We start from the raw sequence: 68,911 nt of genomic DNA, 5'->3' as shown, positions 1-68,911 counted from the left end.
TCTCAGATCATGATTGAAGATTGACAACAAGGTTGACTTACCTTCTCATGATGACATTGCTATAGAGCAATCGGTCAAGATTTCAAATGAAGTTCAAAAGGAAGCGGGGGAAATCCTTTCCACTCCCATTTGTCAAGATGACCAAGACAAGATATGCAAGAAAGCCAAAGAGAAAGAAGAGCAAACACATGCTGATGTGTTTGTACCGAAGGCACCTTTTCCTATGTTTTTTGCTCAAAGTAGAAAGGACAAGAAATTTTTAGAGATGAAGGAGGCATTTGAGAAAGATAACATCAATATCCCCTTTCTCAAAGCAATCAAGCAGTTGCCATCATATGCCAAATTCTTGAAGGATGCATGCAACATAAAGAGAAGTACTCATGTTCCAAAGCGAGTGTTTCTAGCTGGACAAACAACATCTATTATCCATCAGCAAGCTCTAGTAAAGCTCAAAGATCCAGGAAGTCCTACAATATCATGCAAGATAGGAGAAAAATTCACAGGTAATGCTCTTTTAGACCTTGGTGCTAGTGTTAATCTCTTGCCCTATCATGTGTACCAAGCGTTGGGCCTGGAGAACCTAAAGCCTACAAAAGTCAAATTGAAGTTAGCTGACCATTCTACCAAGATTCCCAGAGGCATAGTTGAGGATGTTCTTGTTCAAGTAGCCGATTTCTACTATCCAGTGGATTTCATTGTGATAGACACCAAGGAGGCCTTTGATAAAATTCCTATTATTCTAGGCCGACCTTTCCTCGCTACCGCAAAAGCTTTGATAAATTGTCATAACGGTGAAATGAAGATCAACTTTGGTAAGATGTCCATGGACATAAATATCTTTCACCTGTTGCATAAGGATTGTGATGAAGCCGAAGGTGGAGAGGTGTACTTCCTTGATAGCATGATACAAGAATTCGTCCCATTCGATGATACAATTGAGAGTGCTCAATCTACAGAAAACTGTGATGAACCTGAGAACCCCACCACAGAGGCGTTGCTAGCCATGTTCTTAGAATCTCTGCAGAAAATTCAGGATTTAAGTGAGCATAATGGAAAATTGGCAGAGAGAGTATCATATCTTGAGAAGATGAACTCTACATTTCTGGATGAACAACAGACTTCTGCCCAGAAAAATCAGTTACTAGAGAATCAGCTTAAAGAAGTTTTGGAAAAACAACAGAATCTAGAAACTGAAATGAGTCTTACGAAGCGTAAAAGTGGACCATATTGATAAGAAGAATTGCCTTTGTTGAAGCCTCTTCTACACCATTATTGTCTGAACGAGAGAAGTATGTGAACCAGTCTACTGCCCACCCTGAGCGTAGTCAGCCAGACATCCATTATCATCACTGTGGTGGTAAAGGGTACATTAGATACTATTGTCCTGTTAGAAAGAGAGATTTTCGTCAACCTTCTACACAGGGGAACCACAAGGCCTATCACACAATCATCAGACCTGAAATAGTTCAAGGTAGAGAAGCAACTTCACCAACAATCTTTCCAGCATATCAAGGAGTATTTTTGATGACCCACAAGGTGAGACCTCCTCGTCCTCCAAACATTCGTCAAATTTGGGTAAGAAAATCTGATCTCCTCACTCCAAATTGATAATGCATGATATACAAGTCTTGAGAATCTGACTTTAAAAGACTCACATTACGTCTTGGGGATCTGACGTAAAAAGACCTAAAAATTTGTTTCTTGAACTAATTCTGATATTCTGCATCAATGGTAATATCCTACCTTTTTCTCATCCATTTCATTTACTTCTTTATACATTGAGGTCAATGCATGCATAAGTAGGGGAGGGTGTACTTGAGAAGTACTTGAGAAATGAATTTGAAAATTAGTTTTCAAAACAAAAATATTTTTGTTTCTATATCAGTTGCATGAGAAAAATGAATTTTAATGATTAGTCTGGGATATATATTCTATACTGCTTAGTGTTGAGTTTGATAGATAGTTGATATTATTGATTTCATTACCACTTAGACTATTTATTATGCTCGGACATAGTTCTTGTTGATAGAATTCTTTATTAAGGCACCACCATAATACTTGATCAGTTTTGTATACTTTTGCTAGAAGAGAGATTGAAACCCCTAGTAAACTGGAAGTAGAATTTTTAGACTTAGCTCGTGAGACTTGAGCTTTATACCCATTCTTTGGAGAGTTCTTGCGAAAAATCCGAGTCTTAGTGACTCAACATCTTTCAGTTCTTTATGTCGTTGTAATATAGTCTCATTATTTTGTTGATTTGGTTAATCACGGCGACATCAACTGGGGAGATAGCCATTAGGTCTTGTAGTCTATTCAAAACAGTATCATCTTGATAAGTCAAGTAGTAAACCCATTTAGCCTTTATCCCACCTAGTAGGACCATCACGTTAAACCCTTTTACGCCTTATAATAAGCCATTTTCTTTCATAAAACCTTCTACCCTTTACCCAACTCCAGGACAAGGAGTATAGCCAAAATCTTTATCAGCCATACCCATATGTTTTACGAGAATCGAGGGGCACAAAGGAGGAAGAAAGAGCACAAAAGGAAGATTACAAGGAAATATCAGAGAGATACAATGAAGACCATCATTTTGTTCAAAGTGAAAGAAGCTAGTGGAAAACAAGTATATCTAGTATTAATCAAGGATATACCACTGAGTAAAAAAAAAAAAAAAAAAGTTGAACAGAATGGATGGAAAAGCTAAGACAAAGGAAGAATTTTCTCTGCAATACAAAATTTAAAGAAATCTTCCAAAGAAAGAAGCAAAACCCGTAGTGTTTTTCAGAAACAACCTTAGAATCCTTTTTACCTTTCCTTCATAAACCAATACCCAAGCCAAGTTACAACCCATGGCTTATCACTACAGTATGGTACGAAGTCTAGAATAGGTGAGAGGATGCTAAAGTGAAAGACCCGACACTTCATATGTGATTGACATTCTTTCCATGAGACTGCTTTTATTCATAAGTCTGTTTTTCAAGGTAGTATATGGGATGTTCATATGCATTATTCTTTTCCCCACATACATGAGGTAAAATAGTAGACCATCTTCTGAGAGATTCTTTTCTGAGAGTATGACCGGTGAGGATTGAAAGTCGAGATTATCTACCTATGGTAAACTAGGGATTCCGTTTCTTGGATAGGAGAGTATAGGAGATAGGAGATTGACTAAGTACACACATATGCCTTGATTGAGAATTTTGTCAATTTTTACTATCTCCCATCATAATCTATGAGTCTTTGCAGCAATGTAGTTAGCAATGGATACCGTCTGTTGGAGTAAGCACTAAGTGGGTAAGAAATTTCTCTCTCTGAAAAATACTATCATTCTTGAACATGCTATTGATTGATTTTGTGGGTATATCACCTGAAAACCCTCACGAGACTATAACTTGTCCTTTTTGGGGAACTTAAAGGTTTAAAGCCTTGTTGCATATGGTAAATGCAATCGCGATGCCTGCGAAAGTGAGTTAGGATTTTATTTTTGTTATTAGAATGTGATTTTGATCACTTATCTATTTTTTTTTTATCTTATTTGCTAAGAGACTAGCAAAAGGCTAGTTGGGAGTTGTGATAAGTGCTCAAAAAGTGCTATTTAACCCTCGATTATGCCTCTTGTTTAGCCATCTTAGTGGACTAATAGTGTTTATAAGTTGTGTTTTAAGATTCTACAGGTAAAAAAGAGAGTTTTGTAGAATATTAGAGAAAATGGGGTAAAACGGAGCAATTCGGAGCATTAAGGATCACATGGGAGGCCCGTGGACAATCATGGAAAAAGCCAAGGAATTGGAGCTATTAAAGATGTGACTTGGACCTATTTTAAAGCCTATTTGGAAGCCCAAGGCTAAAGGATTTGTTGCTTGGACCAAAGCTCGCAAAAGAGGATAGAAGGATAGAGCAAAAGAGGGAAAATAGACTTCTGAGTTTGAGACTCATGGATCGTGAGTCTGGACTCAATGCTTGCATCAGGGACGCATAAATCGTGAGTCCATACACTTTTCTTGAGTCTGAGACGCATGGATAATGAGTCCAGATGCATGAATCGACACTGTAGCCAATTCCTTCTCAGTTTTGAAGACGAAGTTGGACTCTGAAAGAAGTCTATTTGTATTAGGAAACAAATGACGGTTTGGAATGCTTCTAGAGCTCATTGTAACCCCTATAAATAGAGGACCTAAGTGCCTCATGTAAAGGGCCAATTCACTTATATTCTTGTCTCCAGAACTTGAGGTAGAGAGTCTTAATAAATTAGTCTTTCTAGTCTTATGTTCTTCAACTCTTCTTCTTCTCGTTCTTCGTGTTCCTCCTTCTATATGGAAGGTTAATCTTCTCCTTCAAGGGAGGAGATGAAGCCGGTGCTTAAGGTTTAATGATTCTTCTGGTTTATGGTGTTCTTCAATCAGGTTAGTTCTTTATGTTTTTAGTTATTAGTTCCATTGCCCACACCAGGGGATGGAAGTATAGATTAAGGTTTTTATTTATTACAATTGAATATCATGCTAGTTTAGGGTTTTATTTATTGCAATTGAATATTTGCTAGTAACATGCTTTTATTTATTGCAATTGAATATAATGCTAGAATAGAGTTTTATTTATTATAATTGAATATTATACTATTATTCTCTACTTTTCTTCTAATTGTGTAGTGTTTTTTAGAGTAAGGGAAGTATTCCTTGTGTTTTGCCTTAGATGGTGATTCATTGAATAGCTGCCCAAGCTCACATAAAAGGAAAGAAGATACTAGTAACATGAACATAGGAACAACCTTAAGTAGAGTTAATTGTTTAACGATGTTTCACCCAAAAGGCATCGGCACTTCGCTTCGATTGCCCGATTGTAGTCTACTTGGAGAACAACATGAAGCAAAAAGTCATTGAATCAAAAGCATTGGTGGATTTGAATCTCTTGAATCTATCTCTCTCATATTCTCTCCTTATTTCCAATTCTTAGCTTTAGTATAAGTTTAGTTAGTTTAGTTTAGTTTAGCATTAGAATCTACAATATCTATAATCATTGTTTTTAATCCCTCAAACCCCCTTTCCAGTCCTGTCCTTCATATAAACATACACTTAAAAGTGGAATGATACCCTACTCATCCTTTACTTATTGAGGGATAATTAGGTTTTGATACGCTTCTATTTGTTCAACGACCATCATCTATCTACATCACCTATACACCATACATACACAAAAAGGAGAGAGTGTCACCAAACTGCAACTCAGTTCCTAAAATGAATTGTAAAGTCAATGGGTTAAGTGCAAATACAACATAAAACAGGGATTCGGGCATTAGTATTCACCTATGATTTCGTACTGGTGCATGACTTGTTACTTCTGCATTTTCCTTTTTAGAATTTTTTGCTGGTATCGGAGAATTAGTCTTTTTGGTCTTCAACTATATATTTTTAGGTGATAATATTTAGAACTCAAAAAAAATATTTTAAAGTACTTGAAATAAACTAAAACTTAATGAAATTACCTCAATTGAATCCACTACTAAGTGCTTTGGCCAAGCAACTTGTGATCCAAGAGCATCTTTCAAAATTACCGGTTCATCCTTAACCGGTATAGGAAAAGCAACATGATCTTTACCTTCCAAAATCTTATCAACGATCTGGCGTCGTTGTTTGGCCCTAAGGGAACATTGTGCAACTTAGTCTCTGGTCCAAGCTCCACGTAAACCTTACCCTTAGCAACAATATTGGACTTGGAACCCACAGCCAAAACTGCAACTCGGTCCTAATTGTATCTGAGTTTTTAGTAATTAACAGTATGGAAATAACGAAGTGGATTAGAAGACTGTGTGCTAATCACATTCAGAACCTATCTATTATATTAAGTAAAATGTGATACTGCAAGGATTGTGACAACGATACCTTTCCAAGAGGAAGCATAGGATTTGGAAGTGGGGAATGACTTGTTCCCTTAGCAAGTACCTTCCTAAAATCAGGTTCAGAGTTTGTTTCCAACAGACGACTCTTCTCTTCCTTGTTCTTCGGCTATATATGTTAGAGAATATTTACAAAATAAAAACGAAATAGGAAACAAAAAACACCCAATTCTAAAGTAGTGTAAACATATTTAAAAGCTTACTTTACGCTTGCTATGTGCACCACCTAAAGGGGGGATATGGTCTCTATTGTCACTTTTGTGGCTATTCGAAGCAATTTTTTCCGACGCAGGAGAAGTGAGACGATCATTAAAATTTTCTTCTAACTCCTTGTATTTATTCTTCAATTCTTTTCTTTTTTTCCGTTCTTCCTTTCCCTTTTCTTTTGCCTTTTTTCTTTTTTGTTCTCCCTTTTTTCTTTTTTCCTCTTCCTCGCAAGCTTTCGACTCCAATGCACGCACATGTTTCTTAGATCCACGCTTTATTAGGCGAAAGTACTGTGTGGGGGTGACTCTATCTCCTACACCTCTAACACGACCACCGTGTTCTGGAGTACCCAACGCCAGGGTGAGTACGTCTTTAGTACCCTCAACCTCTAAAGTTCCTTCCTTGACCTGCATTTGATAATCATCCTACAAGATAATGAGAGTGTGGATGTAGACTTATCAGTCACCCAAAACCACAGAAGCAAAAAATAGTGCAAGATTTGAATTAATAAGAGGGTTGGTCACAACCATAATCTACACCTTGTTTATTGTTTCTAAGCAAGTATCTCGAGCAACCCATCATAAGAGAAAGCTTCCACACATGTGAAACATACATTAGTTATCACCTTAAAGGAAACAAAATGTCAATATTGTCAATATTATTTACTAATAGCTTCATTAGCACCACACTCGATAGCTTCATTGCTAGGTATGGGCTAACTACAGGTGACCTAAAAAAAACTTAGGTTGGGTATTGATGTAATAGCAGTGTTGTTTATCAATACAATTAATTTTTACTGGTAAAAAAAAAAAGGCACCACACATAGGAAGAAAGTCACTAGAACCACAGTACTAAAAGTTATATATAGTACTAAGTCTGATGCTTCAGACTAGCAAAATCCTGAGATGAATGTTACTAAATAAGAGAAACTTTAGCAAACCTACAACTTTCATTCTCAGCAATGTTTTATAGGACATTGCGAAAGGGTATCAAACCTATGTTGAGCGACACTCAAAAGACACTTCTATGACACTTCAACTCATTAACCCATAATATCTAAACGCAATATAATATGTAGTGATAGTCTTATTGTATCCAAAGTGTTTTCACCCTCTCAGTTGAACTTTGATTCATACAATGGACTTAATAATCACACAAATGTTTCTCAAAATAAAAACGAGTTTTATGACACCCTACTGAAGTTATTTTGAACCCCTCCCCCCACCCCTGTATATCCATTCTAGTTGTGCACGTGCATGGGGGCAGCATGAAAAGGAGTGCAAGTGGGTAACTTATATTCTTAAAATTTTCCATGTACCATTCAAGAACTGCTCCTTAGTATGATAAGCTAAGCAACATGATCCAATATAGAAAGTAAAACAAGAGAAGCAAATCATCACCTTGGTCAATGTGGCACCTTTCTACTACCTCTATATTGTAACCTTATTATTACTATTAATATAACATTCACACTATACTAGGAAGTATACTAGACTGAAACGTACTATTCTCTCTGCAACTTCCTTGGTAGCATCATTTGCATATTTACCATCTTTGCCTTGGACGGAAAGTTGCCACCCATAAGACCTGTCCTTTCCAATAAATGATGTGCCCTCCTCTTGTCTCTGTTTTGAAGTATATAGCACATCAAATAATAACAAATTAGAGGAATGCTATATTACATAAATAATAACAAATTAAAGGAATGCTATATTACATATCAAATAACAAATTAGAGGAATGATATATACATTTACTTACCTTTTTCTCCACGCGATTAGCAATACTCATCCTGCCTATTCGGTGGTTAAACTTCTTTTGCTTTCGCCGCATAGATTGCATTTCGCTAAGATTCTTACAAATTAAAAAATAAAAATAAATACGTGTTATGTACTAGAGCTGTTTAAACCATTTCTTGAGATAATACTTTAGCTGGAAGTAGTTTTGAATGAGAAAAGCATTCCTATAGACCCTTAAAGTGATTAACTCAATAAGATAACTCGTACGTCTATAGGAACAATTATTGATATGGGATTGTAAAATGGCAGTGGGTTATACACTCAGAAAACCTCAATATCCAGCAGACATCCCAGAAAACCTTAAGATAATAACGTAGTGAGATACGTGAATGTGGTATATAGCAAATAAAGAGAACAAGCATAACAACCTAACGTGAATGCGGACGATAGCTTTCTTGTTCTCTCTCGTCCCCTAGTAGCTAGTTTTGAGTTCCCTTCCTCTAGTAGCTAGGTTGCTTCTAGTAGCTAGATTGTTGCAGTTTGGCAGTGGGGTGGGACGATGTGATACTCAAGTATTCCCCTGTACTAGTACTCCTTCCCCAATCGAACAGGGGAGCAGGACCAGCAATGACAAATATGAAGATAGAGGGAAAGAGAACGGATCCCGCTGCATATTAATAAGCGTACATAGCCAACTAGAGCAAAGTACCTAGCTGCTTTGTACTTCAACTTCCATGCTTGCTTCTCATCGATGGAAGAGTACCGTCCAATAAGGTATTGCCGGGGGGGTCCATCCATTTCGGCTGCTGCTTAGGCCGAATGGCGGCCATAGTCGACCTCTAGAGGCGATCTTTGGGTAGCTCCTTATATTGGGGATACTCCGAGCTTCATTAGTTCCCAACATGGAGGCCACGTAGGCAAAGGCATCGGCGTGCCTATTGTCAAGTCGGGGAAGCCGGAATATCCCCGAACCTGTTGGAAGTGGGTAGAGGCCCTTGATCTGGTCAAGGTGGGTAGCCATTCATTCGATCCTTATACCTGCCCCAATTTTGTTGACAATGAGGGAGTCACCGAAGACAGTTAGACTCGAGATGCCGAGCTCCCCGGAGCCATGTTAAGCCCGGAAGACTTTGTAATTACTCGATCGTGTGTGCCTAGAAGTAAGGCCTAAAGCTTCTTAGCTGAGAACACTAATATGAGGGATATCTTTTTCGATCTAGAGTATTACCTCGTCTCTGCGTCAAGCGAGTTCGGTGACGAAATACACCGCTTCTATACTCTATATTCAACTCGGATGAGAACTGAAATGATGGAGCGGTGTCGAGAGCGGATAAGTAAAGACCAAGGACTCAAGCTTTACCATATCGAGAATAATAATATACAAGGTATCATTCAAGTACAACTGAAAACCACCATCTTTGCGGTCAGGCAAGGTTTTAGCATCTGGACCTAAACTGCCCAAAAAAACCAAGTCTAGCAATGACTAGGAATAGAGTTTGGCTTAAAAAATAAAACAAAACTGAAACTACAATCACAGTGTCGGGAGGAAAGGCTGAGAGGGAAAAACCAAATCTAGAAACAGAATGCTTCTAATCCTTTTTGTCCAATCCAATTTTCTTTTTAAGGTGCCATTGATAGAACTTTTCTTCTCGCTATACATATAAAGCATATATAACCTATGAGTTCTATTGCAGCTAGCTACTAGTTGATTGTGTCTAATGTTTCTTTTAGCTTGGTTCATGAAGTTCTAACCAGGTTAAATTGTTAGTGTCTAAGAGTCTATCTCTAGAGATGATCATAATTAACCTTGACATGTATCAAATTTCATGCACTTATAAAACCCACTGCTAGTCGACCATTTCATTTTGGCCTCATATTTTCATGCACTAGTAGTAACCCCTATTCAAGTATTCAACTAAAAAAATTCTAGCTGCAAACAAACACAGAAAATATCAGATTGCTGATGTTATTGGTTTCCATGCAAAAACAAGAAAAAAAGGTGGCAAATATCGTTGGGTATTTCATTTCAGTCCTCCACTTACACAAGTTTTAATACTCCCTATTTTAACTTTTTGAAAATCAGTCGACCGTTGAAGCTAGCTGCGTAAAAAAAGAGTTGAGTCATGGTGGCAACACTGAGGAAGAGACAACGACTTTTAGAACAAACACCTGAAAGTTCTAAACAAATCAAACACAACAGCCATAAGGGACAACAATCTCAATCTACCAAAACATCCACTGATGCTTCTGGCCTTCTTGGTATACTTCCTAGTATAGTGTGAATACAAACTCCCACAGAATCCTAATCATCTAGACATAGATTTAGTTATTAGAAATTTAGACGAATATCATTTTGTCACATTCTCGCACACAATTTCAGTCGCGCAGCCCTTGAACTCGGATAGTATGATTAAACAATGGCAGACTTGAGCGTGAATACAAAGGGCAGCAACAGAGAAACTCTGACAAGGAATACAAAGGGCAGCAGCAGCAATGAAGACGAACCGAAACCAAATGACAAATCTAAAGTAGAAGCATAGAGAGATAAAGCGAGACTTTTACTGTTCCAGTATGAAGATAACAGGTTTAAACACTTAGTCATGCCAACTGATAACTCAGAAGGGGAGACTACAATAGCTAAGGGTGACATGCAACCAAGAACAGATGATGCAAGGGAATCCACCTATAATCTTACAAGATAAATTCTCGCAAGCTCTCTTGTATGATCAACCCTACTAGAATCTCAAAAAAAATGAAACCACAAATCAACAAAATCCACTCAAACTAAACTTGGCCTTCGGCCAAAAGTCCAACCTCCCCAAGCACAACCTATTTGCTTGGAATCCACCAGTACATGGATACTAGCCTCTTTAGGACTTTCAAGAAACTAAGATAGGAAAACAATAGCTTGCATGCATGTACAAACAAAAGCAAAATAAAATTAAGAGAAATACGTACCAGAAATTCAGGTGTAAGTCTACTTTTTACAAAAGTATCGCAATCTTCTTGACTGATTACTTTTCTATACAACTTTGGTATTTTCTTGAGTCGCTTCGGTTTATTCTTAAAAGGTAAGATGTACCATCTAGTAAGACGAGACTTGAATGCTTTCCACAACCTGCCCATCACACTTGTACGAATAGATCTTTCGTTTGTGTCCAACTTAAATTTTTCCTATTTGTAAGTAGCATATTAGTTAATCATGTAAACAAAATGAAATTAGCTTATAAAGCATTAGATTAATGTACCTTCAAAAAGATCCACAAATTTTTCTTCAATGTTGGTGATACATCTTTCCAATTAGTTATTGTAGTAATCTTTACTCTTGCCCTCACCAAGTAGCCTCCATAACTACCGATGTCAGTTCCACCTTGACCAATTGGTTGCCCAGATTCATTATAAACAACTCCTTGATATTCACCCTTTTTCAATTTTTTTTAATTTTACACACTTTGCCGCTCTTCCGACTTTCCTGTTTTTTGCTTGAACCTTTTTCTACTGCCTCGTCAACTTCCATATCTTTTGAGCCCGACCGCTTCTCTGAGTCTAAATGGTCTTTAAAGCCATCTTCCGAGTCTGAATGCCCTTGTGAACCATCTTTGGAGTTCGAATGTTCTTCTGAGCCATCTTCCGAGTCTGAATTCTCTTCGGAATCTGAATACTCTTATGATTCTGAATGCTCTTCTGGATCCATGAGTATACCTGCAAAGACCATTTTTGTTTTTGCAAGTTTTGTCAATATATATATATATATATATATATATATATATATATATATATATATATATATATAAAGCTTCCATATATAAAGCTTCCACCAAGTAGAAAGTCTTTAATTGTTTAGAAATGTAAACATGCAAATGTAAACAGCGCTAGTAATCTCAGTTTAGCTGTAAGTTTAACATAAAAACTTGAAGCATTCTTAAAACCTGATAAAAAAAACAACAAAAAAAAAAAGAAAAAGAAAATAAAAGTCCCATAATGACTAGTAAGAAGTCTTATTTAACTTAAAGAAAAACTCATTCGGGCTCGACCCAAATCCCTTCACAATTTTAACGAGCATAAAGCAATGGCAATTCATTAGCTAAATCAAAGGAGTCAATAGTTGGTAGCGCCTTGTCTGTAATGGAATCATCATCGAACCCAGCATCATCATTCTTATTGCGATAGTCTCTTTCAGGAGTTGCAAGGACAACTGACCATCCTAAATTTAGTTGGTCACTCACATAAAAAACTTGCTTGGCTTGGGACGCTAAAATAAAAGGGTCGGACTTGTGGCCAACTTTACCAAGTTGCACAGATGTGAAACCCAATTCATCAATCTTAATGCCTCTCTTGCTGTCAACCCAATCACACTTGAAAATAGGAATCTCGAAGGTAAAGTAATCCAACACCCATACTTCAGTAAGCATACCATAAAAGCACATATCCGAAACTACAGGATTCTTGTCCTTGGCACTAGAAATTTGCATTGTTGAGGCCACTACACTGACTCCACTGTTTTGGTTGACTAGTTTAGCTTCTCGGTCCTTTGTGTGATAGCGAAAACCCTTAACTTCATATCCGGAATATTTTAGCACATCTAGACTAGGCCCTATGGCCAAAAACTGCAACGTGTCGGAGACTTTGTTATTTGGTATGTCTTGCTCTTCCTCTACCTGGTTCTCAAACAATGTTAAGAACAGTGTTTTAATTTTTTAAGTAACAATGGAATGTTAACAAAACATACCTTTTGGCGAAGCCAATTAAAAGGTGCAATTATGCTCAGCTTTTATCCATTTTACACCCTTGCGATGATTTTGAAGCCTTAGGTAGTCCATATGCTCCCTTTTATGTTAAGAATTAAAAGAATACAAATATTAACTACTAGCTCCCTTATGGAAACGTTGGAGATAAGCATCTAGTTAAATTGAACTATTGTGCATTTATCTACTTAATATAAGGCTGAACTTCTTTCATGTTTTCCAACACATAAAGATGTGCTTGTTGCCAGGACTTCTCATCAACTTCAACAACATGCGAACCCCCAATCGGTCTTCCACTGCAAATTGTATCTCCATCTTCCAAATCATTGTTTGTCATGTTTTTTGTGGAAGGAACTCCAATTGCATCTACTTCACTCAAGAATTCAGCACAAAACTCAACAACTTCTTCTGCAATATAATTCTCCGCCATACATCCTTCTAGATGATTTCGATTCCTAACATATCCCTTTAACACCATCATGTACCTAGAAAGTTTTTTAAAGCTTTAAACCTTTGATACGTGCATTGTGAGACATTTAATAAATAAATTTAAAAAATCATTCACTTACCTCTCAAAGGGATACATCCATCAGAAAAAAACTGGACCACATAGCTTGATCTCCTTTACAAGATGAACTGTCAAATGCACCATGATGTCGAAAAATGATGGTGGGAAAAACTTTTCTAACAAACACAAAGTTTCCACCAAATCTTTCTGAATATTATCCAATTTCGACACATTCACTATTTTTGTGCAAAGAGCATTAAAGAAGAAGCATAACCGAATAATGGTATACCTCACATGCTTTGGCAACACCGATCGTATCGCCACAGGGAGAAGTTGTTGTATTAGTTGGTGGCAATCATGAGATTTAAGACCATATAATTTCAAATATTTCATTGAAACACAAGATTTGAAATTAGAACAATATCCATCTGGGACCTTCAGTTCAAACAGTGTGTTACAAACTTCCTCTTTCTTTTCTCTAGATAATGTATAACATGCTGGCGGTAGGTAGAATCTTGTCCCTCTCTTCTCTGGTGCTAGTTCTTCCCTTAAGTGCATCTCTACATGGTCAGGTCGGCTTTGAAGTGAATCCTTTGTTTTCAATGGAATGTTAAGCAAAGTCCCAATGATGCTATCACACACATTTTTCTCAATATGCATGACATCCAAGTTATGTCTAAAAAGCAAATGTCTCCAGTAAGGCAACTCAAAAAATATAGATCTCTTTTTCCAGCGACCTTCCTCATGATTTTTGTGTACACCGTCATTTTTCCTCCGCTTTAGTGTTTCTGTATCCTTAGAACTTATTTGCTCCTTTCCCCTTTTTCTTTTCTTTGAATCTTTGGACCTAATTCGCGCCTTCTCCTTCTTTGATTTATTTGACTTTCTAGCACTTTCTGGTGGCTTTCCCTATGGGTTTTTGAAATGCTCAACTTTTGAGAAGATTTGCACCCCGTTCAATGATTCTGGACTTGATCGCAGCTCTTGCTTACCATTAAATGGTCTTTTCTCCTTCCGGTACTGATGGTTTTCTGGAAGCCATCTCCTGTGCGCTTGGTATACATTCTTCTTGCCGTGTTTCAATCTAATAGAATTTGTATTTTTGCCGCATACTGGACAAGCAAGATACCCCTTGGTAGTACAACCAGCTAAGTTTCCAAAGGCGGGAAAATCACTGATTGTCCACAATAGCACAGCCCTAAGTATAAAGGATTCTTGCTTATAGGCATCATATGCCTCAACACCGGGCTGCCATAGCAACTGAAGATCTTCAATCAAAGGTGCAAGATAAACATCAATGTTGTTACCAGGTTGGTGCGGACCTGATATCAACAATGTTAACATTAAGAACTTTCTCTTCATACACAGCCATGGTGGCAGGTTGTAAGTCGCAAATATAACAGGCCAACAACTATGCCTGCTGCTAAGAGAACTGTGTGGATTGAAGCCATCGGTTGAAAGTGCAAACCGAAGACTTCTCAAATCAGCTGCAAACTCTGGCCAAGATTGATCAACGTGTCTCCATGCTTGGGAATCAGCTGGGTGACTCATTTGACCATCAACTACCTCTCTTTCATTCGCATGCCATACCAAATTCTTTGTCGTTTCAACAGATTGAAACATTTTTTTAAGTCTAGGGATTATTGGGAAATACCATAGTACTTTTGTTGGAACACCATAATTTTGGTCAGGATTATTCTTTTTCACCTTATACATTGACGCTCCATATGTAGGACAAGTAGTTCTATCCTTGTTTATTAAACCTCTATAGAGAATACAATCATTGGGACATGCGTGAATCTTCTTATGCTTTATTCCAAAAATAGACAAAGTTTCATTTGCCTCTCTCATGGTTAAAGGCAGCTCATTGCAATCTAGGAGCATATCCTTAAACAGAGCCAACACCATAGAGAAGCTTTTATCAGACCACCCACTCATTGCCTTCACATTGAAAAGCTTAACCAGAGATGATAACTTGGTGTATTTTTACACCCGTCGCATAAAGGTAAATCAGCTTCTTCAATCAGTTCACAAAGTTTTTCAGGGTTCCCCATGAAAGTCTCCTGAGTGACCTCAAACATTTTTGCGATGTTTGCGGCCTCATCTAGTCCACCCTTATCAAAACCTTCCTCTGACTCCCTACTCGATGCTAACTCCTTTGGAGCATCTTCTCCATGCCACACCCATGTGCAATACATCTGTTCAATCCTTTTCGTTCTCAGATGACGTCCCACCTCTACTATATCAAATTCGTACATATTCCCACATTCAATGAATGGACAGGGTATACAATTCTTACGTTTTGCATTATTAAAAGCAAATGTAAGAAACTGTTTAACACCTTCTACATATTCAGTAGAAAATATATCTCTCGACATCCATGACTTGTCCATCTCAGGCTACCAAAACAAAATACGATAAGTCCTTATCGTCGACAAACAAGCAAATACGAAAATAGAGTTAACTGAAAAAGATAGTCTAGTTTAAAATGAAAAAACAAAAAATCATGTTAGATAACCATTTGTGAAACTCTGTATAGCCCCTAAAGTAAACCTTCTTTTCATAAACAAAAAAAAACACTAACGACCACCTCAAATCAGGAATAAAACACAAATTGTAAAAAAAAAATCAAATCAAATGAAAACCCATACCTGGATATTGTTGTTTGATACACATAGAAATCCTAATCACAATCAATTGAAATTCCCCTATTCCAACAAAAATATTGGTATAGAACTTAAAAACCAAAACTTTTTACTGCAACAAGTTCAAAATCGAAGATAGATAAAGAACTAACCTTGTCCGTCTTCAATTACCGCACTGAATTTTAGAGAGGTAATAAATTTTAGATCGAGAATGAGTGAAGAGAGAGTCGTGAGGTATTGATTTAGGTTGAGAGAGTCATGAGGAATTGATTTAGGTTGAGAGAGTGAAGATAGAGTCATGAAGTGTTTTTTGTTTTATTGGTTCTGTACCTATGAGAGTTTGAATTGAAGAAAGCTCGCGAAAGTGTTTTTTTTTTCGTGTCTGTATACTTAGAGAGTTTGAAGAGTTTGAACGAAGTGGGAGTTTAGTGAACGTGGGTGTGTCGTGTTTCTTGTTTTTAGTGGAGTTGTGGGTGTGGACCAAAAACTACCTAGGTCATATAATGGTCAAACGGTCACTTACGAGTTGGATAATACGTAACTATTTTAGTGAAATAATCACAAATAGTTCTCCACACATATACACCTTCTTTAGAAAAAAACCATTTGTGACCGTTTCGAAAACGCACGTCACTAAAAACTTTTTAAAACAGTCACAAAAACCCTTTTCTGCCATTTGTGACCGTTTCGAACAGAATAGTCATAAATACCATTTTAAAACATTCACAAAAAGCCTTTTTTCTACTAATGGACTATCTGAGTGGTGGACAAATAAAGGATCATTAGAACCTGGAGGAGAGTCATTATTGGTGTTTGAGGCATCGACCATTGAGAATTGAGAGGAGATGGAAGTTTAGAGTGGTTAGGGTTAGGATTTGGATCAAAATTATGCTAATATCATGATAAATTAGAGAGAGATTTGAGAATATTTACTTGATTGATTTCTAAGGAGATTACAATTGTTTATATAGAGATTACAAGTTTCTAAATAGGAACAAAACAAACGGTGCAATGTATTTGACTCGAGGTGCGGGCGCGCTATATCTACTGGAAGATTGTGAAGCACGAGGCGCGGGCGCGCTCTAATTGTGTTTTGGGTTATTTAGACTTTGGTCCTACTATGAATAGCGAAATTAGGCTTTGGTCTTACTTTTCAAATTTATTAAGCTTTGGTCCTACTTTTTTCTTTGATTGTGAATCAATATAGTTGACCCTGGTCAAGCTGCTTGTTATTTCAAAATGGGCAGAATAACCCTCCTGCATTTTGAAAACTATCAACGACACATAAATCCTCATCCAAGACCAAGGAAGAATTCACTCAATTCACTCAATATTTGGTTTCACCAGCACTAACTTGTTGCTGCCACCGCCACTACCACCACCAATCCTCCACCAACACCACCGTCTCTCTACAACCATCGTCACAATCTCTCCACTGATATAAAACCCGACCTTGCTACTGTTGCACCACCATCGTTTCGCCGCGCCACCGCACCACCTTGAATCACCTTCCCAACCCCAAACCCCCAAACACAGACCCCGACCACCTTCTCCCCCAAAACACCCGACCATCATCTCCCCCAAAAAAGAAACTTGAAGCGCATGGTTAATAGGTTAATAGGTTGAGAGGCTTTTGATTTGGTTAATAGGTTGGGTAAGATTGGAATTATTCCGAATTTGTTTGCTTACAATGCTTTGATCAACTCTCTTTGTAAACAAGGCAAGTTGGATGAAGTGCAATCACTATTTAGAAAGATGAGGGAGAAAGGTTTGTCATCCAATGATATCACTTATTCGATTTTGATTGATTAGTTTTGCAAAAATGGAAAACTCGATGTTGCATTCTATTTGCTCGATAGAATGATAGAGGAAGGAATAAAGCTGACTGTGTATCCCTACAATTCTCTCATCTGTGGGTGTTCTAAATTTGGGAATCTTAGCAAAGCAGAAACTTTGCTTGACGAGATGGTAAAAAAGGGATTACCACTGATAGTTGTAACTTATACATCGTTAATTAGTGGATACTGTAGGGAAGGAGTTGAGGTGGTTTATGATGTGGCGGGTGGAAAACTTGAGATTTCTGTGTCTCCTAACCAAACACATTGAAGAGTAATGTTGCCATTTTAAAAATACAAATAGGTTGACCAGGGTTAACTATATTGACTCACAGTCAACAAACAGATGTAGGACTAAAGCCTAATAAATTTGAAAAGTAGGGCCAAAGCCTAATTTCGCTATTAATAGTAGGACCAAAATCTAAATAACCCTTGTGTTTTGAATAGAGCGCGTGCGCGCTTTGCACTATGACGTGATGAACAACTTCTAGCACTGTGTCTCATGCCTTTTGGGGCTTTGGTACACTGGGGCTTAAGAATCAATGGTATTATAAAAGGCTTGTGCCTCGAGGCTTAAGCTTTGAGGTGCTATGATGTTTAAGAGCATCTTTAGCAGTGATATCAACCTAGCATCAAACACCAAATTCTAAACCAAACACCAAATGCTTAAGAATTTGGTGTTTTTTCAACTTCAGGAGAGCTACATGTTGATGAAAACACCAAAAAAACACCAAACCAAACACCAAATCGACCAATATTTGGTTCCAGGTTTGGTGATGTATCAAATCACTTACGCGGTTTTAGCTCTAGCAAAACCGCGTGGGCTTGGGCTGCTAAATGGGCTTCTATGGCGCGGTTTTGCCAAAACCGCGCGGTTTTTCTAAAACCGTGTGCTCTCAATTACAACAACGGGCAAAAAACGGCTATATCTTTCTAACCCTATAAATTGAAACACTCACCCCATATTTTTACACTCACTTCTTTTCTCTACTCTCTACTCTTTATTCTCTACTCTTTACTCTCTATTCTTAAAACAACAATGAGTCAAGAACCAAAATCAAAATCAAGAGGGGCTTCATGGATACAAGAAGAAGATATTGCTCTCACCAATAGTTGGCTACAAGTTAGTCAAGATGGTGTAGTAAGAAATGAGCAAAAGTCGAACGATTTTTGGGCTAGAATTCTAAATGCATTTCATGCAAATTTAGGAAGAATGACCGAATGCAACTTGACGGGTATGAAACACCGTTGGTCTATTATTCAAGCTAATATCAACAAGTTTCATGCTATTCTTTATAAAATTCAAGTATCTCCTCCAAGTGGCTATAATGACAATATGATGGTAAGTATTTACTTTTTATTTGTTATTTTGATTAACAAATACATTTTTCAATTCTAATTTAGTTTTTGCTTAATTGGTAGGTTGAGGAAGCAATAAGTGCATATGCGATGCATAATGGGGTTTGGAAGTGGATGAAATGCTATAATATGGTGAAAGACTCACCCAAATGGAAGAGGCTACAGTTGAGAAATGATTTGCATCCCACCAAAAAGTCGAAGTCAAACAGTGGGGAAGGAGGTTCATCAATTCCAATATCATCTGCGACAACTCAATCAATGGATTATGATCCACACCAAGTTCATGGGCTTGAGGATAGACCCCTTGGAAAGAAAGAAGACAAAAAAAGAAGGCAAAAAGAGAAAGAAGAAAGTGATTCTAAAGTGGAGGAATCCGCTAAGAAACTTGATGATTTTCTGATGGAACTTTCTAAAACCACCAAAGAAGGCTATGAATTGGAAGCTCAAAGACAGTTGAAGAAAGCTGAGATGGAATTCGAAAAACTTCAATTGAAGAAAAGTTTGATGGATTGGAAGCTTCCAATCTAAAAAGAAAAACTTTAATTGAAGAAAGATGCACTCCGAGTTCGAGAAGATGAAAATGATGCGAAAATATTAGGAATGAAATTAGAAGGATTACCCGAAGACGAGCGCGAAATTTGGCAACTCAAAAGGGCAGAAATTTTACTAAAAATGAAGAATCGACTTGGCAATATCACTGGTAGTAGTCAAAGTAGTGCATAGTCTAAATTTGAGTTTATATGTCTTTTAATTTGAGTTTGTATGTTTTTTAATTTGAGTATTTTAATTTGTCTTTTAATTTATGTATTTTAATTAATGACGTACTTTAATTTAAGTTTGTATTTAATTTTAATTAGAATGTACTTTAATTGAATATTTTCTTTTAATTTAAAGTTGATATCATTCTAAAAAAAATTTGTATTTTCAAAATTCTCATATACAGAAATCCTTTCATAAAACCACAAATACATAGAAATAAACTTGGAACACAAATACATAGAAATTGAAATGATAAATAAACACAAAGTCTAAATGAAGTGCAAATAAAAATAGAAATCAAGTCCGCCCACGCCTACTCCACAAATGCTCGACCAAGTCATTCCTCAATCTATCATGAACAACTTTTGAACAAACCCTCTCGACGCCAGATGCCCAACGAGATAGAACAAAGTGGCGTTGATCTTCAGGAGCACCTTCTCTACTTGGCATTTCCAAATCAGGAATATACTGCGGGATATCCGTTTCACGTTCATCTTCCACAATCATATTGTGTAAAATAATGCAAGCCCTCATAACAGTAGCCATGTTCTCCAAATACCATAACCTGCACGGATTCGCTAAAATAGCCCAACGCGACTGTAATATACCAAACGCCCGCTCTATGTCTTTTCTAGCAGCTTCTTGCTTCTTTGCAAAATGTTTGTCTTATGTAATAGTCGGTTTAGCAATCGTTTGAATCAAGGTGACATAATTAGGATAAATACCGTCAGCCAAGTAATAGCCCATATCATAATGATGGTCATTCACAGTGTAGTTACAAGGAATAGCTTCATCATTGACTATATCATCAAATATTGGTGAGCGGTCAAGCACATTAAGATCATTGTGAGAACCCGCCATTCCAAAAAAAGCATGCCAAATCCATGCGTCACGATCGGCAACTACCTCCAAAATCACGGTTGGTTTATGCTTATGGCCAGTGTGAGACCCTTGCCACGCGGATGGGCAATTCTTCCATTCCCAGTGCATGCAATCAATGATTCCTAGCATTCCAGGCCATCCGCGTTCCTCAGGCTCTTTAAGCAAACGTTGAATATCTACAGCATTTAGTTTGCGCATGTATTCACCTCCAAAAATTCTAATAATTCCATCACAGAAATAGCGCATGCATTCATGAACAGTTGGCTCAGCAACATGTAACATATCATCTACTAGATCAGCGGCAGTCCATAAGCAAGCATTCATATAGCAGCAATTACTTTTATTTTTGGGTTACCCGCACAATTAACTTTTTGTTGAAAATATGGTACATTATGATTAAGATGATTGAAAATACGAGTAAATAATGATCCACCCATACCTAAATCGGCGCCGAAAAGTCGGGTCACGAAAATATAGGATTTGGCGCTCGAAGTAGTTAGCATTTACACGAGCGGTGTTGCCTCAGATTGACGATTCTTATATTTTCTTCCTTTCTTGAACCACCATGTGGTCTATAAGAAGACTCCGCTTCTTGCTGACGCAATAAACTCAGACGATGTCGAACTAAAGGTAGAGCAATAGCCACTAATTTGCGAGTTTTAACTGCAGTGTTATCATTTGAAGAGCTTGAGCTCGAACTCGAGCTCGATGAAGAATCAGAAGAAGATGAATGATCCATTGAAAAAATCTTCAAGAGTTTTGGTAGGATTTTTTTTTGCTCAAGGAGATGAATTTAGATGAGAGGGAACATGAAAAATAAAAATAACATCGCAAAACCGAGAGTTAAATGGTTATAGCACGCAGTTTCTGGAAAACCGCGTAGGTTTGAACCTGTATGATAGGCTTCTATGGAGAGGTTTTAGTAAAACTGCGTGGCCTATATGGCGCGGTTTTGCCAAAACCGCGCAGTTGTTTGGTGTTTTTTTGATGTTTCTCCTAAAGTTGCTTGGTGTTTTTTTGGTTTGGTGTTTTTTTGGTTCAAAATTTTGTTGTGTTTTTGGTTGCTCTGCTAAAGATGCTCTAAGCCTCGATCACTAGCATGGATTGACTCTACGAGAGATAAACAAAAAATGACTTTTATTTATTTATTTTTATTTTTTACCCTAATAACTCTCTTTGAAGAGAGCTCGAATCTCTCCCGATTTCGATTCGTTGCATTCTATGGTAGAAAAATCTTTTTCAACGCCAGTCCATCTATACCAACAAATCAACGTTCATTAATCTATTTGGGTATGTGCTAATTTATAGTGTATTTTGTTTCATTTTCAAATGGAAACTTTTAACCTTTTTTAATTAGTTTTTTTTATTGAAGCTTATGCCTCTGAGGCTCTGGCGTCTAGGGGGTTGTGATGTGTTTCTCTAAACACCAATTCCATACAGAGTAGGAACACATATAAAGAGGATCCAAACTATAAATAACTTTGAAAAGACAAATGTGAAGATAGAGGATATGTACTCTTTTTTGGCAATGTGGAGGAGGATGGGGATCATTTGCTTGTGAATGGTATTTTGATTGATTAGTAGGGTTTAAAGTTCTTTTCTCTTCCTTCAAAAAGACGTGGTGGTTTGTTTCTTCAAATATAAAAAACACTAAGTTACATTGACACGGATAAGTGTGTTTGTATCCGACAAGGACACGTGGACACGTATTTGTAGTAGCCATATTCATGACCACTTACGTCATATGTAGAAGAGGCCCAAGAGTACAACACTGAGAGAAAATGAAAGCACCAGAATATAACCTAACAAAGAGTGAGAGAGAGAGAAGTGGACCTTGTATGGTATTGGGTCAAAGAGATGGGCCCAATATCAGATAGGTCCAGGGGATTGACCTAAAATGAGAGAAGGAGAGAGAGGAAAGAGGAGGAAAAAAGGAGGCAGCTCTGGGAAACAGGAGAGAGAAAGAGAAAGGAGAACTACGACACAGCTTGATCCTCCAAGAAGGGCTCGGGGGTACGTAGGCAACCCAAATGGGTTCAACTGATCAATTCAAATTGCGATTATTTCTTGTCTTCAGCATGAAACTGAGGAGTGGAGACTTGCCAGATTAGTGTGGCTGGATGAAATGGGATCATACAATATTGTTTTTAAAATATGGCATATCCATATAACATAGCAAAAAAGCCTTAGAGAAGACATCATTGTATGGGTTTTAATTTTCATATTCACTCTCCACAAAAGGAATTTTGTTGTAGCACTAGTACCGAAATCTCAAGAAGAAGAGAGGATATATATTAGGCAAAACCATCTTAATGGTTACCCATATATTAAGTGATGGAATCAAACCCTTGAGAACATAGTTGAATGGTTAGCCTATGATTGCTTGGTATGCAAGTAATCAGTCTTGCCATAGGAAACTAAATCTTGGTATGCAAGTAATCAATTCTTGCCATAGGAACCTAACTGTCATCAGTGAACCCATCCAGGCTATCTAGAATAGAAGTTTGCATAATGAATAGGTTTCCATGAACCAAGATGTAATTACACTTCCGATCCCATTAGTAATCAATTATCTCAAGAATGGAAGCTACCTATGTCATAAAATGGGAAGGAATCCTTCTACGGATCCATTTATAAGATTCCAAGTCTAACCTGGAATTTTTTCTTAGATCTGGACTTGGGTAGATTCCAAGTCATGCCTACGGAGGTTAAGCGTCCTGCTCCCTTGCTCTAGTTCCTGTCATTTGGAAGCAATGCTTCTGGATGTGCAACAGCAACAGCACCTGGATCTGGATCTCCTTAAGAACCTCATCCTTTTAATAACGACATGTCACATGTCACTTTACTCTCTCTCTCTCTCTCCGTGTGTGTGTAGAGTCCCTTAACAAATTCACGTGTATAAGAATCTCAATTATCTACCACACGAAAGAAAGTGAGGGGAAATAAAAACTTTCCTCTGTTGATTTGTTGTTTAGGTTTACGAAATGAATATTTTCCCGAAGAAAATGAAACATTTCCCAGATTAGACCTAACTTTCCTAGATATTATTATAGCCTACAAAAGACAATCTATATAGAAGTTATTGCAGAAGATATGATCTGATGACGCTTATTGAAGCTTGTTCTGATAAATAATTATCACAGGATAGTAGGAGATAAAAGCTTGTCGAGCTTTATCTAAAAAGAAAAATTCATCATTAGATCAACTATTTTCAGAGAAGGAAAACTCATCTATCTTTGAAGTAAGTGATATCTGATAAGAGCTTGTTCGGATAAATAACTATCACATGAGATTGGTATCAAGGTGGCTCTTACGGAGATTGATGTTAGAACTATAAGGAATATTCATCTCCAGCCTCCCAACTTCTTGTTAAACTTCGCGATAGAAGTATAAGTGAAGCACTCGATCAGTACTTACATGAATGATCAAAATAGTCTCGTCAATGCTCTGCAAACAGCGAATGCCAAAAATGTTGAGGCACATAAATCCAAACCGATAGAGCTATATAGACAAGAAATAAAATACAAATGGCCTGAAAATAAAGCAACCTTAAGATATCAAAATCCAAAAGGCATCGTCTAATAGCGATGCAACAATTTCACATGTGGGCTTCACGGGATACTCCATCCATGAGTCATAAGCCTGGATGTATAAGACTATGCAGAACAAGCCATCAGCTGAGGCAAACGAGATGCTGCATCCAAAGTGGGGCGGGGCCACTTCGAATAGACTGAGTGATTCACCATGAAGGATTATGTTTTTTTTATTACAGTGTTATAGCTCTTCTCTACGACACTTATACACAGCATGTACATCTGCTCGTGTTTTGTTCAATAGAGCTTCTGTTACAACCCTCTTCTTCTTATGAGCACTATTCCCTACCTCAGCCTTCTCACTCTCCACTTTCTTCCTAGGTCTACTCTTCCTCTAGGTTAATGAATCTGCCCCCTTTCCTCTCACCCACTATTACTCTTTATACCTTTCTTTCCATCCATCATGGCCCTCCACCTGTCCCTCCATCTCGCGGTCCTCTTAGCTCCATGTGTAGGGTTTCCGTACCGCGACCCCACGCTGTCAGCCCTATCTGGTGGATCGCGGACTTAGGTGTTATGCTGACCCGGCCCATCTCACCATTCATATTCCGGTGATACATCCTGCTACTACAGATGCCCCCTCTCGAGTCCGCGATAGTATCTCGGTCGGGGAGTCGAGAGTTCTCCACATTAACCTTTCCAACCGTAGCCTTTCGTCTTCCTTTCACCGTTGGATTCACGAGTTTCCATGTGATTACAGCTGACGCCCCCTCGTTTCTTGTGCATCCACGCGTCCATCACTAGCTGGTTCCTTTTGGTGTCCCCTTGATTTCAGCTCCCCTCAAATTACCTTTTTACCCCCTCCTCTTATAAAAAGCCTGCTCGATTTTTCCTCTCTCACCTAGCTTTTCTTTTGCCTTTCAGTTCCTCTCAACCTCTCCTTCTACCCTTCTTCTTGTTTTCCAAAGACCGGTCGCTCTCCTTACGTCTTCTCCGGTTTCTTCATGAAATTCTTGCTCCGGCCGCTTCCTCTTACCTCAGGTTGGTATCCTCTTCTCTCTAGCTCCGTTTAATTGCTATATTGCGCATTTCTCCTTTGTCCTTGGTCTTAGAATCTGTTCATCTTCCCTTCCTTCTCCGCCTTGTTGTGACTGAGTGTCTTCCACTCCAACCACGATGTCGGCTCCGAGATCCGCCACTTCTTCCTCTTTCCAGTCCCGTAGCCGTGCTTCCCCCCCTCTCCCCGACCAGACCGAGGCCCCTTCAACCTCTGGGCAAGCTTTTGCCCTCCCGCCGCCCCCACCACGCAGCCGTAGACCTAACCTTGAGGCTGTTAAAGCGGCTTATGGGATACCCGCTGACGTCATCTTAGAACATGTGCCTGACCTAACTCATTTCCCGCATCTAGTTCCCTACAGGCCGGGGTGCCTTGTGGCCACGGTAGGACAGATTGTTGCCGGCCTGCATTTGCCCATCACCCGTCTTGATGTCGAGGTGTGTAATCACTTTAACATCCCCCCTTGCCAAGGCATCGGCAACTTCTGGAGGGTCATGTATGCCACGAACCACTACAACCGTTCCAAAGTACCCAAGATAACGGTTCGCGACATGACCGCTCACTTCTTCATCAAAAAGAGCACCAAGGATGTCAGTGTCGGCTATCACTCCTTTTGTGTCCGTCCTAGAAAGCGGCATTTTATTCTTCGTGTCACTTCCTCCGACAAACTGTGGCATCACTACCCTCTTTATATCTCAGGCAATTTCCTCTCCGCATATCTTCCATCCGAACTGAATCTTAACCACTTGGCTTTTCTTCCTAGTGGTGAGTCTCTCTCTTTATCTACACCCCTTGATGTATATCTTTTGGTTTCTCAATTGACTTGACAGCTTTCTTTTTCAGGTTGGCGCCCCGACTCAAAGTCGCGACCTTACGACCACATTTCCTCTACCACTTTCCGGAAGATTCGCGACACTGACTCCGCTTCGCCGCCGTGATACTTGGGATTGACCCTGCAACCGCCACTCCCCTATTGTCCGATCCTGAATTGAAATCCATAGGAAAATACTGCGCCCCATTTTTCCGTCCTCCTCCCCAAAGAAAGCCACGTGACACTCCACCCCCTAAGGGAAAGCGCCATACCACGAAACCCCCACTCCGTCCCAAGCCTGTTCGCAAGAACCCTTCTTCCTCCGCAGCCCCTACTCCCTACCAATCTCTGACCACTTGGGAAGATCAATACTCATCCTCTCATTCCCCTTCCACCGCCTCTCAAGCTTCAGACATGGGTGTTAACAAATGCAAACTCTTCGACAGTGACTCGGACGAGGATGTCGTCCCCATTATCGCCCCCTCGCCCGCCATTCCTCTCTCTCCCCGGCCTCCAAACGTCCACGGCCCTCAGCTCCTGAAGAGGGTCCCCCAGCTACAAACACATCTCCACCTACCGCGCTTCCCCATGCGGTACAGCGGCCCGGGAAGGAGGTAGCGCCCCGGACTGATAAGGGGACCGCTGGACCCGTTCCTCCGTTCTGCCCCGCTTTCAAACTTCGCAACCGCAATCTAACCATCAACGACTCTGCCTTGGAAAATCCGGCGGTGGCTTCCTCCCTATTCTTTGGGTCTCATCTCCCCAAAGATATGGCATACGCTGAGGGGGGCACCTTTGAGTCTCACCGGACTTCGTTCTACACCGGCTGGGAGAAGGTAACCCTTTCTTTTTACTTAAGTATCTCTCTTCCCTTTCTCTGAGTATTCTAACTCCTATTCTCTTTTCCAGATGAGTTTGGATATCTCCTTCATGATCCGCGGCCTCTTTGGTGCCAAGGCGCGGATCGATGAGCTGGACAAGGAAGTTGCCCATTTGGAAAAGAAGAAGGCGGCCGCGGACATGGACAAGCTCAGGGCCCAGGACGAGCTTAAAACTGCATAGGCCGCCCACCTTGCTTACATGGACAAGGTTAATGACCGCTTGAGTAATCAGCGCGAGACCCTCCAAGAAAAGCACGCCACGCTTGCTGGGCCTCCCTCTCGGCCGAGCATCGAGGGAGGTATCGGCTCTTCTTAACCAACATGAGGCCGATATGGACGAGCTCCGGGACAGCTTTCGGGCCCAAGCTGAAAAGAGGGTGGCCAAGAAGGTCAAGGAGGAATTTGATCGGCTCACCAAAGAAGGTCGTCTCCTTCCCGAAGCCCCTGTCGCTGCTCCCCTATCCGAGGTCTCTGTGCCCATTCCAGCCTCCACTCCTGAAATGCAAGAGGCCGCTGCGTTGGTCTCCGGGGCGATAGATAAGGCTGCGGATGAAATTATAGCAGAAGCCGTCGAGTCCGTGATCCGTGAAAGTGTTGCGGCTTGAAAATAGCTTGTTTATGCCCTGGCTAGGCTTCCTTTGATGCTACTTTGTCATACTATTTTTGCTACCTTTTGTTGTATTTTCACCCCCTCTAGTTGGGATGTTCATATTATGTTATGTTTGTTCGTCTGGATTGTTTCTGTTGATACTCTTACTCGTGTATGAACCCAACGCAATATCCGGACCCTATTAGTGTATTTACCCCCATTGGTTGGGAATATTTGATTTGTTTGCCCCATGCCCAGACCAGGCCTCCGCCACTCTCTCTACCTCTGGCAGGCACTCTGCCTGTGGCGCGCGGAAGCCTCTTCGCTTCCGTTTGCCTCTATCTCACATAGGTCCGGGGCAACTCCTCTCACCCCGGCACTGTGGGACCTCATCTACGCGAGGCAACTCATTTTGCCCCACTAAAGTTTGGACCTCTTGTCCTTGGAGGGCTCACCCCCTCCCTTCCCTTCACTCTGAGGGGCAATGAAAACTCATGCAATAATATTTAACTCAGAAGTGCTACGGTTTTATATATGTACAGATAGCTCATGCCATTTCCAGTTTCTCCCATTACATTTACTCGTGAAATTTTTTCAGCAACCTTACATTCCATGGCCTATCCATCGCTGTGCCCTCCACAGTTTGTAACCTGTAGGTGCCTGTTCCCCCCACCTCGACCACCACGTATGGCCCTTCCCATGTCGGACCCAATTTCCCCTCGCTAGCTTTCTTGGTGCTGGGTGTCACTCGCCGAAGCACCTTGTCTCCCACCATAAATTTCCTCACTCTCAGTTTCTTGTTGTACTGCCTTTGCAGACGGCGCTGATATTCTTCCAGTTTGACGCGCGCTGTGTCTCTCCTTTCTTATGCTAGATTCATGTCTCTGGCCAGAATGCCCCAGTTTGACCCATCATTTACAGCCGCGGTCCTAGTGGTTGCTGCCACCATTTCTGTCGGTATCACGGCCTCTACTCCATACGCCAATGCAAAAGGGGTCTCCTTGGTCGAGGTTCGTGGGGTTGTCCGATAAGCCCAAAGCACCCGATTTAGTTCGTCGGCCCAGGTCCCCTTCTTGCCCTCCAGTTTCCTCTTGAGATTGTTAAGTATGGTTTTGTTAGAGGATTCCGTTGTCCGTTTCCCTCGGGGTTGTAGGGGGCCGAGAATCCCTGTTTGATGTGATATGTTTGCAGAAAATTCTTAACCCTTGATCCCGTGAACTGGGTTCCATTATCCGCAATGATAGAATAGGGCACCCCGAAACGGCATATGATGTTTTCCCACAAGAACTTGATCACTTGCACCTCTTTCACCTGCTGCAATGGCACTGCTTCGATCCACTTTGTAAAATAGTCCGTCGCGGCCAATAAGAATCTTCTTTTACCGCGAGCCATGGGCAGCGGTCCCACTATGTCAAGGGCCCACATCGCGAACGGCCACGGGCTAGACACACTGTGCAGCGGCTCTGTTGGGGCCAATATCAACTGACAAAACCTCTGACACTTCTCACATTTTTTGGCGAATTCCACGGCATCTCTTTTCATGTGAGGCCAGAAGTAGCCTTGTGTTAGCAACCTGTGTACCGTTGTTCTGCCCGCCGAGTGGCTCCCACAATCCCCTTTGTGCAACTCACTGAGCACCTCTTGAGCCAGTTTCGGCCCCAAGCATCTTAACAACGGTCCATTGAAATTCCTCCGATATAATTCCCCTCCCACCAACGTGTATCTTCGTGATGTCTGTTCCAACTTTCGTCTTTCTCTGGGACAAATCCCCTCACCCCCTATCAAAAACTGCTTGATTGGCATCACCCATCCATCGTCACCTTTCGCGGTATTCATCACTCCCAATGCTTCCTCGACACTTGGCTTGTCCAACTTCCTCACTTCTAGGGTCCTTTCCTCGGACCCTGGCATGGCCGCCGCTACATACGCCAGAGCGTCTGCGTGGCGATTCTCCCCTCGGTTCAAATGTACAAAGCGGATTTTTGCGAACTTCGATGCCCAGCTTCGCAGGACTCCCAAATATCTTGCCATCCTGGGGCACCTCGCCGTGAACCCTCCATTTGCCTGGCACACTACCAAATTAGAGTCGGAGTATACAGTGAGTTCCTTCACCCCCAGGCCCTCTGCCATTCTCATGCCGGCGATTACAGCCTCATACTCCGCTTCGTTGTTCGATGCTGCGAAACCTAATTTCATTGTCATCTCTAGCCTGTTGTTGTCTGGCGTGACCAATACTACACCAATTCCGCTGCCAGCATCCGTCGCTGACCCATCCGCAAACACTCTCCAACCGTTTCGTTCGTCCCATAGGTTCAAGCTATCCAGCTCCTCTTCCCTTTCTGGTTCCAAAACCATCTCCTCCCCCCATGTAGGATCCTCTGCGGGGAACTCTGCCAAGAACTGCGCCACTACCTGAGCCTTCTCCGCTGTTCTCACCTGATATTGGATGTCATACGAACTTAGCATCACGGCCCATTTCAACATTCTTCCCGACTTCTTTGCTCTCAAAGCCCGCTTAAGAGGCAAGTTCGCGGAACACGATCAACTGCGCGTGGGCTTCAAAATAGGGCTTCAACTTGAGCTGAAAATATCAAGGCGTGGCGCATTTCTCCACCCGATCAGATCCGGTTTATGCATCCAACAACGTCTTACTCTGAAAGTATACTGGCCTTTCTATCTTATCCACTACTCGAACGAGGACCGAGCTGATTGCATAATCTGTGACCCCCAGGTACAAATACAATTTTTCTCCCTCTTCGGGCCGCGACAACAGCGGCATACCCTCTAAATACCTTTTAAGCCCCTGGAATGCCTGTTCACATTCTGCCGTCCATGTGAAATCTGTGGTGTTTCTCAATAGTCTGTACAGCGGCCTACATTTGTCGGATGATTTTGAGATGAACCTGTTAAGAGCCGCGACCCTTCCAGCCAACCGCTGCACCTCCTTCACTGTCTTTGGTGATGGCATCTCGACCAACGATCTTATCTGCTCTGGGTTGGCCTCTATTCCTCGCTGTGTCACAATATACCCCAGAAATTTCCCTGTGGCGACTCCAAATGTGCACTTCTCGGGGTTGAGTTTCAAGTTGTGTGTTCCAGTATCTGAAATGTCTCCTCCAACCCTTCCAAGTGCTCTGCTCGACATACTCTTCTCCACCATATCATCGATGTATATCTCAATGCCTTTTCGGATCTTGCCCTCGAACATCTTCTCTCCCAAGCGCTGAAAGGTGGCCCCCGCATTTTTTAATCCAAATGGCATTCTAGTATAGCAGTATGTGCCCCCCTCCACTACAAAGGCCGTTTTTTTCTGATCAGGTCCATACATTGCCACCTGATTGTACCCCATAGACGCATCCATAAATGAGAAGAAGCTGAACCCCGCCGTCATGTCTACCAACTCATCCACTCGCGGCATTGGATAACTGTCCTTCGGACATTCTAAATTTACGTCTATGAAGTCCACACACATCCGTACCTTTCCATTTTTCTTCGGGACCGCGACCACATTGACAACCACCAGTGAACTCCACCTCCCTTATTATCCCCGCACCCTTTAGCCTCGCAACCTCTTCTCGGATTCCTTCTGCATATTTAGGCCTCATGCTTCTCATCTTCTGTCTCACTGGCTTCGCGTCCTCCCTCATGTGCAAGCGATGACACACAAACTCTGGATCTAACCCAGTGACATCCTCTATCCCCCATGCAAAGACGTCTCTGTTCTTCACCAAGCATTGGACCAACCTATCCTTCCATTCTTCTGTAAGACTCGACCCTATCGATGTGAACTTTTCCTCTTCGCCCTCTCCCAAGTTTACTATCTCTATCTCCTCTAAAGTCTTGGGATCCTCCTCGACCTCCCCTCCTTCCTCCACGGCCCCGCACTGTAATTGCTATGCCGGCCTCTTCCTAGAGCTCGTCGACTCCTCTTCTGGTCCGCGGGACATCCTCTTGATTGTATTCTGGTGACTGTTCTTGGATGCCACCTGATCTCCGCGGACCTCATATGTTCCCATTGGGGTGGGGAATCGGATAACTTGATAGTAAGTCGACGGCACCGCCCTCATCTCGTGTATCCATCTCCTCCCCAGGATTGCGTTATATTGGGAATTGGAGTCGACCACCATGAACCTTGAGAACACTGTCACGGGCCCCGTTGTTATTGGTAGCAGAAGTTCCCCCATAGGCTCTGTCACACTCCCATTGAATCCATACAAATTTATCCGCGGAGGCCTCAGTTGCCCCGGGTTGATCCCCATATCCTCAAGAGCTCCTCTGAATAGCAAATCCACGGCACTACCACAGTCTATCAGGACCCTTTTGACCACATAATTGACCATCGCCACTGTAATAACCAACGCATCCTCGTGTGGCGTATCCACGCCTCGGAGGTCTGCCTTGGAGAACGTGATTTTCTCCTCCCTCCCGCCATTGAATCTGCTCAGTATCTCGCCTGCGTGGGACTCATTGACTGTTGGATACTTTCCCCCTCCTCGACCTTATCCCGGTGGGCATTGTGACTCAACGCTTCTCCACTGAAGATAACATTTATGGTTCCCAATATTCGTCCCGCGGCAGGCCCGGGCTCCCGGTTTAGGTTTTCCCCAACGAATTCCCTCAGCATCCCCTTCTCTATTAACCTCTGGACTAACCAGGCATAACAATCATTGGTTTCGTGATTGCGCACTTGGTGATACTCACAGTATGGCTTGTTGGGCATTTCGGCCGGAATGGTTTGCGGCCCTTCATATCCTTGCACATTTTTAATCAGCGGTAGTATCTCACTTAACGGTTTCACCAACGGGACATGTTCCACCTCGCGGTATGGCTTCCGCTCCCTTTGCTCTCTCCGCGCTATCTCCCTTCCTCTTTCCGGCCTTGAGGACTGTCCGCAGTACCTCTCCCCGCCTCAGCTACTTCCCTCGGTCTTTCTGCGTTCACCCCCTTTCTCTACCGCTGTTACTGTCTTGGCTCCTTTCTTCGACTCCTTCTGCATGGTGTCTTCATATCTTATATACTTCTCTACCCGCGGATATAACTCGTGCAATGTTGCTATCTCGTTCTTCGCCACGGACTGATGAACTGCCGTTCCAGGTCGCAGCCCCCTTTCGAATGCTATTACCGCCGTCCTCTCATCTAAATTCTCTACCTTTAGGGTCTTTGCCTTGAAGAGACACAGGTACTCTCTGACCGATTCTGCGGATCTCTGTCTAACGTTAAATAGGGCCGCGATGTCCACAACCCTCCTCTTCTGATGTATAAAGTGGTCAACAAACGCCTACTCTAACTCTTGGAAATTGGTTATGCTCTTCGAAGGCAACCGGTAGTACCAGTCGGAAGCCCCACCCTTAAGACTGGCCGGGAACATCATGCACCGCAGACCATCATACCTCGCCTCTTGCCAAAGAGGCATCTGCTGTCTAAAATGATGGATGTGATCTGCCGGGTCACCCGTTCCATCATATCTCTCGAATCTCGGCTGATTAAAGCGCTTTGGTACCTCCGAAGTCCATATCGCATCTGCAAGTGGGTTGCGGTTCAGCCCCGCCACCACTTGGCTGGCCGCGCCTGTTTGAACCCTCGTTTGTTGAAGATTCGCCACTCGGTCACTGTTAATCATTTGTTGCACTTGTTCAGCCGTTAACCCGGTCACCGGATTATCCACCAGGGTCGGTCCTTGTTCCTCTTCGTCCTCCACCTTTTCATTCTCTGCTTCCTCCCCTGTTTCTTCCTCGGTCTCCTCCTCCACCCTCTCCTTCTCTCTTCTCAGCTCCTCATTTTCCTCCCTCAGCCTTTCAATCTCTTCCCGCATAAGCCGCGCTTCTTCTTCTGCTCTTCCCTCCTCTCGACCTTCCCTTTCTTCTACCACCGCTTCCGGCATCTGTTCTGGGACCCTTATCTTTCAAGGCCTACCCGCCGCCTTCTTTGGTGCCATTTCTACTTCTCCCCACAGACGGCGCCAAATGTTACAACCCTCTTCTTCTTATGAGCACTATTCCCTACCTCAGCCTTCTCACTCTCCACTTTCTTCCTAGGTCTACACTTCCTCTAGGTTAATGAATCCGCCCCCTTTCCTCTCACCCACTATTACTCTTTATACCTTTCTTTCCATCCATCATGTCCCTCCACCTCCCCCCCATCTCAAGGTCCTCTTAGCTCCATGTGTAGGGTTTCCGTATCCCACCCACGCCGAATTCTATCTGGTGGATCGCGGACTTAGGTGTTATGCTGACCCGGCCCATCTCACCATTCATATTCCGGTGATACATCCTGCCACTACAGCTTCTAGGGTGAGCAACACCCGGTGCGCAGGAAGTCCACTTGTTTTTTTTGAGTCCTATTACTGACAGACCCCATATTGTGTTGGGCAGATCCCAAAAAAAAAAAACAATTATAACAAGTGTGTCATTGGTCCCAAAAAGTCTTAAAAAAACAATTATTACAAGTGTGTTATTGGTCCCAAAAAATTGAATTCGAAAATCCCAAGCTTAAATGACCCGGTTAGGTCGTTCATTGTGCAAACCCAATGATATGGCCACACCGTTTGAACTAAGTCTCCAATGATATGGCCACACCATTTGGACTAAGTCCCAAATGACTTGGCCACACTGTTTGGGACTTAGTCCAAACGATGTGCCTACACCGGTCAAGAGGCCAAAAAACATAACTTTATATTTTTTCAAAGTTCAAATCCCAAACGGTGTGGCCATATCGTTGGGGACTTAGTTCAAACGGTGTGGCCATATCGTTGGAGACTTAGTCCAAACGACTTGGCCAGACCGTTTGGGACTTAGTCCAAACGGTGTGGCCATATCGTTGGAGACTTAGTCCAAATGGTGTGGCCACACCATTTGGGATTTGAACTTAGAAAAAATATAAAGTTCTGTTTCTTGGCCTCTTGACCGGTGTGGGTACATCGTTTGGACTAAGTCTCAAATGGTGTGGCTAAGTCGTTTGGAACTTAGTCTAAACGATGTGGCCATATCGTTGGAGACTTAGTCTAAACGGTGTGGCCATATCATTGGGTTTGTACAATGAATAACCTAGCCGGGTCGTTTAAGCTTGGGGTTTTCGAATTCAATTTTTTGGGACCAATGGCACACTTGTAATAATTGTTTTTTTTGGACTTTTTGGGACCAATGACACACTTGTAATAATTGTTTTTTTTTGGAGTTTGCCCAACACAATATGGGGTCTATCAATAACAAATACCTTTTTTTTAGTATTTTTTTTGGTAACCGGCTATGCAAGTTTAATGACATTTAGTTAAAATGGCGAAAACATAATTTACAATGTAGATTTTACTTTAGATTAGATTTCAATGTACATTTACATTAACCATTTCAACATAACAAAATTATTATCGGTTTTCCTTGTCCCCTAACTTCGTTTAATACATCCATCAACCGTGGATCGATTTCCTTGTTAATTGAATCAATTTCAATTAGGAGGATAGAGGCAAAACATCCGTTGGTTTCAATTGTAGGAGTTCGCAGTTACTGGTCAAAATTTCATCTTGCATTCTTACACACTATCAACCTTTACAATAACAATAAGGTTAGTAAACTGGTTCCTCAATTGGAAGAAAGATTTTTGAAAAGTGTTTGCAATTCAATTTGCAATTTGTGTTATAATGTGTTGAGTTGTTAGGGTTTCTTAATTTTGGAGATTCATTCCCATCCCATGAATGACGTATGATATATTCTATGTATATGCCTTCTAAGAACGAATGGTATATGTAATATATCATTCTAGTGGATAGTTCATAAACATTCTCACAAAAATAGATGAATGAAACATTCTCCCAAAAATAGATGAACGATAGATGACAAGTATCATCCTTGTTGGACAACATTCTCCCAAAAAAGGAGGGGTGCATTCTATCTAACTGCCTTAACTTCTAAGAAGAAATGGTACATGTAATATATCATTGTAATGAATAGTTCAGACTTCAGAAACATTCTTGAGGCAATAATGAATGATAGATAACATGTCTCATCCTTTTTGGACAACAAAAAAAGAAATATGTCTGGATGGGGTTGTAAACCAATATTAAGAAAGAAAATTGGTGCAATAACCATTATGGCACTACCCTTTTACAAAATGGGTGCCAACTCGTTTTGTTGGGGGTTATTGGTCGCACCCCCTCTCTAATGTCTTACAAGTATTACCATTTTGAGGGCATAGAATTGTGTAAATTTGTGCTAAAAGTCTCTACTTGTTTTATGTAGTGATCCTACATACCATGAATCATATCTCCAGCGACGACGAAAAATGGCTTAGAAATATATGTTTTGACAGTTTTACGTGTGAGAAAATGAACGAATCAAATGTTTTCATGGTTGATAGTGAAAATGATGAAGTTACAGACACCAGTGATACATCCGTTAGTAGGTCAGAGGCTGACAGACTTTATAAAGAAGACAAAACAACTTTTTATTCTTTGCAGTTCAAAACTTCGGAGGAGGCGCACTAGAGGATGTTACCCCCTCTTCCAAATATAAATGGGTATCAAATGTCTCCTTAGCATTTTGTGCCGCAAAGAATCACCGACTCTTAGTTCCAAATGGATTTCAATCTTGAAGGACCTTCGTTATTTAGATCTGTAGAACTATTTAAAAGAGAATGAATTGGTGATATAAAAAATATATAGCTGATGAATCCTTTATAATGATTATGCCAAGATAGTGGGCCTTAGTGTTCGTAATGATACTTTCAGAATTCTTGATAAGAGCTCAAAACTGTAGTTTTAACCCCTTAATAGTATTATATTTAGGTTAGTTATGTTTATAATAAATAAGAGTTAGTACTGTTTACGTGTTTTTGTGTATTACAAGTCTTAGAATCAATTATATGAAGAAATACGTCACTTTTGCAAGAGAAATGAGTCAAATTGCTTGCTAGAGATGTTATATGGTTAAAGCCCAAGTTTCAAAGAGAAAAACCCTTTTAAAGCCTAGTCAAAGCTAGAAAGTCAAAGTCAACTCGGGTAGAAAAAGAACAAAAAAGTCAACATAATTTCAACAGGCCGTATCATTGGACTCAGACCTTGGAATTGGGTCTATTATATGTTAAAACGACCGGCTTGGAAAGGGCTTTCTAATGGTATATGCCTAAATCCAATCAGAGTAGTAAACATAAATGAAAAAAGTGTTGCAATAAATTTTAACAGAGAAACACTTTTTGGACTTAAGTAATTAGGTTTTGGGCTTGATTTAGTGGCCTAAAACACAGCTCCAAAGCATATACCCAAAATTGTAAACCTAACCCTCTCCTATATAAAGAAGAATAAAGAAAAACTCTATTCGCTCTCTCTCCCTCCTACTTAGTTTAGTTTTAATTAGGGTTCTTATTATTTCTCCACCTTCTTTCCTACCTCTTCTAATTAGTTTAGTTTTAATTAGGGTTTATGTTTCTTGCCTTCAACCTCCATGAAAACACCATAGTTTCATTAAATAAGTTATTTCTCTTTCTATTATGTTTTCTTCTTATTCTTTTGTTCATGATAGTCTAATGAATCATAGCTAAGCCTCCATTAGAGGGGTTTTGATTGAAGCTTTGATGAGGACTTGATATTTTAGTATATAGTAGTTGTATTAAAGAGCTTCAAGTCTAGGTTTTTCTATTTAGCAATAAGTAAAATAAACCTAGACTAGAGGATAGTTCATTCACCATGAGAATGGGTTTCAACTTTCTCTCATGGTAATTATTATTTGGCTAGAGATACCATGTGTAATTAGGGATAATAAAGACCTAACTTTTATGTTTGAACCTTGTGTGAAAACATAAAGATTAGGGTTTGCAACAAACTCTATACTAGCATGTTAGGGATTAATCAAGGTGGATTCGAATCCCTCTAATTCTTTTTTCATAATCACAAGTTAATATTTATTTGCCCTAGTTTAATTTAGAATAGATTCAATTTAGTTTTCACCATGTTAGTTCCATTTAGAAACCATTGCTCTCACGTTGTTTAATTGTTCACCATTAGTTGAATTAGTTAATATCTAAGTAATTAGGAGTGGAACGAATTCTTTACTCTAGTTATATATATTACATGATTAATTAAGAGTAGAACTTTGATATAAGCAGCTAGAAAAATAGTTTAGTTATTCCTAGTTGTCTTTAGCATTAAGTAGGAGTAAAAGATAATATCTAGTTTATCAGTTCGTAAAAATGGTGATCATGTTAAGCGAAGATATTTGTGCTCAGCGGCAGGTGAACGAGATCCAAAGCATCTTATACCAAGGAAATGCAAAAAAGCACCCAAAGCAATCACTCGATTTAAATGTGAAGTTCGTTTTGAGGTTAGTTATGATTTCCAAGCAAAGTTGTGGATTGTGAAAGATTTTGTTGAGGATCACACACATTCACTTGTGCCGTATCTAAGCTTAATGTTTTGCCAATCACATAGAAAAGTGTCTTAATCAACATGATTTGGAATATGCTAGGTCTCTGAATGATGTGGGTATTAGTCATTGCAAAATAATGGATATCTTTGTACATAGAGCTAGATATTTCTCAAATGCTTACTTTCTGAAGGAAGACTTGTATAATAAATTGGGGTATTGATAACTATCATTTAATAGATGTAAAAACAGTGTTTAAAATAGTACTAAGTCATGCATATCAATATATAATAATACTCTCAAATATCATGTGATAGAGGGGAGTAATCGTGTTCTCCACTCTTGCTTGCACGTACTTGTAACGAATATAGACTAGCTAACTATTGAACTAATAAGAGAGTAATATGTGATGTGAAAACATTAAATAAGATGTCAAAACAGTAGATATAATGATGATAAAAGAGTATAGAGAAGATTTAATCCACCAAGCAATTCAATTGATCATTAGATTGATTATCGAATTGCCTATTGATCCCTAGTGAACACCAAGTCCTCTCGGATCAAGGCTTCACTAGCATGAGAGTTTAGCTCCACCATAAATCTCTTTGGTGGTGGCTTTAAACTCTAGTTCAACTCTTATGATCTTTATATCTAAACAATCATAAGAATCAAACATAAAATGCTAATACAAATCCACAACCATATTAATTACCAATCATCATCACATGGCTTCATAAACCTCCTCTAATGGAGGTTTAACCTTGTATCATAGGAATCATATTAACTAAAGATTGAATAGAAGACATAATTTAAAAAACAATAATTGAAAGTAAACTAAAGCTTTTATTGATGGGGAATAATGGAGGCTACAATTAAACTAAATTATTCTAACCCTAAAACTAATCTAAACTTAAAGAATGGGGTGCTGGAAGAGGAGTATTAAGTTTAGCCTTAACCCTCCTTATATAGGAGAGGGTTAGTGTTACATTTTCATGCTTGGGTTAAAAAGGGGGACTTTGTACCTCTAATATGAGGTTAAGTCTAAAGAGTTACAACTGCTGGAAATTACTTTAGTACCATTTTCATCCACTTTTATAACTCTGGTTGAGACAAACCTGGGTCCATTGGAAAGCTTATTTTGAGCCGGTCGTTTTTACATAAAGTAGGCCCAATTTTGAGGCCCAAGTTCAAAGATACGCCCATTTGAAGTTATGTTGACTTTTCTGTTCTTTTTCTACCCAATTGACTTTGACTGGGCTTGAAAAAGGCTTTTCTTCATGATTCTTAGGCTTTAAACGTAGAACTTCCTTAGCAATCATCTTGACTCGTTTTCCATGCAAAATGACATCTTTAAGCGCATAAACAGCTTTAAGACCTGAAATACACGAAAACACGTAAACAATACTAACTCTTATTTATTATAAATATAATTGGCCTAAATGTAATAATATTAAGGGATTTAAACTACACTTTTGGGTACTTATCAACCACCCCCAAATAGCATTTTGCTTGTCCTTAAGAAAAATGAGAAATAAAAATAGATAAGTGGCTAAAAATGTGGTCCTAACTAATCTCGTTCCGCAGAGTGCGATTGCATTGACCATATGCAATAAGGCCTTAAACCACTAGGAATTCCCCTGTGGACGAGTTATAGCTTCATGAGAGTTTTCCAGAAAAGATACTCACAAACTTCATTTATACTACAATGACTAAATAATAAAAGTAATTGTCCCTTAATTTTATCTCAGAATCTATACATATCACTAGCAGTTAAACAAGGATCATCAATTTAACTCCAAAATTAATACATGCATAATAATCAAATCATCTTAATATAAACAACTATACATTGAACTATGCAATGAAATGCAATGGCAGGTCCGTTTCTGAAACATTTGGGTAGCGTGCCTAAGTAGGTTTCCATAAGGAATGTGTCAAGACACATAACACTCTGATTTTTCCACTCAAGTTTGCTAACTCCAGTGTGTAGTGGGCACACGTTTCCTCATAATCTCAATGATAATCTAAGGAAGCCGAGGTCGATCAAACACATCTACCACTTACTATCACACCAAATTAATCCTAATTGAGCTAGAGGTCATTATTAGGTGATACGGGGATGAGGTGATGGTTTAAGAAGAAACAGAATGGATATTCAAATAAAGAAGTCTGAGATAATAGGGTCTTCAAAATATGTAACCAACTAAAGAAAACCTTGTTCTTACTTTGCTTCTACACTTTTGTTTCCATCCTTAGCCCTTTTGTTTTGGCTTTTGACTAATTTGATTATGTTTTTTTGAGTTCTAACTTTTTATTTTCAAGATGCTCATGCAAGATGTTCAAGAAAAGATGCAATGACTATTACCTACATATTAATCTAACTTTCAAAAATTAAATCCTAATTTAAGTACTATTTGAGATTTCTAGACTAATATCATCATGAAGAAGGGAACAATACCATTATCACTAAGTGCATAATATAAACTATTTTTATGATTTTATACTTTTTATACGACAAATAATACGTAATATACAACCTAATATGTGCTTAACATTTACAACATATTTTTATACCACCCTCAAACAGAATCATGCTTTGCCCCCAAAGTATGGAATGAAAATAAATATTGAGAGTACCATAGAAACGTGCTTGTAAATGGGAGCACCTGAAAAAGAAGGTTAATCTATACTAATATAAAGAAATAAAAACATAGGCAACTCCTATATGAGTTGCATGAAATAATAAATAGCACTTGGGACATAATCGGACTCTAACATAAATAAAATAATGATACTATATGTTCACACATGAAACATGCGCATATCATGACTCCTATAGGATTAGCTTCTGAAATTCAGCAAAATAGTGAAATTTCACAAAATTAAGGTACCTAATTATATTATGTATCAATATTTCGATATTTATACATGCAAATTTTAATCCGTGAACGTACAATGTGCTACAATTAAATATACCACCCCCAAACAAAATTGAATAACACAACTAAATTACTTAACTAATTAACCTAGAATCTACTGGAGTAAATATGACAGGCAAAAGAGTGGCAAAAAGTTTTGAAATAAAATACCAAAATACGCCACCCCCAAACAAAATTTGAAAACACTTTTTAAGTTTGAAAAATTTTGTTTGGCATATACTCCAAAAAGGTGGTATTGTACAAAACTTGGGTCTTTTAAAGTCAGATTCTCTAGACTTACTAATACATGTTTATGTTTTAATTTTTTATATGTTTGATTTTTGGAAAAACAAAATTACGATGAAGAAATAAAAATGGAACTCATGGTGTACTCCCATAATATAAGATTGGAATGGAGTACACCGAAGAGTACTATGAGTCTTTTATAGTCAGATGCTCGAGACTTTATCTAAAATATAATTAACATGCAGTTTACTATATATCAACAATCTAAATAGTTGTGGATCTTTCCATAAATAGTTAACACGGAATGCACTCTCAAATAGAATTAAGCACCAAGATTTTCTACGATGTGGTAGTAAAAATCCTAAACTTTAACTAGAATGTTTTCAACTACGCCTTTGGGATACTTAATTGAATGATCGACTAACTACAAAGTCATTTTGGTTGGTTTAAGTTGATGGAGACCTAATTGTTTATATAAATAAAAAGGGAGTAAGTTAACAGTTGTCCCTAGGTCTAATAGAGCAGTTGTTATGAAGTTATCACCTAAGGTGCATTGTACAGTAGGACGACCAGGGTCCTTGTAATTAACAATTTCGTTATGTTTAGATAAAGAGGGATATTATTCAGTTAAAAAGGCTTCATGGGGTATGTTGGTTTTCCTCTTCGTGGTGCATAACTCTTTTAGAAACTTAGCGTGTCTAGGTAAACTTTTTATAGCATCTAGAAAATGTAGGTTTATAGTCAGATTTTTAAACACTTCCCTAATCTCACACATTATTAGAAACTCGTCGAGTTCCTCATCTAGGTTGTTCACATCCACATAATTGTGGTATTCATCTACATCTTTGAGAAATTCATTTATCTTGTCCATTGTGAGATTGACTCCATCTGCCAAACTTAATTGAGATTCACATTGTGCTAAAGAAGTTACTTCCTTTAATTCTTGCACATTAACTTGTTCATGCCTTAGATTATAATTGTTGATTTCTATTGCCTCACTATCATCCTCTATAACAATATAAGGTTCCTCAATGGCATCATTCAAATTTATTGAGTTGTCATTCAAAACAAGTCTTAAAAAGTTGTTTTCAAGAATTTCCTCATCTAGGTAGGGTGTGGAGTCAATACAATGGTTAATGGGAGGGTCATGGAAAGTTAATGGTTCATGAAATTCAGGATAGGTGATAAAGACAAAATTTATGTAAACTAACTATCTATGCATAAACACAAATAATCAGTTAACTAAATAAGTGCTTAATCAATATTCCTACTCTCAATTCATTATGCAATATATAAAGAGTACGGATTCGTTCCACTCATAAATCATCAAGACATAAATAGAATTCAACTAATCAAACAAAAGGAACAATGATGAAAGTAATGATTTGAATAAGAAATTAACTATTATGATGATACTACGAATTTATACTAAATTAACTAACAATATAATGATGTGAATCAAAGATAGAGAATGTTAGAGAGAGAATTAAATCTACTTTTTAATTCCTAGAAGTGTTAGAATAGATTGTTAAGAAACCCTAATCTTTATATTCTCACTAAAAGGTTAAATATAAATCTTAGACTTTTATGATTCCTAATTCAATTATACCATCTCTAGTCATAATCAAATTAGCATGAGAGGAAGGTTTGTTTTCCATTCTCATGGCAAAACTCACAATCCTCTAGTTTAGATTTTTCTCTTCTTATCTCTAAGTCAAGAAAAATCCAAACTTTAAACCTTAATCAACAAATCTATGCTAAACAAATCAAGTCCTCTCAAAGCTTCATTAACCTCCCTCTAATGCGAGTTTATCTTTGATTCATTGGACTATCATTTCCAACACAAGAACAATCAAAACAAGTTATTATTAAATAAGTAATTAACTTTATTGATCTAATGAATAATAATCTAATGATTCGAAATGGATTACAACTAAAATTAAAACTAACCTAGAACTAAAATTATGAATACTAATTATCAATTTAAAACAACTAAATCTATGAATGCAAGATTGAATTCGAAATTAAAGATTGAAATATAAACTAAGTATTTTATTCTAAGATTCAAAACATGTTCTCATAACTAATAGAATTGACAACTAATTAGATTCAAAATATATAAACTAATTTAATGAATTAAAACTAAGTATTTGGATCATTCACTAATTCAAACTAACTAGAAAACTAATTGACTAAGTAAAAAAACTAAGTTAAAAAGTAATTTTCTGATCTAGATCTAACAATCCTTCAGAGTTAAGTCTTTGTTTGTTAAATGGAGGATGCCAGATCCAAAAAATCGTGCATGGGCTGAGGAGCCTATTTTGGGCCGAAAAATCGAGCCCAAAACCTCAGTACTTCAGTCCACAAAGGGCTTTTTAGGTGGATTTGACTTTAACAGCCTTTTCGTCCACTTTTGCTCCTCTGATTGGGTTAAGGCTAGGACCATTGGAAAGCTCTTTCCAATCCGGTCATTTTGACAGAAGGTAGGCCCAATTTCGAGGTCTGAGTCTAAATATACGGCCTTCAGAAGTTCTGCTGACTTTTGTGTGCTGTTTCTGCCCGCGTTGACTTTGACTTTTCAGCTTTGACCGGGCTTTAAAAAGGTTTTTTCTCCTTGAATCTTGGCTTTTTATCATAGAACTTCTTAGCAACCAACCCTTGCTCCTTTATCTCACAAAAGGGGCACATTTCTACACATATTTGACTCCAATGCTTGAAATACATAAGAACACAATAACAGTACTAACTCTTACTTATTAATCATATAATTGGTCAAAAGTGATATTGTTAAAGGGGTTAAAACTACAGTTTTGGGCTCTTATCAATAGGTCTCAACTAGTTAGGTCAAATGGTTTGGTTATAGGAATAGGTTCTTCTACTTGTGTGTCAATCTCTAGCAAAGTTGAAAGTTCTGTATTAGGTGAGGGGATCATGGAAATCATTTGGGATAGATTTTGAAGCATAGTTTGGGTGATGACATTTTGTTCCCTAATTGAGTCGGCTATTTGTTCATTAAATATTTGTTCTGAGTCAGTCTTTTGTTCCTTAAATATGTTTGTTGAGTCAGCTACTAGTTTGGAATTTTGGTATGGGAAAGGTGGCGAACTAGATGGGTGGTTGGTTTCTGTCATGGTGGAAAGGTTTGGTGTAGGTGAGGTTAGCATCAATCTTGTCCATTCTAAGGTTCTGAAGTATTATTTTGTTTTGGGCCATTACTTTGTCAAATGTTATTAGCGGAGGGGAAGCTTGGTTGTGTGGTTCTAGTTGGTATGGTGTTTGATAGTCATAGTTATTGGCGTTTGAGTGATTCTGGTTGATTTCATACTATGCCGGGTTAGGTTGAGGCTGAATGGCTGGTTGATTGTTATTGGTGTAACTCCATGAATAGTTTGGATGATTAGAAAACTCTTAATTGTATGGGTTACTATTAAAGTTTGAAAATTAAGGCTCATAATTATAATTATTTCCTATAGTAGGCCCAAACTCTTGGTATGATGGGCATTGAGAAGCCTAATAGTAAGGACTACCACAGCATGAACATGGTGAAGGGTTTGCATAATAACCACATGATTGTTAGTCTACATATTGATAGGCCATATTGGTTTTAAATATATATTCTATTGTAATTAAGATACAAAAACTCTAACTATAAATTTCTAGATAGGCGATTATTTTTGCGTCTATGATAAACTAATATGGCAGGTTTATGTGTACCAGATCTTAATATCATGCAAGTTTTAAGCTTAATAGGCAATTCCTAATGAGCATGCAAAAATTAGCCTGATTATTACTAGAAATAGAATCCTCTGATAATAGATTCGAGGATGTATAAAGGTGTTACCTGGAACGTCCTTACTATGCGTATAAATAGCGCCTTCAACAGCCGTGAAACACGTCTACTAAAAACTTTTCAAACCAACAGCCAGGGCACTTAAGAATTGAGGGAGGTTGTCCGTGCGTGCACGTTCCTTAATTAGATAACCCCAATTCTTTAAGTTTCCTAGACACCATATAGTATGAAAAAAAATTTATGCAATTACTGGAGTGGTATGCCATATGAGTACTATAATGTACTGTACCAGTGACATAATATTGTAGTTAGTAAAAAAACTTAATTTAATCTAATTAAGGTAAGGTGCGCACGCGCTAAAAAATAGGCTAAATTGGGCGCGGGCTCACGCACTCACAAGTTAATAACTATGGTTGAAACTTTTAGGGTTAGGTCACGGGAGGGAAGAGAGTTGGTTGAACAACTCGTATGCTCTCGAACAGTAGTAGAAAAAATCGAATAAATCATGAACAGTGTTTTCAGTGTTGGTTTTTATGAATAGTGAAAACAGTTTTGCTAATCTAAACACGCAATACGTAACAAAGCAAGATACCAAGCGGCGCCATTTGATAACTAAGATTTAATAATGTAAAAATAGTGTTTAAAACAGTACTAAGTCATGCATATCAATATATAATAATACTCTCAAATATCATGTGATAGAGGGAAGTAATCGTGTTCTCCACTCTTGCTTGCACGTACTTGTAACGAATCTAGACTAGCTAACTATTGAACTAATGAGAGAGTAATCTGTGATGTGAAAACAGTAAATAAGATGTGACAAGTGAAAACAGTAAATAATCATGTTTAGAGAGAAGATTCAATCCACCATGCAATTCGATTGACCATTAGGTTGATTATCGAATTGCCAATTGATCCCTAGTGAACACCAAGTCCTCTCGGATCAAGGCTTCACTAGCATGAGAGTTTGGGCTCACCAAAAATCTCTTTGATGGTGGCTCTAAAATCTAGTTAAACTCTTATGATCTTTATCTCTAAACAATCATAAAAATCAAAATTAAAATGCTAATACAAATCAATAACCATACTAATTACCAATCATCTTCACTTGACTTCATAAACCTCCTCTAATGGAGGTTTAGCTTTGTATAATAGGAATCATATTAACTAAAGATTGAATTGAAGACATAATTTAAAGAACAATAATTGAAAGTAAACTAAAGCTTTTATTGATGGGAATTAATGGAGTCTACAATTAAATTAAATTATTCTAACCCTAAACCAAAATACAACTACTCTAAACTAAAGAAAGGGTGCTAGGAGAGCAGTATTAAGTTTAGCCTTAACTTTTTTTATATAGAAGAGGGTTAGGTTTATATTTTTGTATGCATGGGCCAAAAATGGGGACTTTGGGCATCTAATGTGAGCCCAAAGTCAATTAAGTTAAGTCTAAAGAGGCCACAACTATTGTAAATTACTTCATTGCCTTTTTCATCCACTTCTGCAACTTTTATTGGGGCACTACTAGGTCCATTTGAAAGCTTATTTCGAGCTGGTTGTTTTGATATAAAGTAGGCCCAATTCTGAGGCCCGAGTCCAAAGATACGCCCATTTGAAGTTCCGTTGACTTTTCTATTCTTTTTCTACCCGAATTGACTTTGACTTCCCAGCTTTGACTGGGATTGAAAAAGGCTTTTCTTCATGATTCTTGGGCTTTAAATGTAGAACTTCTTCGGCAATCATTTTGACTCATTTTCCATGCAAAATGACATCTTTAAGCATATAAATAATTTCAAGACTTGAAATACACAAAAACATATAAACAATACTAAATCTTATTTATTATAAACATAATTGGCCTAAATAGAATACTATTAAGGGGTTTAAACTACACTTTTGGGTGCTTATCATAAAACATGAACAAATAAAGCTGAGGGTGTTTCCTTTCACCTTAGCTGACAAAGTGGCTGCTTGGCTAACAGCACAAAAGCCAAACTCTATCGACACATGGGAAAAACTAGTTGAATTATTTATGGAACAATTTTACCCACCCCAGAAGACTGATGAGATGCTATCACATATTCATTTCCTTCGCCAAAAGCCTCAAGAATATTTTTCTAAGGCTTGGAATCGTTTCACTGATCTTCTCGTAGAATGTCTGTGCCTTCTTCAAAGGCCTATCCCAACACCATAAAGAGACTTTAGATATCATGAACAGAGGTAATTTCCTAGGTAAAGGAGCCACAGATGCATATAACTTTTTAGATAATCAATCTAAGAAAAGTAATAACTGGGGAGGTAACGATTACTCTCGCTCCATTCCTTCTTCTTCTATAGCTAAGGCAGCCAGTATATTTGAGGTTAAACTGATTCCTGAACTTAGAACTTTAATTGAATCCCTCACTCGTAAGGTAGATGCCCTTTCTATAAATAAACAAGAAATGAAACCCACTCCTGTCATGAATATAAACTCTCCTCGTAGTAATTTATGTTTTAGTCTTGAGCATTCCAATCATTATTGTCATCTTGCCTATGAACAACCACCACCACATCCATAAGATGTCTGCACTTTTAATATACCTAATGCACCTTGGAGACAAAATCCTAATTTTAGTTGGCGTAATAATCACCATCAAGCAGCACCTTCAGGTTTTAATAATCAAAATGTTAAGCCCACCAATAACTATAATAAATATCAACCAAGGCAAGGGCAAGGGCAAGGTAATTATAATAATAACTATCATCCCGGTTAATAACAACTATAAAAATCCACCAGTTAATAATCAACATGAGATAGTTCCTATTACATAACCCGTGGCCGCTCAACCTTCCCAACCTGATAGATTTGATGTATACATGCAAACTCAACAACAGATTTTACTAACCATCCAACAATCCATCCAACATTTAGCCCAAGAAAAGACCCAACAAAAAGGCGTGTTTCCCGTTCAACCCGTACCTAATATAAAATCAACAAACATAGCTTGTGAATTAATCGATAATCCTAGTAATGAAAATTTAATACAAAGAGAATTAAAGGCCGTAACTACTCTTTGTTCAGGGAAAGTGGTTGACAACAAAGTGATTATGCCAGAAGATTCCCCACAAAATGATAAAAATAAAGGAACCTTACTAGATACCGTAGTTGAAACTGAAAATCCTACCACTGTAGAAGTACCAATTAAACCTCAGACTAAGGGTAAACCGACAACAGTTAAAGAAAAAGGCAATACTCCTATTGACCCTTATGCTAAATATAGGGAAAACCCCCCATTTCCCCAGAGACTAGCCATGCTAAAGATGGACGATAATTTTGACGAGATTAGGGAAGTTTTCAAAAATTTAACTATATACCTTTTCTCGATGCCCTAAAACGTCTTTCAAAATATGCTAAGTTTCTTAAATATTTGTGCACCACAAAGAGGAAAACAAACATACCTAAAGAAATCTTCTTAACAGAATAATTTCCCTCTTTATCTGAGCACAACGGAATCGATAAGTACAAGGACCCTAGTCGTCCCACTGTACAATGCACCTTAGGAGATACTTTCACCACAACTGCTCTTCTAGATCTAGGGGCGAGTGTTAACTTACTCCCGTTTTACCTTTATAAAAAACTAGGTATACATGATCTAACACCAACTAAAATGACTTTGCAGTTAGCCGATCGTTCGATTAAGTATCCTAAGGGCGTAGTTGAAAATACTCTTGTTAAAGTTCAAGACTTCTATTTGATAGGGTTACATACTAAAAGCATTGCTTTTGTATTAACTCTAATTCTTTATATTTTGGATGAGAATCATATGGGCAAATGTTATGCATATTATAAATGTTATTAGTTATATGCATATGTTTAATACTTTATGTTGTCGATGATATGGTGTGAACACACAGAAGATCATATCATCAGTACCTTATAAAGTATAAGTAATCATTCACAACCTAGATGGATTTGGACAAACCATTGGTACGGTTGTAGTATAATCTGGTATTAGTCTATCTTGACTATAGGATTACACTAGTACACTTTGTATGTATTGAACAGGACCAAGTGAGGTTGTTTCTCTTTATACTGACTATATAAAACAACAAACACCTCTGTTATTAATTATGCTTGTCCTCCTAATCTGGATATAATAACTGGCACTTACATGCATTGTACATTGCTTTAAATCATCAATGAGTGAGATTCATTTGTGAATCAACAAACTCGATGGATTGGGTAATGACATTGTATGTAAGGTGTGCTGTTGATTATAGAAGGAATCCGTGTCCCATAAGAAGTCGGGTTGATGATGTCTCCTTGAGGAGCTCAAAAAGATTGTCATGTAAACCCTGCAAGTGGATTTATTCCGACATGACAATGAGGTTGAGTGGTACTACTCAAGGACATAAGAAGTTGAGTAATGTAGTTGTCAGTAACTTGACTTAATCAACGGACATTCGATATCTTAAACACGGGGAGATCAACGAGCATATAATATGGAGCCTATAAATGCTGACATGTAATTTGGGATTAAGGACGGTAGTGCAACAATGACCTTTAGTGGAATAAGCCATTTGTTGACGGACTTGGGTCGTGTGTTCTGGGCGAACATGGGAAGCCCAAGCCCGTCAGGAGGCCCAACTCTAATTTCTCCTCATGGTCCCTGTTGTAGCCTATAAATAGAATCTTTTTCTCTTGGCTGAAATTCACTATTCACTGTATTATAAAAAGAGGCAAGGAAAGAGAGATCCAAAATTAGATCTAGCTTTGTGAGAAAGAAGGGGATTGGTAGATCGTTGCCCACACAACATCCAATCTATTCTAAAGGAACACAACAGAAGATCAAGGGGTTGATTGTTGATTCAGATTCATAAAGCTTGGATTCTTAAAGTTATTTACACTGGATTCAAAGGTATGTTTTCTATCCAAAAATCGTGAGAACCCATTAATTCCACTGCACGTGGTTCTCGCGCTTTGTAGAAATATTTGTTCTAAAAATAACGGTTCCTACACTATTATCCTACCGATTTTGTTATTCTAGACACAAAAGTCGCTCATGATTCTGTTCCTATCATCTTAGGGCGTCCTTTCTTGGCAACTGCCAATGCCCTCATTAATTGTCGCGATGGTTTGATGTCTATTTCCTTTGGAAACCTTACTGTTGAGGTAAATGTTTTTAAGATGATGCAACAGAAACCAGACACGACTATAAATGGAGAAATTAGCATGTTAAAGAGCCTCGCTCAAGATTACTTTAACAAAACATTTCCAAATAATCAGATGCACCAATTTCTTTCCTTTGGTAGTACTGAGGATTCTTATATCCAAGAAGTACATGCCCTCTTAGAATCTACTCCTATCCATGACCCCTCAATAGATCTAGCTCTAGAGCTTAAAGAACTCATTCCTGATCAAATCTGCGTTGTAGAGGAGGAAGACCCTCCAGAATCCCTCATTCCCACTCCTCCCACCCCTGAGCTTAAACCTCTTCCCACTGAGTTAAAGTATATTCATCTAGATCCGGATGGCACTCGTCTGATTATTATCTCATCTCAGTTATCTGCTACTAAAGAGGCAAATTTGATTAGGGTTATTCGTGAACATCATTCTGCAATTGATTGGTGTTCAGACAACATTAAGGGTATTGACCCTAGCGTATGCAAACATTGCATACATTTCGAGGATAATGCGAAAACCTCTCATGAACCACAATGTCATTTGAACCCTGCCATGAAAGAGGTAGTTAGAGTGGAAGTTTTTGAGATTACTCGATGCTGGCATTATATGCCCTTGATAGGGTTATATACTAAAAGCATTACTTTTGTACTAACTCTAATTCTTTATATTTTGAATGAGAATCATATAGACAAATGTTATGCATATTATATATGTTATTAGTTATATGCATGTGTCTAATACTTTATGTTGTAGATGATATGGTGTGTGTTGACACACAGAAGATCATATCATCAGTACCTTATAAAGTATAAGTAAAAGTTCACAACCTAAATGGATTTAGACAAACCATTGGTATGGTTGTAGTATAATCTAGTATTAGTCTATCTTGACTATATGATTACATTAGCACACTTTGTGTGTATTGAACAGGACCAAGTGAGGTTGTTTCTCTTTATACTGACTATAGAAGAGAACAAACACCTCTGTTATTATGGATGCTTGTCCTCTTAATCCGGATATAATAATGGGCACTTATGTGTATTGTACATTGCTTTAAATAATCAATGAGTGAGATTTATATGTGAATCAACAAACTCGATGGATTGGGTAATGACATTGTATGTAAGGTGTGCTGTTGATTATAAAAGGAATCCGTGACCCGCATGAAGTCGGGTTGATGATGTCCCCTTGAGGAGCTCAAAAGGATTGTCATGTAAACCCTATAGGTGGGTTTATTCCGACATGACAATGAGGTTGAGTGGTACTACTCAAGGACATAAGAAGTTGATTAATGTAGATGTCAGTAACTTGACTTAATTAACGGGCATTCGATATCTTAAACACGGGGAGATCAACAAGCATATAATATGGAGCCCATAAATGCTGACACGTAATTTGGGATTAGGGCGGTAGTGCAACAATGGCCTTTAGTAGAATAAACCATTTGTTGACGGACTTAGGCCGTGTGTTCTGGGCGAACATAGGAAGCCCAAGCCCGTCAGGAGGCCCAACCCTAATTTCTCCTCATGGTCCCTGTTATAGCCTATAAAAAGAAACCACTTTCTCTAATCGTTTTTTACACTTAGCTATTAGGTTTTTACTCAAGCAAAAAGAGATCCAAAAATTCGGTTCTAAGGTTGTGAGAGAGAGAGAGAGGCCAAGAGAGAAAGAAGAGGTTGGAAGATCGTTGCCCACACAACGTCCACTCTGTGCATAAGAATACAATAGAAGATCAAGAGGTTGTTGATTTCATAAAGCTTGGATTCTCAGAGATATCAAGAAGCTGATCTCAAAGGTAAATTTCTAACCAAACCGTGACACTCCTTATTCCACTGCGCGTGGGTGTTTCAGTATTCGTAGTAAATCATTTGGCGAAACCATAACGGATACTACAACCCTATCTCAGATAGTGAATGGGTGATCCCAGTTCATGTAATCCCTAAGAAATCAGGTGTTACAGTTATTCGTAATGCTGATGGAGAGTTAGTTTCCACCCGAGTTCGTATAACGTGGTGGATTTGTATTGATTATAGGAAGCTTAATGCTATGACACGTAAGGATCACTTTCCTTTAACCTTTGTCGACCAAATGCTTGAACGTCTAGCCGGCCATGCTTATTACTATTTTTTAGATGCCTACTCTAGCTACTTCCAGATTATTATTGACCCTAACGACCAAGAGAAGACTACATTCACTTGTCCTTTTAATACATATGCATATAAAAGAATGTCATTTGGCCTTTGTAATGCACCTAGTACTTTCAAGCGTTGTGTGCTGAATATTTTTAGTGACATAGTGGAGAAATTCATGGAAGAGTTTATAGATGATTTTTCCATTCATGGTCATTCCTTTGTAGATTGTCTTTCAAATCTTTCTAAAGTTTTGAAACGATGTTGGGAAAAGAACTTAGTCTTAAAGTGGGAAAAATGTCATTTTATAGTCACTAAAGACATATTATTAGGTCATATTGTTTCTAAGAATGGAATTGAAGTAGATAAAGCTAAAACAAATAAGATAGCGTCTCTGCCTATACCACGGACTGTCAGTGATATTAGGGCTTTTCTAGGCCATGCAGGTTTCTACAGACGTTTCACAAAAGATTTTTGAAAAATAGCTAAGCCTTTAACAAAATTGCTTTTAAAAGATGCCATTTTTTATTTTAATCATGACTGCAAACAGGCTTTTGAAACTTTAAAATCCACTTTAACCTCTACACCTATCATACAACAACTAGACTGGTTTAAATATTTTGAACTGATGTGTGATGCTAGTGATTATGTTGTTGGTGCTATGCTAGGATAGAAGTTAGATAATAAGTCCACAGTTATTTTTTATGCTAGTAAAACCTTAAATTATGCTCAACGTAATTACACTACTACTGAAAAAGAATTTCTAGTCGTTGTCTATGCCTTAGATAAGTTCTTTCCCTACTTGGTTCCACGACCATCGTCTATACATACCATGTCGCGCTTAGGTACCTTCTTGCGAAGAAGGATGCTAAACAGAGATTGATCCGTTGGATTCTTCTCCTAACTGAATTTACCTTAGAAATTAAGCATAAAAAAGGAGTTGAAAATGTAGTCGCAGATTACTTATCTAGGTTAACTAATGAGGATGACAGTGATTCTGAATCGATATTTGACTTTTTTTTCCGGATGAGTATCTTTATTCAATTTTTTATGCACCTTGGTATGCGGACATAGTTAATTTTTTAGTGTCCAACATTATTCCTGATATATGGTCCAAAAGCAAATGCAAGAGATTTTTGGCCAAAGTCAAATTTTACTACTAGGATGAGCCCTACCTTTTTAAGTATTGTGCAGATCAGATAATTCGTCATTGTATTCCCCTGTGGGAGCACAATGAAGTCTTATCCTTCTGCCATGAACAATCATGCGAGGGTTATTTTACTAGAAAGAAAACTGCCACCAAAGTTCTTCAATGCGGTTTTTATTGGCTGACCCTGTTTCAAGATGCCCATGCACACTACAAAGCATGTATTAGATGTTAACAACTTGGGCGTATTACTCAATGTAATATGATGCCCCTAAATCCCATTCTCATAGTGGAGATTTTTTGATGTCTGAGGTGTCCAATAGAGAAATTAAAAAGATATTAGAAACGACAGTTAATCATGATAGGAAAGACTAGTCTAGATGCCTAACAGATGCTTTATAGACATATATAACGTCTGTTAAAACACCTATTGGTATGTCACCCTACCGCTTAGTTTTTGGTAACACTTGTCACTTGCTTGTTGAGTTGGAATACCATGCCCTGTGGGCTATTAAAAGTCTTAATTTCAACAGTAATGCCGATGGTGTCAATCGCAAATTACAATTAAATGAGTTTGAAGAAATCCATAGAGATTCTTACAATTTAGCGAAGGATTATAAAGATAACATGAAACGTATTCATGATAAACATATTTTGCGTAAAGAGTTTGATCTTGGTCAAAAGGTTTTGTTATATAACTCACGTTTGCATATTTTTCCTGGTAAATTAAAAACACTTTCGTCCAGACCTTTTCTGGTTACTGATGTCACCCCTCAAGGGTTAATTACTTTGGTAAACCCCAAAGACAACATTACCTTTCAAGTAAATGGCCAACTCATAAAACATTTCCACCAATTACATTTGCCTGCCGTAGAAGAAACCCTTCTATAAGACCCTGTTTATGAGGGCTGGCCCTCTATGATTGGTGTACTTCCTATATTAATTCTATATTTTGGGAGTACTCCATTAAGGTAACCGGACCCTCCTTTCGGAGTGTGTGGTTGTAAGTGTCGGATCCTTAGCTCATGTTCATGTAATTCACGTATTCCTTTCTTGCACTTTTTCTTGTTTCTTTTAAGTAGTGTTTCTCTATTGAGTGATTTACATTTTTACTTGCTTTGTTTATTTTCTACTTTTCAAAAATATTTTTCATAAAAATTATAAAACCATAAAACCCATAAATATTAGATAGATTAGAAAATCTTGGAAATCTGACTTTAAAATACCTTCTTTTTTCACCATAACAAAAAAAATTCATCCTATTCCAAAATTTTGTTATGGGGTGGGTAATCGCCCCACCTTGTTCTCTCAATTTCCTATCTTTGTTTATGCCACCTTTTAGTCATATAGATTCATGTGACACAATATTGTCTTATAGATTTTCCTTTGCTTTCATAACTTATGTCATTTACTCATTTGGAGGCGTTCTTCCACCATTACATATGTCACCCACAGTTAGATTTGAGTTTTTCATAGATCATTAGATAGCATTCTTCATGTTGATTATTTTCATAGCTTATTCGCAAAAATCAGACCGCTAACGAATCGGGTATCTTAGTTTTTAGTTTTACGAAGCAGTAGGACATGATGGGTATTTCAAAAAAGATTTGGGCTTGGGTCAAAATTCATTTTTCCACCCAACCCATGATATTTACACCCTACCGACCATCCAATTTAACCTCACACACTAGCCCATTCACTTCATCTATTCAAACCAAAATCGATCTTACCTAAATCGAGACCAGCGCGCACCACGCCTAACCAAAACTAAATACAAGCGCGCCACGCGCCTCGTTCGAAATATACTTTCTCCAACTTTTTACGGCACCTTTCCCCCATCATCCACTACTTAAAACCCTACCCGTATTCAAACTTCAACCATACAATGACCCGACCAGCAAAAATGATGCCGGAATTCACATTTAACATGGAGATATTCCAGCCATTCTACGGTATGGAGATGTGTGCTAGAGGGTGGGATAGAATGTGGTACTCTACTGAGGAGTACTACTATGAGGATTTGGTGTTAAAATTTTATCGTAATAAGAGAATAACTCTTTCAGGGAGGCTGTTTGTGGATTTGGTCGGAGTTCAGATGGATGTGACGCACGATTTGCTAGCAACCATCACTGTGGTTGCGTGCCTGAGTCACCTAGGACTCATATTAAGCTTCACTCAAACACAAAGGCCTATAGTGACTGTGTTCAAAGGCATTGGACACTGCCTGAAGAGAGGGTTGATGGAATAGATCAGGATGAGGAAGTGAATTAATATCCTATTTGTTTTGCTGAAAATGGTATGGATCATGCTTCTTCTGATTTTGCACGTTTTTCACTACTCCATAACGGGATGCGTACGCTTTATGATCATCAGTGAACCCTATCTATTCTCTGTGAATCGATACAGAAGTGCCAGGGTTCCATTCGACATCATCACCAAAACTTAGAGTAGAATATTTGAACCAGAGTTGACAATAATGCTGACATGCTTAATACTATAGAGAATATGGAACAGGTCCAGGCAGCTTTTCAAGCCGAGGTCTTGAAGCGTTTGCCCCAGCCCGGAGGTTCGCCTTCTTCTTCTGACTCTAGGTGTGAGCATCATCGTCGTCGTATTTCTGATAGTTCTGGACTATCTTATTCCAAGGGATAGCTTATTTCTTTTAGATTTGTTGTGATGCATTTGATTTAGATTTATTTTTATTTTGTGATAACTATTTAATTTCTGTACTTGTTTTAATTTTAGTACCTTAGTTTAATTATTTGTTTATTGCATTCTGTATTTAAGTAGTTAATATATTTTGTTTATGTGATTATTCATCTATGCACGTATTGTTAAATTTAATACATGATTAATCAGCATCTTTATTTTACTGAACTATTGTATGAACCCCCTAAATTGTGCGGGGTGGTATATTTTAATTTAGCACAATGTATGTGCACATATGAAATTTCATGCCTTAATCACATTTTTATAAGTTTTGGGCCAAAATATAACAACCTTTGGGCCTTGTTTCGATTAATTGGGATCCATAATGTAATTAGGTACCTGATATTTCGAAGAATTTCAAAGTTTTGCGTAATTTCAGAAGCTAATCTAATAGGGAAAACCCATTATATGCAACCCATGGGCGTTGTTTACATCAATTAGGATCCACAATGTAATTAGTAACTTAAAATTTCATGGAATGTCAAAACTTTAGGGATTTCCGGAAGCTAATCATATATAGAAATCCCAAAAACTAAAATAGAATTCATGTGTAGGAAATTATTCTAAAATAATGTTTTTTTACATCTTTTATTTTAGCAACCATCCGGTATTAGACTTAGCAACCAAACACTATAAAAACAATCTCTAAGTATGTAGTTTCATAACTGAAAACCCTAAATACATCGCTGCAACTCAAAGCGCGCATGCTCCCCATCCCACAACAAACTAAGCGCGCACCGCCCTCGTATAAAGTTGGTATCAACATTCTTACTCACGCCCCGCGCCTTCCAAAGGTTTATCTTAAGCGTGCGTGCACCCTCACCGCAAGCTTCCAGGCTCAGATTTCCAGGTTTTTCTTCTCTAACTTTGAGTACTTAAGTTCATTGCTTGTTTGCTATGTCTACTCCAAAAATTATACCGAAACAGTCTTTTGAGGACTTATTTCTCAATGATAAGTACTGTGCATACTTTGATGATATGGTAATGGAGCACGATTGGTATAGCCTGCTGGTAAGACCTGATCAAACTTATTCTCCTACCCTTATTAAATATTCTTATGAGCATGTTGAATTCTTTACATGCTCTCATGGAGAAGACGTACTCATAGTGACGTTAGATGACAAACCTTATTTACTGACTAAACACTTAATTGCATGTGCATTAGAAATTCCAACCGCTGCCCCACACACCCAAATTAATTATATAGATGATAATGACAACCATTATGACTGGGTAAACTTCCACGAGACCTATAGTGTGGGTATATTTCAAGTAGAACACCAAGGCTAACATAATGTATCCTTAGGAAGCATGGCCCTTAATACATTAAGTAGAACACCAAGGCTAACATAATGTATCCTTAGGAAGCATGGCCCTTAATACGGGCCTTGCTATGCATTTCCTTCAACTTAATGTCCTAGGAGATTGACACTTCAAATCTACGGATTCCCACGCATGCAACACCTTCATTGCTTTTGCAGAGGGCGTTGGTATTATGATATATCCAAAACCATAGTGGCTAGTCTTTTTTTTTAAAAACAAATAAGCTAGGGTTAGGCAGACCCCCACCTGTACTAAAGTCAATGTTTTCTTACATAAATTTTTCTATTTGCATCCTCATTTACAATGGTTTGTAATTCATAATCTAAGGGACTAGCAAAATGGACCGTAGACAACTCATGATTATGTACAACTCCTGCAAGATAGTCAGCTACTTTATTCACTTATCTAAAGACATGTGAAAAAGTAATATAGCTAAACCTATCTTTTTTCCTCTCGATAGCTGCCACCACATCTCTACAGTACCAGGGAGGTTTCTCTAACTTGTTAATGACATTTATGGCTCTCATGGAATCAGACTCCACTTCTACCTCAGCAAAACCTTCTAGTATGCATCTTTCCAGACAAACCTCAATAGCCTTGAGTTCTTGGAAAATAATTGATTGATGACCTCCAGTCCCACTAAAAGCTGCAACAACTGTACCTTCCTTGTCCCTCATCACACCTCCGTGACTTGGACCATTCTTGTTTAGAGCCCCATCTACATTAGCTTTAATCATGTTGCCCATTGGATGACTCCATGAACAATTAATATTCACCTATTACAGTCTTGCCATAGTGGTTGGTCTTGCCAGAGCACATACTGTAAGGCATCAGCATCTTCTTATGCCAATCACAGTCACTCGTATAATGACCTTCTTTTTCCCGGAATTCTGTACACGTTTCACCGATTGGGTTAAGGTTGTTACAATGCGCACGACCAATGCTATAGTCCGTTCTTTACATGATATGGTTTAGCCAAGCTGGCGCCTCCAACCTCACCTAGTAGCCCAATATACACCCTCCAAACAAATTGCACTTAATAGGTTGGAAAGGGTAGATGAAAATAGAATGAAGGCATCGACAGTTGTCATAGATAGTCAAGACTTAAAGGAGCCCCATTTCACAATTGAGGAGCAACTGGAGGACAATGCCTGATTAGAAATAACTATATACGGTAATATTTATAATTTCCTATTAGTGTATGCTTATGTCCCAAGCGATTTTTATTTACTGTTATCTTCATAATGGATGGAACTCATATAGGAGTTGCGTCTGCATTTATTACTTAATATTTGTATTGTTTTACAGGTACCCCCATTTACAAGCATGTTTCTATGGTACTTTCTATCATTTATTTTCATTTCATACTTTGGGGACAAAGCATGATTCTATTTGGGGGTGGTACAGAAACACACTGTAAATGTTTAAGCACATATTAGATTATATATTACGTATTATTGGTCGTATAATAAGTAAAAAAGTAGAAAAGCATAAAAATAGTTTATACTATGCACTTAGGATAAGATATTATTTCCTTTTCCATGATGATGTTAGTCTAGAAATCTCATGTAGCAATAGAATTAAGCATAGTTCTTAGAAACTTAGGTTAATATGTAGGTAATAATATTGCATCTTTTCATTAACATTTTGCATGAGCATGTATGAGTGTACTTAGTAGTATTTTTCTGAGACCTAAGTTAGACTACTTAATTTTATATATCCTGTGAGATTCTAGCCTAAAAGCTTCATAAGAGTGAGTATCTAAGTGATAACACAAAAGATAAGTATAATCTGAGTAGAGAAATCACACATCCACTTGCTTGATTACCATACCATATCATAAGCGAGAATTTAGGCTCTCTTTGGATCGATATAGTTAAAAATTTATACCTATAAGTAATTATTTGCTAGTCGGCCCTCTGAGCCTTTTTACAACCACAAATCCTCTACCCATCTTTAAAACCAATAAAAAAAAATAAATAAGCCTACCCATCTTGAATGAGTCTGAGAAATAGGATGAGTAAGAAAAATAAAGAGAAAGACCTGTGGAAAACCAAAATTAGTTAGATGCTTCAGAAAAGAAAAAGAAAAAAAGTTTCAATCCAAAGAAAATAAAAGAAAATAACAATAAAAATAGAAATAAAAGAAAAACTCCAAAAAAATTAGAATAAAAGGAGTCAAAAAGCCAAAAAGCTAAAAATGGAAACTAAGTGCAGAAGCAAAGTAAGAACAATGTTTTCTCTAGTTACATGTAATTGAAGACCCTATTATCTCAGACTTGTTTATTTGAATATCCATTCCGTTTTTTCTTAAAACCATGACCTCAGCCACATATCACCTAATAAAGACCTCTAGCTCAATTAGGATTAATTTGGTGTAATAGTAAGTGGTAGATGTAATTGATCGACCTCGGCTCCTTTGGATTGTCATTGAGATTATGAGGAAACGTGTGCCCACTGCACACTAGAGTGAGCAAAACTTGAGTGGAAAAATCAGAGTATTTTTGTCTTCACAAATTGTGAGGGCCTACTTAAGGACGCTATTCTAAAAGTTTCAGAAACGGACCTGCCATTGCATTTCATAACATAGTTCATAGCATGCATATGTATCTTTAGATGATTTGATTATTATGCGTGTATTAGCTTAGGTTTTAAAAGCATTGTTCTTATTATATTGTTATTGAGATGTATAGATATCTGAGATTAATTAGGAAATTTTATTTTTATTATCTCATAGTCGTTGTAGTATAAATGAAGTTTGTGAGTACCTTATCTGGAAAACTCTTATGAGGCTATAACTTATCCACTAGGGAATTCGCACTACGCAAAACGAGATTACTTAGGACCACATTTTTGGTCACTTATCTGTTTCTATTTCTCATCTTTGCTTGAGGACAAGCAAAATGCTGTTTGGGGGTGGTGTGATAAGCACCCAAAAGTGTAGTTTAAACCCCTTAATAGTATTCTACTTAGGGCAATTATGTTTATAATAAATGAGAGTTAGTACTGTTTACGTGTTTTTGTGCATTCTAAGACTTGAAGTTGATTAGGTGACTAAAGGCACCACTTTTGCATGGAAAATGAGTTAAGATGATTGCCGAGGAAGTTCTATTTTTAAAGCCCAAGAATCATGAAGAAAAACCTTTTTCAAGCCCAGTCAAAGCTGGGAAGTCAAAGTTAATCGGGGTAGAAAAAGAATATAAAAGCTAACAGAACTTCAACTGGCCGTATCTTGAGACTCAGGCCTCAGAATTGGGCCTATTTTATTTTAAAACGACCGGCTCGGAACTAACTTTCCAATGGACCCAGTTTTGTCCCAATCAGAGCTATGAAAGTGGATGAAAAGAGCACAAAAGTAATTTCCAGCAGCTGTGGCCTCTTTGGACTTGACCTAATGGACTTTGGGCTCACTTTAGAGGCACAAAGTCTCCCTTTTTGGCCCATGTACGAAAATGTAACCCTAACCCTCTCCTATATAAAGAGAGTTAAGGTTAAACTCTCACGGATCTTCTTTTCTCAACCCCTTAGTTTATTATTAGTTTAGTTTAGTTTTAAATTAGGTTTACTTTCTTTAGTTTAGAATAATTCTAGCATTGTAGCCACCATTAATTCCCATCAAATAAAAGCTTAGTTTTTTTTAATTCAATTGTATTTTCAATTATGTCTCTTCTTCAATATTTAGTTAATATGATTCCAATGATACAAGGTTAAACCTCCATTAGAGGAGGTTTATGAAGCCATGTGAGGATGATTAACTATTAGTTTAGTATTGTTTGCAATAAGAATGTCAAGTTCTTCATTGTGAGTGCCTAGAGATAGAGCTCATAACAGAGAACTAGAGTTTAGAGCCACCACCAAAGAGATTTACAGTGGAGCTAAACTCTCATGCTAGTGAAAGCTCGAACCAAGAGGACTTGGTGTTCACTAGCGATTCGATACTAACTAATAATCAATCAAATCATGTGGTGGATTAAACCCCTTCTAATATCTTCTCCTATCTATTAAATTCACTATTTTCACATCATTTGACTCTCACTAGTAAAAGCACAATTCTATCTAAACTTGCATTCAAGTAGTGTCCGACTAGAGTGGTACGAACAAGACTACTCTTCCCTCTATCACATGATTTAGAGAGTTTCACATCTTGATAATCATTGTTCCTTCACATGAATATCTACTATTTTTTAACATATTAAAATTAATATCTTATCATTGGTACTCTAGTCCTGAATACCACTGTAAGTCTTAGTTTGTCCATCAAAACTCTTGTTTGGGCTGAGTCCTTACACTCTGTCAACTGACCTTGTAGATAAATTCCTATATCACTTATCAGTTGTGGACTAACAGTCCTCCAATCTTGAAACATCTTCCTTAACCACCTATAATTTCTCTCCCTCCATATATAACTCACCATAGCACACACAGACACACACACACACACACACACACACACACACACACACACACACACACACACATATACTTTATACACTTCCACCTCCATATTATTCTTCTGACACAACCAAAATAGTTTATTCCACTCTCTATTTGCAGTCCAAGCTTGAGTAGATAACCTTATATGTTGCTTTACTATATTCCAAACTTCCTTAGTAAAAGGACAATCATAGAAAAGGTGCACAGAGTTTTCCTTTGCATCTAAATGACACAAGCAACACTTAAAGGAGTGTAACACCTTCCTTTGAATTAACCTATCTTGGGTAGGTATGTTTCCAGAAAACAAAAGCCATGTAGTGAAAGAGTGTTTAGGTAAGACTAACTTTCCCCAAACCATGTTGTACCATCTCATTGTCTCTCTTGGGATTCTGAGTGCCATATAAGCAGACTTGGATGAGAATGTACCTGTAGGATTATGAGTCCAAATAATTCTATCTTCTAATAAATCCCCATTAATCTCAGTGGCCATAGTATCTTTTCTTCCAAACGACTTTGTGGTAACGCTTGTACTACAGAGTTCCACTTCCCATCTGTAATGAGTTCACTTACCTTTACATTCATTGGTAAGGTGAATTCATTTCTAGCAATCGGATCCTCCTTGAGTGTGTGGAGCCTCAATACACCAAATATCATGCCAGAAAATAGTATTAGAGCCATTTGAGATGTTATACTTAATGTAACTCTGTAATAGTTCTCATCTCCAGTATACCCTGTCAAACCCAAGAGCAGTCTTGCGGTACCTTCATAGTCCAGAAGTACTTACCTTTCATATGTTGGTTCCATGTCCATTTGACCCATAGACTATTTTCTTGTGATGCCACCTTGAACACAAGTCCACAATAAGCCACTACATTCCAAAGTTTAAGGTCAAGTATACCCAAGCCACCTTCCTTCTTAGTAAGATTACTACATCTCTTACTAGTGACCTTGCCTCTTTTTGTGTGTAGATGAGATGGTATATGGATGATATAGGTAGATGATGTAGATGGATGATGGTCGTTGAACAAAATAGAAGTGTATCAAAACCTAATTATCCCTCAATAAGTAAAGGATGAGTAGGGTATCGTTCCACTTTTGAGTGTATGTTTATATGAAGGATAGGACTGGAAAAGGGGGTTTGAGGGATTAAAAAGTATGATTGTAGAGATCTTAGATTCTAATACTAAACTAAACTAAATTAAACTAAACTATTGAGAATTTATAAGAGAGGGAATTCAAGAGATTAGAATCCACCAATACTTTTAATCTATGACCTTCTGCTTCATGGTTGTTCTTACAAGTAGACTACAATTAGGCAATCGAGCGAGTGCCGATGCCCTTTTGGACGAAACATCGTTAACAATTAATTCTACTTAAGGTTGTTCCTATGTTTATGCTATTAATATCTTCTTTCCTTTTATGTAAGCTCGGGCAACCATTCAATGTATTACCGAGAGCAACATCAATGAGTACTTCCTAATAGGGCGGCCATTCAATGAATCACCACTTAAGGCAAACACAAAGAATACTTCCCCTAGGCAGCCACTCCCTGAGCTACCCCTTCTAAAGCAACACAAAGAATACTTCCCTAACTCTAAAGAACTATACTACTAGAAGAAAAGTAAAGAACACTAACATGATATTAATATTGCAAAACATAAACCCTATTCTATACTTCCATCCCCTGGTGTGGGCAATGGAACTAATAATTAAAAACATAAATAACTAACCTAATTGAAGAACACCATGAACCAAAAGAATCATTAAACCTTAAGCACTGGCTTCATCTCCTCCCTTGAAGGAGAAGATTAGCCTTCCATAAAGAAGGAAGAACATGAAGAACGAAAAGAAGAAGATTCGAAGAAGATAAGACTAGAAAGACTAATTTATTATGACCCAGCTAGTTAAAACCGATCTTTTATTATTAATCTCTCTCTGCCTCAAGCTCTGGAGACAAGAATATAAGTGAATTGGCAAATTACATGAGGCACTTAGGTCCTTTATTTATAGAGGTTACAATGAGCTCTAGAAGCATTCCAAACCGTCATTTGTTTCCTAATACAAATAGACTTCTTTCAGAGTCCAACTTCGTCTCCAAAACTGAGAAGGAATTGGCTACAGTGTCGATTCATTCGTCTGGACGCTCGATCCATGTGTCCTAGACACGTTAGCCAATTTTGTCCCTTCTGCTCTATCCTTCTATCCTCTTTTGCGGGCTTTGGCCCAAGCAACGAATCCTTTGGACTTGGGCTTCCAAATAAGCTTTAATATAGGTCTAAGTCGCATCTTTAATAGCTCCAATTCCTTGGCCTTCTCCATGATTGTCCACGGGCTTCCCATGTGATCCTTAATGGTCCGAATTGCTCCGTTTTACCCCATTTTCTTTAATATTCCACAAAACTCTCTCTTTGACCTGTAGAATCATAAAACATAACTTACAAACACTATTAGTCTACTAAGATGGCTAAACAAGAGGCATAATCGAGGGTTAAATTGCACTTTTTGAGCACTTATCACAACTCCCAACTAGCCTTTTGCTAGTCGCTTAGCAAATAAGATAAAAAATAGATAAGTGATCAAAATCACATCCTAATAACAAAAATAAAATCCTAACTCATTTTCGCAGGCATCGCGATTACATTTACCATATGCAACAAGGTTTTAAACCTTTAAGTTCCCCAAAAACGACGAGTTATAGTCTCGTGAGGATTTTCAGGTGATATACCTACAAAATCAATCAATAGCATGTTCAAGAATGATAGTATTTTTTAGAGAGAGAAATTTCTTACCCACTTAGTGCTTACTCCAACAGACGGTCTCCATTGCTAACTACATTGCTGTAAAATCTCATAGATTAAGATGGGAGATAGAAAAAATTGACAAAATTCTCAATCAAGGCTTATGTGTGTACTCAGTCAATGTCCTATACTCTCTTATCCAAGAAACGGAATCCCTAGTTTACCATAGGTAGATAATCTCGACTTTCAATCCTCACTGGTCATACTTTCAGAAGATGGTCTACTATTTTACCTCATGTATGTGGGGGAAAAGAATAATACATACGAACATCCCACATACTACCTTGAAAAATAGACTTCTAGATGACAGTAGTCTCATGGAAAGAATGTCAATCACATATGAAGTGTCGGGTCCTTCACTTTAGCATCCTCTCACCTATTATAGACTTTGTATCATACTGTAGTGATAATTCATGGGTTGTAACTTTGCTTGGGTATTGGTTTATGAAGGAAAGGTAAAAAGGATTCTAAGGTTATTTCTGAAAACACTGAGGATTTTCCTTCATTCTTTGGAAGATTTCTTCAAATTCTGTATTGTAGAGAAAATTCTTCCTTTGTCTTAGCTTTTCCATCCATTCTGTTCAACACTTTTTTTTTTTTTAGCTCAGTGGTATATCCTTGATTAGTACTGGATATACTTGTTTTCCACTAGCTTCTTTCACTTAGAACAGAATGATGGTCTTCATTGTATCTCTCTGGTATTTCCTTGTAATCTTCATTTTGTGTTATTTCTTCCTCTTTGTGCCCCTCGTATTCTCAGAAACATATGGGTATGGCTGATAAAGATTTTGGCTATACTCTTTGTCTGGAGTTGGGTGATGGGTAAAGGGTTTTATGAAAGAAAATGGCTTATTGTAAGGCTCAAAAGGGTTTAACATGATGGTCCTATTAGGGGGGATAAAGGCTGAATGGGTTCACTACTTGACTTATCAGTATGATACTCTGTTTTGAATAGACTACAAGACCTAATGGCTATCTCCCCAGTTGATGTCACTTCGTGATTAACCAAATCAACAAATAATGAGACTATATTACAACAACATAAATAACTAAAAGATGTTGAATCACTAAGACTCGGATTTTTCATAAGAACTCTCCAAAGAATGGGTATAAAGCTCAAGTCTCACAGGCTAAGTCAAAAAAATTCTACTTCTAGTTTACTAGGGGTTTAAATATCTCTTCTATCAAAAGTACACAAAACTGACCAAGTATTATGGTGGTGCCTTGATAAAGAATTCTATCAACAAGAACTATGTCCGAGCATAATAAATAGTCTAAGTAGTAATGAAATCAATAATATTAACTATCTATCAAACTCAACACTAAGCAGTATAGAATATATATCCCAGACTCATCATTAAAATTTATTTTTCTCATGCTACTGATATAGAAACAAAAATATTTTTGTTTTTGAAAACTAATTTTCGAAATTCATTTCTCAAGTACACTGATAAAACATAAAATGAATAGTTTACCTACGAAATGAACGATAAAACTCAATACGTAAGTAAACTAAAACTTAAGAATTCTACTTTTGGGTCTATGTTTTATCAAAGATTCTACTCTCAATCCTATGAGATATAGTGGAGTAGAGTGATTCGTTCCATTCCCAGTCCTTCCGTATGCTATGTTCTCACGTGTAAGTACTCTACTTAAAGTCAATGAGAGATTTACGAATGAGGCAACTAGACTACGATGCAACTACCCCTAAAATGCAACTAACTCGGCGATGGGAATAACTAAGGGAATGCTACGTTGATTCAATGATAAGGAGTTAGAGGGGAATTGATTCCACCTTAACTTCGACTTAATCCTATTAACTACAAATCGTCGTAATCCGAATTGAATCGCCCTTGAAGAACAATTGGTTCTTCCTAATCCCTAATTACACATGGCATTTCTACCAATTAATAACTAGCATGTGAACGATTAAACCCATTCTCATGGTGAACTAAAAAGCGTTTCTAGATTGGAAAGGAAATTACGATGAATCTACGTTAATCGAATCAAGCTTTCATCAAGGCTTCTCAACCCCCTCTAATGGAGGTTTAGCCGAATCATCATTACATAATCATTTCCTATTACATTTAAACTAAACATGATATAAAGAATTGAAATTTACTTAATTAAACAATAATGAAATCTAATTTAATGACTCAAATGAAATAAGGACAAGAATTGAAATTAGATCTAGAAATGGAAATGACAAAATCGAAATTGATAAAAATACTACTTTATTGATCTAATCAAAATGAAGAACAAGATTCAAAGGTTTAATCTAATACAATAATTGAAATGGAACTAAACTTAATTAATCTACATGAAAAACTAGATCTAGAATTCATTAATGGAGGCTACTAATCTAATCTATTTCTAAGTCTAACTATCTACCATTAACTAACTACCAAGCTTTTGTTTTTATACATTCAGATCCAAAAATCGTGCATGGGCTTGGAGCCATGTTTTGGGCCAGAGAATCAGGCCCAAAACCCAATTCTTTCAGTCCAAAAAGGCCTCTTCAGCTGTAGTTAGCTTCAACAGACTTTTCGTCCACTTCTTCTCTTTTGATTGGGTCAAGGCTTATACCATTGGAAAGCTCTTTCCAAGCCGGTCGTTTTGACATAAGGTAGGCCCCATTCCGAGGTCTAAGTCCAAAGATATGTCCTTCGGAAGTTCTGCTGACTTTGTGTGCTGTTTCTGCCCGCGTCGACTTTTCAGCTTTTGACCGGGCTTTAGAAAGGCTTTGTCTTCTCGAAACTTGGCCTTTAATCACAGAACTCCTTAGTAACCGACCTTTGCTCCTTTATCTCGCTAAAGTGGCACATTTCTGCACATAATGGACTTTGAAGTCTGAAATGCATAAAAACATGTAATCAGTGTTAACTCTTAATTATTATTCACATAATTGGTCTAAAAGTATGACTGTTAAAGGGTTAAAACTACAGTTTTGGGCTCTTATCAAACCACCCCCAAACAGCATTTTGTTTGTCCTCAAGCAAAGATGAGAAATTAACATAAGTGACCAAAATGGAGTTCTATCTACTTCTCCGTTTAGTAGAGTCGCGATTGCATTGACCATATGCAACAAGGGCTTAAACCACTAGGAATTCCCTAGTGGGCCGAGTTATAGCCTCGTGAGAGTTTTCCAATGAAGGTACTCACAAACTTCATCTATACTACAAATCGACTAAGAAATAAAATTATTGTTTCCTTATTCATGCTCCCACTATCTATACATCTCACTAGCTATGAACAAGAATAACCAAGTCAAAAACCTAAGCTAATATATGCATAATAATCAATCATCTATAATAAACATATACAATGAGTAATACTATGAAATGTCTAGCAGGTCCGTTTAAACTTCGGAATAAGCGTCCTTAAGTAGGTTCTCACAATAATAGTCAAGATACAACACTCTGATTTTTCGACTCAAGTTTCGCTACTCTAGTGCGCAGTGGGCACATACCTTACAATCTCAATGACAACAAGGAAGCCGGAGTCGATCAAACACATCTGCCACTTACTATCACACTAGCCTATTCCTAATTGAGCTAGAGGTCTTTATTAGGTGTCATGGGGGATTAGGAGATGGTTTAAGAAGGAAGGAAATGGATATTCAAAAAGGACAAGTCTGAGATAATAGAGTCTTCATATTATGTAACTAGAAAAAACCTTGTTATTTACTTTTGCTTCTACACTTTGTTTCCATCCTTAGCCATATTTTTCTTTTTTTTTTTTTTTTTTTTTTTTTTTTTTGGCTTTTGACTCCCTTTTATTCTATTTTTGGAGTTTTTATTTTATTTCTATTTTTATTTTTCTTTTTCTTTTCCTTGGATGGAAACTTCTTTTCTTTATTTTCTGAAGCAATTAACTAACTTTTGTTTTACACGTTTTTTCTCTCTTCTTCTTTCTTCCTCATTCTATTCTCGGACTTATTCTAAATTGGGTAGGTTGATTTATTATTTTTTTTTTTTTTTTTTTTTTTTTGTAACAGGGTAAAGGATTTGTGGTTTATGAAAGGCTAAAGAAAGGCTCGAGGGGCTTACTAGCGGAAAATAATTCATAGGTTTGAATTTACGGCTATATCGATCCAAAAGGGCCTAAATTCTCACTTAGGATATGGCATAGTGATCAAGCAAGTGGGCGTGCAATTTCTCTATCCGTTTTACTTCTCCCTTGTGTTATTTCTCAAATGTTTTCGCATATAAGGCTTTTAGGCTATATTCTCACAGGATTTTTAGAATAAGTACTCTAGCCTAGATTTCAGAACTTCTTGCTAACAATCGTAGATACTCATGTAATATATTTATAGATAGATGCAAAGATTATTACCTATATATTAATCTAAGTTTCTAACAATTATTATGATGCAACAAATTTGTGAGACTTCTAGATTGTTAAGAGCATGGAGAAAGAAACAATACCAATATTCCTAAGTATATATATCATAACTTATTTA

At 38.1% G+C, this 68,911-nt stretch overlaps 1 protein-coding gene and 1 pseudogene across 1 annotated transcript; both read right to left on the bottom strand.

Moving 5' to 3' along the window:
- Positions 1–15,035: 15,035 nt before the first annotated feature.
- On the bottom strand, positions 15,036–20,896 carry LOC147497055 (uncharacterized; annotated as a pseudogene).
- A 7,594-nt stretch (positions 20,897–28,490) lies between these two features.
- Positions 28,491–29,927, bottom strand: LOC147497054 (uncharacterized). The gene has a single exon (XM_086562743.1). It carries the CDS (start codon positions 29,925–29,927, stop codon positions 28,491–28,493), a length of 1,437 nt encoding a protein of 478 aa, XP_086418869.1.
- Positions 29,928–68,911: the final 38,984 nt, after the last annotated feature.

Source organism: Coptis chinensis, chromosome 5, assembly GCF_015680905.1.
Source record: "Coptis chinensis isolate HL-2020 chromosome 5, ASM1568090v1, whole genome shotgun sequence".
In the NCBI taxonomy this organism is placed as follows: Eukaryota; Viridiplantae; Streptophyta; class Magnoliopsida; order Ranunculales; family Ranunculaceae; genus Coptis; species Coptis chinensis.
Note: the sequence above shows the minus strand (reverse complement) of the source record. Positions and strands in the feature narration are given on the sequence as shown.

Bases quoted from the DNA above. Each gene is read 5' to 3' on its own strand.
- LOC147497054 (XM_086562743.1), bottom strand. From the start codon at position 29,927: ATGTTGAAATGGGCCGTGATGCTAAGTTCGTATGACATCCAATATCAG.